We start from the raw sequence: 72089 nt of genomic DNA on the forward strand, positions 1-72089 counted from the left end.
TGTACTGAAATATTACATTCTACAACCGTTATATGAACGTCCTCATAGTTGAGAAATATTTTTTCCACAGACATCGGTACTGTAGTTGTAAATTGTCGTAGCTGTGTTGGAAAAGTACCAGAACTCCATGCGCTGATAGAAAGCACTGTAGCTGAAATCATTATAGGAACAGAAGGCTGGCTAATGCCGGAAATAAATTCTGCCGAAATTTATACAGAGGCGCAAACCGTGTTCAGAAAGGATAGATTAAATAAAGTAGGTGGTGGTGTGTATGCGTATGTTGGTAGTAGTTTATCTTGTAGTTAAGTTGAAATAGATAGTTCCTGCGAATTACTACGAGTAGAGGTTATACTCAACAGCCATACAAAAATAATAATTGGTGCCTTCTACCGACCCTCGACTCAGATGATATAATAGCTGATCTGTTCAAAGAAAACTTGAATCTCATTACAAATAAGTACCCCACTCATACAGTACGAGGTGCATTCAAGTTCTAAGGCTTCCGATTTTTTTTCTCCGGACTGGAAAGAGATAGAAACATGTGCATTGTTTTAAAATGAGGCCGCATTCATTGTCAATACGTCCCAGAGATGGCAGCACCGTACGGCAGATGGAATTTTACCGCCAGCGGCGACAATGAGAACTGTTTTAAATGCTTAAAATGGCGAGGTTTTCCTTACTTGAACAGCGTGCAGTCATTCGTTTTCTGAATTTGCGTGGTGTGAAATCAATTGAAATTCATCCAAAGTTGAAGGAGGCATGTGGTGATGGAGTTATGGATGTGTCGAAAGTGCGTTCATGGGTGCGACAGTTTAAAGAAGGCAGAACATCGTGACAACAAACCGAAACAACATCAGGCTCGCACAAGCCGGTCTGACGACATGATCGAGAAAGTGGAGAGAATTGTTTTGGGGGATTGCTGAATGACTGTTGAACAGATCGCCTCCAGAGTTGGCATTTCTGTGGGTTCTGTGCACACAATCCTGCATGACGACCTGAAAATGCGAAAAGTGTCATCCAGGTGGGTGCCACGAAAGCTGACGGACGACCACATGGCTGCCCGTGTGGCATGTTGCCAAGCAATGTTGACGCGCAATGACAGCATGAATGGGACTTTCTTTTCGTCGGTTGTGACAATGGATGAGACGTGGATGCCATTTTTCAATCCAGACACAAAGCACCAGTCAGCTCAATGGAAGCACACAGATTCACCGCCACCAAAAAAATTTCGGGTAACCGCTAGTGCTGAAAAAATGATGATGTCCATGTTCTGGGACAGCGAGGGCGTAATTCTTACCCATTGCGTTCCAAAGGGCACTACGGTAACAGGTGCATCCTACGAAAATGTTTTGAAGAACAAATTCCTTCCTGCACTGCAACAAAAACGTCCAGGAAGGGCTGCGCGTGTGCTGTTTCACCAAGACAACGTACCCGCACATCGAGATAACGTTACGCAACAGTTTCTTCTTGATAACAACTTTGAAGTGATTCCTCATGCTCCCTACTCACCTGACCTTGCTCCTAGTGACTTTTGACTTTTTCCAACAATGAAAGACACTCTCCGTGGCCGCACATTCACCAGCCGTGCTGCTATTGCCTCAGCGATTTTCCAATGGTCAAAACAGACTCCTAAAGAAGCCTTCGCCGCTGCCATGGAATCATGGCGTCAGCGTTGTGAAAAATGTGTACGTCTGCAGGGCGATTACGTCGAGAAGTAACGCCAGTTTCATCGATTTCGGGTGAGTGGTTAATTAGAAAAAAAATTGGAGGCCTTAGAACTTGAATGCACCTCGTAATAATTGGTGGAGGCTTCAATCTACCCTCGGTTTGTTGGCGAAAATACATGTTCAAAGCCGGTGGTAGACAGAAAACATCTTCCCGAATTGTACTAATTGCTTTCTCTGAGAATTACTTTTAACAATTAGTTCATGAGCCCACACGAATTGTAAATGGTTGATAAAACACAATTGACCTTTAGCCACAAATAATCCTAGTCTAATAACGTCATGACGGATACAGGGATTAGTGAACATAAGGTCATTGTAGTGAGGCTCAAAACCAAATCAACCGAAACCACTAAAAATAAACGCAAAATATATCTATTTACAACAGCAGATAAAAATTCGCTTGATGCCTTCCTAAGAGAGTCTCCATTCCTTCCGACCTAATTATGTAAGTGTAGACCAGATATGACTCAAATTCAAAGATACAGCATGGGCAGCAATAGATAGATTCATACCGCATAAGCTAATAAGAGACGGGACTGACTCACCATGGTACACAAAACACGTCAGAAAACTGTTGCAGAAGCAACGAAAAAAGCATGCCAAGTTTAAAAGAACGCAAAATCCCCAAGACTGGTTAAGTTTCACGGAAGCTCGAAATTTAGTGCGGACGTCAATGCGAGATGCTTTTAATAGTTTCCACAATGAATCATTGAAAAAAATGGTAGAAAACCAAAAGAGATTCTGGTCGTTTGTAAAGTACACCAGTGGACAAAAACAGTCAATACCGTCACTGCGCGATAACGATGGAAATGTTACCGATGATGGTGCCACTAAAGAGGAATTGCTAAATACAGTTTTCCGTTATTCCTTCACGAAAGAAGATGAAGTAAATATTCCAGAATTCGAAACCAGAACAGCTGTTAGCATGAGTGACATAAAAGTGGATACCTTAGGCGTTGCGAAACAACACAAATCACTTAAGAAAGGCAAGTCTTCCGGTCCAGATGTTATACCAATCAGGTTCCTTGCAGAGTATGCAGACACAATAGCAGCTTTCTCAGCAATCATATACAACCGCTCAATTGACGAAAGGTCTGTTCGTAAAGACTGGAAAGGAGCACAGGTCACACCAATATTCAAGAAAGGAAATAGGAGTAACCCACTGAATTTCAGACCCATATCACTGACCTCAGTTTTCAGTAGGATTTTGAAGTATATACTGTACTCGAACATTAAGGATCACCTTGAAGAAAATGACTCATTGATGCATAACCAACCGATATTCAGAAAATATCGTTCTAGTGCAACCCAGCTAGCTCTTTATTCCCATGAAGTAATAAGTGCGGTCGACAAGGGATCTCAGATCGATTCCATATTCCTAGATTTCCAGAAGGCTTTTGATACCGTTCGTCACAAGCGCCTATTAATCAAACTGCGTGCATATGGAGTATCGTTTCAGTTGTGTGACTGGATTCGTGATTTCCTCTCAGAGAGGTCACAGTAAGCAGTGATAGACGGCAAATCATCGAGTAGAACAGAAGTGATATCTGGCGTTCCCCAAGGTAGTGTCATAGGCCCTCTATTGTTCCTGATTTACATAAATGATCTAGGTGATAATATGAGCAGCCCCCTACGATTTTTTGCAGGTGATGCTGTAATTTACCATCTAATAAAATCATCAGACGATCAATTCCAATTATAAAATGATCTACAAAGAATTCCTCTATGGTGCGAAAAGTGGCAATTGACTCTAAACAAAGAAAAGTGCAAGGTCGTCAACATGGGTACTAAACGAAATCCGATAAATTTTGGGTATACGATAAATCGCACAGATCTAAGGGCTGTCAATAGCTAGGAATTACAATTACGAGCAACTGAAATTGGAGAGACCACATAGATAATATTGTGGGGAAGGCGAAACAAAGACTGCGCATTGTTGGCAGAACACTTATAAGATGCGACAAATCCACTAAAGAGACAGCCTAAATTACACTTGTCCGTCCTCTGCTGGAATATTGCTGCGCGCTGTGGGATTATTACCATGTAGGATTGACGGACATCGAAAAAGTTCAAAGAAGGGCAGCTCCTTTCCTCTTATCGTGCAACAGGGGTGAGAGTGCCACTGATATGATACGCTAGTTGGAGAGGCAGTCACTGAAGCAAAGGCCATTTTCATTGCGGAGAGATCTATTTACGAAATTTCAATCACCAACTTTCTCTTCCGAATGCGAAAATATTTTTTTGACACCAACCTACGTAGGGGGAAATGATCATCACAATAAAATAAGAGAAATCAGAGCTCTAACGGAAAGATTTAGGTGTTCCTTTTTTCCACACACCATTCGAGAGTGGAATGGTAGAGAAATAGTAGGAAAATGGTTCGAATAACCCTTTACCAGGCACTTAAGTGTGAATTGCAAAGTAACCATGTAGATGTAGATGTTCTTCTTTGATTGCCTCGATACTGTCCTCCGTGGTCGATGTCGATGGTTTCTTTCCCGATCAGCGTCACCCAGAGAAGTGCGTCTTTGGTCAAATTGTTGGCTTCATTTCACTATCGCTGGACGCGACACCTCGTTTATTCCACATGCCACCAGAATTTCATGATGACTAAGTGAGAAATTTAGAGGTTTTGTCTAAAATATTCTTTCTGACCCACGTACTTCGTCTTGGTGTACGTTTCCGGTCGCCCACAATTTCTCTCGCGTACTGTGTTGCACCTGTCATCAGTACCGCAGCACAACTTTGTATATGGAAACCAGGAACACGCACTCTCTTCTGTCAATGTGCCGTTGGACGGTATGTGTAACGTACTTTCTGAAGTCCCTACCTAAATGCTCGACTTGGAGAATGGTGGGGAAGGATGTCTCGATGGTCGCGCGAGACCTGAATCTTCACCCTTTCAAATGACAGCCCCGCACCACCTCGTTCGATCAGTCTTTCTCTTGATCAACGTTGTCTCTATTTTTCCCTACACTGTGAAAATCTTTTCATTGACATGTAAGCATGAGACTAATATCGTCCACATTTCTTTATTATATTTTTATTATTGTCTGCCTCTACTAAATTTCCCCTTACTGCTCTAGCCAGTGCCTGGTTAACTATCCTAGGTTGCCTTAACAGACATACCATTGGCAGCTCCTTCTTCCATAGGCTTTGGTGCCTCTGCACGTCGTACTTTACTTGTCCATTCCTATTGGTAACAACATATATCAAACGTATCCAGTCTCTTCTTCACCGAATTTCCAATATTCCGCATTTTAGTTCCGTATAAAGCAGTATCCCAAACTGATACGAGCGCTTTTTCGAACCGCTTCTACTGTTCCATGTCACTATCTGAAATACAATGCCTGGGGAAAAAAAACAACCCATAAGGAGAAAAATGGAGAAAACGAAACTATATCAAACTTCAAGGTCTGAGAGCGTATGTTGCGGCATTTCAGTGATTCCAAAATCTAGTCACATATACAAAGAACTTTGCAGTATGAGCTCAATCATCAGTATGACGTTCCACCCTCTCTGGTCAAGTGCCCTGATTCAATAGAGATTGGTATCATGCAGCCGTTCTATCCTCCCCTGAGGAAAACTGGCCCACGACTGTTGTAACAGGACGTTTGTATCCTGGGCAATGACACAGGGACTGACTTGACATCCGAGCTGGTCTCACATGTGATCTCTCGGCAACACAAGCATTGTCCTGTTGAAAAAATGGCACCAGGATATTGCAGCCTGAGAGTTAATAACTGAGGACGCAGCTGGCTGTGACGTACAGCTATGTCGTCATAATTCTCTCAGTTACTCACAGCCGTGGCTTTCAACTCATACCCGATGGCTTCCCACAGTATGACGTCACAAGTAACATCGCTGGAATCATGGAGTCTCTCCCCGAGTCTCCACAGTACTCACCGAAGAAGGTGATCTGGGGTTGTGCAGAGCCATGATTCACCATTGAGACAATGCGACGCCATTCATCAGCAGTCTATGCTTGTGTTGTGGTGTTAACGATAGCTTATTTCGTAGTCCAGGTGCTTCTGGTTTCCGACTAATAGTGCGGAATGCTACAGAGTGTTTCAGGAAACCCATTAAGGGTTTCCGAATGGCAGGGGGAAATGCGAAGGGGTTAGAATGTACTTGGTGCACACTGAAATAAAAGTGCCTCCAAATATAGGTATTTGTACTATTCGACCAACTGGCCAACTGGAGACCTAAAATGAAGCCCTTCTCTCCGGTGATAATGCAGTCCCATACGAGTACACAGCATCTCCGTGCATTCGCGGTGATCACTCAACATCTGAAGCTGTTAATGCCTCATATGCACCCTATCAGACCTGGGAACAGTACTAAACAAGAAAAAAAAACAAGGGCACTGTAGCACAAAGAACTGCAGGTCCAACCATTCACATACCCCCCGATGGTATGTTACTGTATGAAATTACATTGATATTAGATCATGTCTTGTGGGTCCTTCACTTTTCTCTCATATAGTTTACCCAGAATTCTTTTATTGAAGAAACCTATCTTCGGCAGTGCTACTTCTGATGTCGTTCTAGTTTACTCCGTCGTTTTTAGATATGTGAGTTGTTTCTCTTTCAAGTTAAATGTTAAACTTTTCATCATCCGCTCTGCATTAATTCATCTTTGCTCTGTGCGACCTCCTCCTGTATACCATATACCTTTCTATGTGTGGTATCCTCTTCTGTCAAAAAGTCTTCGATGTCATCCTTACTCCCGTATAGATGTCCTGTGTCCTCTGCAGACCTGAGTACTGATATCTATTGCCCTTGAATTCACATTCATTTTCCGGAACTTTCTTTCACTTTTTATATTGCTTCTTCGACGTATAAACTGAAAATCAGTTACGATAATCTGCAGTCTTCCTTTACACTTCTTCACATGAAGCTGTATTTCTTGGCCTTCCCTTATTCCAACTTCGATTGTGGAGGTGTTGCAGACTCGAAAGGAGGGAAGGTTATGGTTTAACATCCCGTTGACATAAGCTCGGAATGTTTCAACGATGGGAAGCAAAATCAACAGCGCCTTTTCAAAGGAAACATCCCAGCCTTTGCCTGATAGAAGGAAATCACGGAAAACCAAAATCTGGATGGTCGGACGCGGGTTTGAACCGTCGTCCTTCCGAATTCAAGTCCAGTGTGTTTACCACTGCGCCACCTTTCTCGGTGTCTGTTTCTTGTACTTACCCTGAACATTCTAAACACTATGAACATCTGGTTCATCTTAGTGTCGAAGGCTTTCTATAGGCCCAGAAGGTCTAGAAATGCATCGTAATTTTTCTTCAGTCTGCCTTCCATTAGCAAAGGTTATGTCAGAATTGCTTCTCTGGCACCTTTTCCCACCAGGAATCATCAAAAGGTCCGATCAAAAATCTTCACTTTATTTTCTCTTCTGTAGTGTATTGGAAGCCAGATATAGTTTAATTTGCTAACGTCATCTATTACGTTACTGACATAGCGTGTTAGGGCGGGATAGCATGTTATTTTTGATGACTTGTATCTCATTATACATATGTAGATCTGAAAAACACATTAAACAAATTCCAATAGATGGATGGCACTGTTTACAGAAACTGAACAACAAAACAAAAAAGACAGCACAAAAGAAATTTTATAAATTGATGAGAGTGTGGTAGAAGTCGGCTCTGAGCAGAGAACAGATAATGAAACAACGTAAATGAAATTTCTAAGAAAAACACATTGGCAGACCCTTATAAATGAAATAAGTGACGAAAACATCTCACAAGAATTAAAGTAACAGAGATAAAATTTAAAAATAAAAGACCATAACGCACGAACATCTGTTTACAAATCTTAAAGCCAGTGAAACAGGTTTTGTTGTTGAAACATGTTGGAGTGATGCTGGACGTTCGAGGAAGGAATGGGAAGGTATTGGGACATCAGTAAGAACATAACGAACAACAAGACACAACAAAAAGATGACGATGGTTGATTTAAACACCATTCTTTCGAATCATTATCATTTTCTTTAATGAAACACAAGTAACAAGAGAAGATTTATCGTATCTGCTTGTTATTATACAGAGTGTCCAAGGATGAATGGTGAACATTCAGGGATATGACAGGAAAGAACATTTGACAAAAAGGTCTAGTAAACATGTAGTTTACACTGCATACCTGTTGTGTACATAGTTCCGTGTAGTCAGCACGTACACAACTTTCCCACTAGAGCGCGCCCCACTAAGCACAGCAGCACAGGCGCTGCGCTCGTCCATCTCCGCACTACGAGATGGCGCTCCCTTAGAGACGGACCAAAGTCTGCTTCCACTGACCCACGTATTAATATGTAACGCAGTCAATGAGATTGCTGCAAACGTAGAACCTTTTCTCCTCATGGATCACACTCACACAGTGATACCTGAACGCGTGAGGTATTATAACGAGTGTACAGACCTCTGATTAGTCAGTCTGCATTTGTCTGCACCAGTCTGTACCAGTCTGCATTTGTCTGTACCAGTCTATAGTCAAGCTTCAGTCTGCACCTAATAAGATTATCATATTCCTGTACATAGCCATGAAGATAAATGAATAGACACTTTGTCAAGTATCAGAGATATGTGAGAATAAGATTAACATACCAAGACCAAAGGGACTTCAGATTGTCAATCGTAAACAGCATCCAGAATCAAGTTACGTAATGTCTATGCTTTTTATTATTTTAATAAATGTGTGTGAAAATTAATCGAGTTCAGTTTAAAGTTGGTCACTATCAATATGCTACTCTAAGTGTGCGAGTGGCATTTCTATCGTCTGACCTAACGGCAGAAGATAAACACGCCACGATAAGACCACGAGACATATTGCTGACACTCGCCTACTTCGTTAGAGCGACAAGTCAAATAATCTGATGGTGTGTCTACCGAAGGTCTTACAGTACGCACACCACAATACCCTAAGAGCTACGAGCACTTGTTTAGTAGAAGAAAGGTGTTTGATAGTAACAAAGGAGAACACTTGCTCATAACAATTAAGTATGCACTTTAGAGTCCTTGGTACAGGAAATTTTTCTTGTTTTGGTCCAAAATAGAGAACAAAGAATCCGAAAAGTATAAGATTATTTTTATTAGATTATGTACATACCCGTGAGCAATTTTCTGTAATGCGCATGAAAATAATCGAAATTAGCAAATGAATGATCTTGGTCCGGACGGTGAAGCAACAGCGCGTAGTTCACAGTGCAAACATCAGATATCAGAAACACATTGTATAGAGGCGGCAAAAACTATCGCACTCAGTTTGTCTTGATTGTCTGGTGAAATTCGTAGCTACGCTACAACGCACTCATGCTCAGTTCCTCGTGGGGTGTGCGAAACTCTTCGAGTGTTGTAGAGAACCAGAGAGATTTCACACGCCGTTTTAACGTTATCGGCCCTTCTTTTTTTGTAGAGGAAATTGTTGGTGCCGTCAGTTATCTTGAAACTATCGAGCAGTATGTGGTCTCTCAATTGCAGCTAAGTGGGATACTGGACAATATTATCTACCAACAGGACAGCGCTCCATAGCATTGGACTCTCACAGTGCAGGAGCATTTAAATCAAATATTTAGCTATCGCGGTTGCGTCCGTGATAGATCTATTCCTTTGCCTCCTAACAATCCCGAGGTAACGTATACAGATATTTTTTACGTGATGCTAAGTCAAGTGGACATTGTACTTACAAAGACCACACAATTTAGCCTACCTACACAGGCACATTACAGGGTCCTTGCAGCAAATGGGCCCAAAAATGCTGCGCACCATGGACACAAGGTGTGATATGAGCCGTATTCGTGATGGCATACGTGTTGAGTGCTGATATGCTGTGACACAAGTTCCAGATTATACTACACAGGTAGGTACCGTGAACAACCAATAAATTTCTACAGTTGCTTGCATTTATTCTAGGGTGGCTATAATTTCGCACCTTACAAGAACTCATCCCCATACTTTGCCGTGATCTACAAACAATTACGTATCATGTGATAAGTTGTAAATCGTATATATGAATATATAAAGGAGACTGACATTGTCACATGTCTTGCAAATAATTGTTAATGCTTATTGCATGAAAAGTGATGGAGTGTCTTTATTCTAAAAATGGCGTAATGAATGATTGTCTATACTAGTAGAGGTTGGAACCCCAGTGGAGATGAAAAGGCAGGCAGAACTCGAACTCTGGGTGTAAGGCCCGCACAGGTGTTGGTCTTGCTTAAACACAGGAAGCAGGAGACGGACGTCGTAGCACCTAAGTGCTGGAGCACAATAGAGTCGCGATCGGCCGAAGTTGTAGCCAAACCGGATGGATTATACTTCGGTAATTACACAAGTGAGAGGAACGAAGAAGTGACACCTCGGAAACCACGCAGGCTAGGTTGTTTCCAAGGATTTTTACTCAGAAGCGTACCATTGTACGAGTATAGGTTTTCCCTCGCAAACTTTCCGCGCTGGACGACAAAAGACTAAAATATGGTTGATCGACGTTCGTAAGAATCTGTAGAGAGCGAGAATATTCCGTGGTTTCGTTACTATGATTCGTTTTCGGAATTACGATAGTGGGAAGCCAAGCCTTGCTGGAAAGCCAGCGCTGGAGAGACGCGGTCTTCCGTTGTGAGAGCCTGTGTGTGACAGTCGCCCAGTGTCAGCTTTGTTGGTACTGGCGGACTTGCTGTCTTTGCTCTCAGGAGAGTTCATAGTTAGAAAAGGAGGCACTATACTGTTTCGAACATATACGATTCTGGACTTCACCTCTGGGTCGTTCAGTAATTGAGAGCACCTCTTCTGCCTATACTTACGTTCAGACGTTATCTGAACTCCGTCCTTGTGGCTGGGAGTTGGCGTTTCTCGTCTGTAGAACACAGAGAAGAGAAGACAGTATTAGATTATATTAGTTCTAGTGTTTCAAAGAGTATATTTGTGGCTGGAGTTCTTCCATCGTCGCAGACGAGTACGAGAACCATCATTTCGACGCGCCGGACAAAGTACATACTCTGATATCGCAAACTGCTTCGGTGAATTAGGGCTATAAAAGCCAAACAGCTGTTATCACGTTAGTTTATTTGCACTGAGGTTCCACACCACCGTAGGTCATCTTTGAAAGTAGTGTCTTCTAGTGTATGGTACACAGATGATGTCCGTCATTCCGCGTTATTGATATTAGATCGCGCAGTCATAATAGCGTTCAAATGGTTCAAATGGCTCTGAGCACTATGGAACTTAACATCTGAGGTCATCAGTCCCCTAGAACTTAGAACTAAGTAAACCTAACTAACATAAGGACATCAAACGCATCCATGTCCGAGGCAGGATTCGAACCTGCGACCGTAGCAGTCGCGCGGTTCCAGACTGAAGCGCCTAGAACTGCTCGGCCACAGCGGCCGTGTCATAATAGGGACAGAGTTGGGCAATTGATTAGTAATTTTACTTAGGAAATGTAAACATTGTAATATAAAGGTTTTTTAAAATCTACAATTAATATATAAGCAGGAACAACGTTTATCATTTATTAGTATTAGTTGTCTTAATCAATCATTATGTTTAGGTTGTAATTCATATGTTAAAATCCATTAAGAGATCCTAAGATCTGCTTCAGGGGGTAGTCAGACAGGTCCAAATCTTCATTTTAGCGTTTATTATTATTCGTTGCGCATATTCAGTTTATACCCGCCTGGAGCAGCATCTTGGAATATGTCTACATTTTTCTGACATCTCAAACGGATCAGCTGTATTTCTCTCGTTGAAATTTTCAAGAGAAGTGTACAACATTCTTGCTTACTCCCCGAATGTCCCCATTTTCTAAATTTATTGTAAGTGACATTTAATTTGTCGTACAGAGCAGAATAGGCAGTTTCATTTTTTTGTTAAAAATTAATTTAGACGGTTTAGGATAACTGCTTGGAAGACTACCGCGGAATTGGTGCTTTTGAGTGGTACAAGCTTTTCACGGGACTTTCAGGTGTAATATTTGCAGAACTCAGTGGTTTCTGGAACATAATAGTATCGCGAGAAATGCGAGGTATTCCATTTCCCTTCGTATAACGGACGGCTGACCGTTTTGTGGTATCAGATTAAAGCGAAGGAAGCGTGTCTCCGCTTTCTGCGAGGGAAAATTGTGTGGCTGAATGGGCGGTGCAGGTAGTGAATAGAGCAGTCGGCTGTGTTGGGGGGCCCTGGCGCTGGCGATGCTATCGTGGACGGTGCCGGGCGGCGGCAGCGCCGCTCCGGGCGGCAGGTTCGTGCCCCGCGGCCATAAATACGGCGCGATGCTCGCCGCGTTATCTGGCGCCAGTATTTCATCTCGCACGTGAAAAAGGCCCGGCCGACACCTGTGTATCTCCGCCCTTTATTACGGCCGTCGCGGCCCACGGCGGCGCGCGTCCCTCTGCCGGACCTAACGGCGCCTCAGGGCCGTGGGACCACTTGCGCCCCTGCCAGGGACCGGCGGAAACACTGCGGATATCCGGCTTTGGGACGAAACTTTACTCTCGTGGACGGCGGAGGACTATAATACTCGCTGCAGCTAACTTTCAGGAAACAGGAGATATGTGGCGTTCAGCCACATTACTATGCGATCTCTCATTTTCCCTCGGCGTCATAGAATAACGGTGTGCCATCGGATGTTCAGGAGAGGGGTCGGTTTCAAGTTATGCACAATATTTCGACGACCGAGCCATTTGCCTTCTTCGGGTGGTGGGAGATTTACGGTTACACCTAGTCGCTGCCTGGACTCAAGACAGACTGTGGTGTCACCGCCAGACACCACACTTGCTAGGTGGTAGCCTTTAAATCGGCCGCGGTCCGTTAATATACGTCGGACCCGCGTGTCGCCACTATCAGTGATTGCGGACCGAGCGCCGCCACACGGCAGGTCTACTCTAGAGAGACTTCCTAGCACTCGCCCCAGTTGTACAGCCGACTTTGCTACCGATAGTTCACAGTCTACATACGCTCTCATTTGCCGAGACGACAGTTTAGCATAGCCTTCAGCTACGTCATTTGCTACGACCTAGCAAGGCGCCATATTCAGTTACTATTCTGAACAGATAGTATTGTGAATCATGTACCGTCAAGAGCGACGTTCATCATTAATGCATTAAAGTTAAGTATCACACTAATTACGTCCGCTTTCTGAATTCTAATTCCTTGTCATCTTCCAGACCTCACGTCAGTGTAGTTCTTCCCTCCGCACGCCAGCCTGCGTGAGCTAAAGAGCGTGCATTTCGGCCTCTTCTAGTAACACCGTGTTGGCTCTTCTGCCAACCCAACACAGACTGTATAATTGTTCAGTGACGTAGCTGCTTAAGGCCGAACTCGGCTCCTGGCGTTGGAGATCAGGAACGGAGCGTCTCTGTTCCGTCAGTTTCTGCGGTACCGCAGTTTCGCTTGTTGAATGTATCGCGCACGTAAAAGGCCACTCCATATTTGTTGTGTGAGCGTTATCTAAGTATGTCAGTGGAATTTTCCTTTGATAAGCACTTTTTGTGCAGGTCTGGTTTTGCAAACGAAGAGCTACGTTCGAAACTTGTCAACAGTATAAATTACAGCCAACTGTGAAAGAAATTTAAATAAATACTTATTAAATAATAAATTTACAGGTACACGAGATGTTTTATTCACACACACACACACACACACACACACACACACACACACACACACACACACACATTATATATGCAAGGTGTTTCCGTAAGAGCCTTCAAAAATGTGACTGGACATAGAGAATGCTCCACTTAACAATATGAAGAGGGGAGCCTGGGGTCAGAGAAGCTAGCTTAAGGAGATATGGAAGTAAAGTTATCTACCGCTCTGTCTGGCGTTACTGCGTTCGAGCGTATCTACCGCTCTGTCTGGCGTTACTGCGTTCGAGCGTATTTACAGCTTACAAGTTTACACCTACTGTGCTGTTTATTTACATGTACATTCTTCATTTCCTGCAAGGAGACAATGGAGACGAGCCTGATTACCAGGAAGTCATGATGCCGGTTTTGCTTACTTTACTTGTCCATAAAGTGGCTCTGTTGTATCGTATTTACATTGTCCGATTATGGAACGTCTTATGAGTCAACGACAGACCCATTCATTACCCAGTGCTTTTCCGAGAAGTACAGTACAATACGACGGAGAAGTATCGGCGCAGTATCTTTTGGTCGCTGGATTGGAGGGGAAGGTTCTTCTCCATGGCTTGAGAGGTCACCTGACCTGAATCTCCTTGATCATTCTCTGGAGTGGAGGGGGGGGGGGGGGGGGGAGGGGGCATCTGAAGTCACTTGTATGTGAGACCCCTGTGGAATTAGTTGCCAGAAATGTAGCTGCTTGTGATGTGATTCGAAACACACCAGGGATATTTGTCAGAGTGCGTCGATGTTGTGCTTCCACTGAGGTTGATGGCCGCCAATTGCAGCACATTTTGTAAGATACAGTACAAATGGTAGATTCATTGTGTCATTGACGGTTTTTGCAGTATCTAATGCAAATAAAAAAATACACATAAATGTGATTTTATTCCTATTATCTCTTATGTTGACTTCTTCGACCCCAGGTTTCCTGCCTCAAATTGTTCAGTGGAGCATCCGAAACACTTTCTATTTGTATATACCTACATTTATTATTTAATAGTTATTTATTTAAATTTGTGTCACAGTTGTGAGTAATTAGTACTGGCGACTAGTTTCGAACGTAGCTGCTTATTTGCAAACCAGACCTGCACAAAGAGCGCTTATCAAAGCCACATTCCACTGACATATTTGGGAAATGCACATATAACAATGTTACGAGTATAAGAGCAGACATTGTGATTATTGGTGCCTTGATACGTACCTTCCCACTTCAGTATCTTACTTGTTTTTTCTTTACAGCTAACATTCTTCCTGTAAACACGTCACATAATCTACTGTCTATGCTGTTAGTATAGGCTGACCGTTTAGCATCCATGTGTCCTGAGCTCAATACCTGACCTGCTGCGCAGCGGAAATTAAGCATTAATGACTTGCTCTTGCCACATGTACCTGAATGTGTTACGAAACCCAAAAACATAGTAATACTAATAGGTCTAATTATACATTCGTAAAGAAGTTAATACTCGTGTAATTTTGCTCAGTACTCTGTCCTGAGTCAAACTATCAACACTTCCCACAGCTGGAATATATCTTAGATACGTCAGAAGAGGACCTCATATTACAACTGATGAAATACTATTTCTTTTCTGAGGTCGTTGTCCATATAAAGTTTTCCTGAAAGACAACGTAGGGAAATATGGTATGGTTACACTTTTTAGAATTCTCCGCAGTGCAATTGAACCGTTCATAACAAAAATGGAAATTTATACTGGAATAGATAAAAGACATGCCTGTGAACGAGGTCCCTGGGAGAGTGTGAAGAAGCTGGTGTTGCCAGTAAAGAAAACAGGCTACAACATCACGACTTACAGTTTCTACACTTCTGTGGAATTGACAGACACTCTGGATATAGATTACGAACTTGCTTTGATAAGGACACCAGAATCTAATAGAAAACACGTACATACATTGTAATTTTGTTAAGGGAGTAGTGGATGCTATAGACCACATGGCTAGGACATTACAAAAAGAGAAAGGAGGCATTGACTGTTGTCAGTGTTCTTTATCCATATAGCTGTAATAAACTCTTACACACAGTTCAAGACGAATGTTCCAAAGTGGATAAAGGGAAATCAAACGCTAGAGGACTTCATGTGCATGAATTAGGCCTTGAAATTTTAAAACCATACGTAAATGAGTGAACCAAGGACTTCAAAAGACTCCAGCTGCTTCTTATATTCGCTATGGAAAACATCCTTGCAAAGAAACCAGAGATAATCAAAATTACTACAAGTAAACAACCAACCGAAAGAGCAAGATGTTACATATGCATGAAGAAGATGATTGACCAGAGAGCCAGAGATAACATCAGAAAAACCAAGTTAACATGTGGGAGCTGTGGTCACCATCTATGTAATTGACATTCAGAATCGACCATTTTGTGTGCAGGGGGGGAGGGGGGGGGGGGTAAATGTCGTCTGTAAATGACAGTATTCTTACCGACTGAAGAGTTTTCTTGAAAGTTTTTATTGTATCATAACCTATATTTATATCATAACCTATATTTTTTTTCATCAAAGACAGAAATGTATTGTTCAGTTGCAAGATCAAAGAATGTATATAAATTTTTGTCAGTCTTTGTATTCAAGTAAGGTTTTCAGGTTTCTTGCGTGTACAAATTTTCATTGTCCAAGTTTTGACCACTGTTGTTTGTTATATTTCATCACAGAAAAATAATATATTGACTTCTACATTGCTGGATGCCCTATATGTTCCAAACATTACATTTTTATAACATCATTGAGCTCTTTTAAAGTTGTCTCACATTGTAAACGGTCACTGAAAATAAATTAATTATTAAAAGATTTATCGAACACTGGCAGATTTTGCCCTTGATTGGTGCTATATGTAATCTAAAATAACTTTGTGCTCTTAGGTTGATACATATCCACTTCAGTGTGTTGTTTGCTGTTTTTATCTGCATTTAACAGTAAGCACGTCAGATAATTTACTGCGTGATGTTTTCCCCACGATCATAACTACACCATTAAATGGATTACATCTGTCAGTACAGATTAACCGTTTTACGTCCACATGTCCATATTTACAGACCTGCCCTACTGCTTATTGGAAATAAACATTAATGGCTCTCTCTGGCCACATATACTTGGAGGTACTAACCAACCTGAAAACACACTGCTGCTAGTAGCTATAATTATTACTCACAAATAAAATAAATACTGATGTAATGTTGCTCAATACACTGTCCTTAATCACCAATAAAATCATTTACATTTATGCCCTAACACGCTGTATACCTACAAAAACACTAATCTGTATAACGTAAAGTTAGATAGATAAAGCAAAGTAACATATAACTACTCAGCGAAAATCAATGAAAGTGTTGGTGTATGTCGCCACATACCTCTCAGTCTACCACAGAAAGCTGGGAATAAAGTAGCGAGAGGTAATCGTGACTATAGCGGTAAATGGGGCTGGCCTCTAACAGTTACCACTTTAGCATGTTCTTTGGTACAACATGGCCTGGAGACAACATTTGGATTACTTCATAAAGCGAAGAATCCCTGTGAAACTCGAAGAACGACTCCAGGTGTAACTCAGAAGTTTGGCATTGCTCAAAACTTTGTTTCACGTGCTTGGCGGGCGTTGCGAATCACAGGCGTAACTGCCAGAAGAAGAAAAGGTGATCGACCACGGCCAGCTACAGCAGCATATTGGCAATGCCGTTCGCGATGGCACCATCAGCGTACAGGTTGGACCTATGAGGAGTGGGATCGTTTGCTCTTCTCGGATGAAAGCAAACACAGTCTGAATAGTGATTCTGGATGTAGCCTCATATAGCGAGAGGTGGGAATACGTAATGCACCTAGGGATGTGGTCAAATATGATTGTTTTGGTGGTGTAGGTGTTATGGTGTGGGAAGGCATAATGTTGCAGCGGTGTACTGACCTCCAAATCTTTGAACACAGCGGAATCGGGGATCAGCGTTATTGTGGCATTGTACTCCTTCTTCACGTGCGTCATTTCAGGGGTCCACTAGGCCGTGACTTACATTTCTGTGAATGACAATACTCATCTGCATCGATAGCGCAGGTGTAGGAGGTATTGGAACGAGCAAATATTCGGCGAGCGGACTGCTCTCCTCATTTCCCAGACTTAAAATCCCATTGAGCATGTGTGAGTTGCATTGGGAAAGCCTATTTCAGGACGTCGAAGCGCACGATCTACTATCCAGAAGATGTCAACCGCATGGGCGGAAGAATCGAACACCCTGCTACAAAAACTTCTTACCGACTTTGTGGCCAGTGCGGGGCAAATTACAGAGTGTGCACCGCTGTCCATGGTGGTCGTACAGCCTATTAAGAAATATGTCCCGCTTTTTGTACTATCCAGGGGAATATCAGATATCGCGGACGCTTCATTTTAATTATCTTCTATGAGAAAAGAGCCGTCTCATTCGGTATTTCGTTCAGTTACCTTTTATACTATGCCGTAGCAGTTCTTTGTATGATACAAGTTTCATCGACACATACATACACACACACACACATACACACACACACACACACACAGACAAGCATACACCAGTAAAAGTATTTCCTTCTGTAACTTACCAGGCAATAAGTGACGGGAAAACTTATTGCGATAGATCAACGTAAGAAATGTTACACTCTCTGCGGAGCTATGAACATTGTTTATTGCGTTATGTTCCAAAGAGCTACAACGAAGAATAGAACAAAAGTCGTTTTTATGACGCATGGGAGCCATTGAAATCAATTATGTAGAAATCAATTTAAATCACTGAAAGTCGCCCTCCGACTGAAATCGCACCCATGCAGCTCCTGAGTCAGTGACAGGTTGAACGGGTGTAACCTGTAGCCTTGTACTGTACGCCATGCAGAGGTAGGGCTGATAACAGCGAGTTTAACAACGTCTAGTAAGCTAAGATGGGGATCGTGGCGCATTGCAGCTAAAATAAACACACCCAAAGTGTTGCAATGTTTGTGAATTCCTAAGGGACTAAACTGCTGAGGTCATCGCTCCCTAAACACCTCCGACTCCTCACTACTTGCAGGTCTTCGTCTGTTACTGCTGCGCTTTCCCAAGCTGCTTGTTTCCCGAAGGTGTTGTTCAGCGCTCAAGAACGTAATACCTGCCAGAGCTCCTTTCCTAGCATATCTGACGGCATACAGCATAATTGCTTCAGTGGCATCGTGTTGGCATTCGCCGAATATCAGCAAGAAGTCAACGTACTCTTTGTAGTGTATGCCGTCTTTATCTGACGTCACTAACCGCTGTACTCTGAACCCCGTTGGTTTGTGTGGTTCGAACAGCGCATAGAGGAAGCTTGTCACTCCGTGACACCGGAGACGGTTCATCTCGTCCGCAGCATCTTTAGAAGGCGCATTGCGTTATGGATAGCGTGTGGTTTGCGCCTCTCAAAGTTTGAAGAGTTGCAGCTCCATAGCTAAATCTGATAGGATCGAGACTTAAATTGATTTGTACACAGCAGGTTTAAATGATTCCAGTGCATGATAGAAAAAAATATTGTTCCATTCAAAAATCTGTATATCTTTGGTTTAACTCTATCAAAAATAACATAATAAACATTAGTTTGTAAGTTACAGAGGCAAACACTTACAGATATACATTCACACACACACACACACACACACACACTCACACGCACACACACACACACACACACATATATATATATATATATAGGGTGAGTCACCTAACCTTACCGCTGGATATATTTCGTAAACCACATCAAATACTGACGAATCGATTCCACAGACCGAACGTGAGGAGAGGGGCTAGTGTAATTGGTTAGTACAAACTATAAAAAAATGCACGTAAGTATGTTTTTTAACTCAAACCTACGTTTTTTTAAATCGAACCCCGTTAGTTTTGTTAGCACATCTGAACATATAAACAAATACGTAATCAGTGCCGTTTGTTGCATTGTAAAATGTTAATTACATCCGGAGATATTGTAACCTAAAGTTGACGCTTGAGTACCATTCCTCCGCTGTTCGATCGTGTGTATCGGAGAGCACCGAATTACGTAGGGATCCAAACGGAACGATGATGGACCTTAGGTACAGAAGAGACTGGAAGAGCACATTACGTCCACATGCTAACACCTTTTTATTGGTCTTTTTCACTGACGCACATGTACATTACCATGAGGGGTGAGGTACACGTACACACGTGGTTTCCGTTTTCAATTACGGAGTGGAATAGAGTGTGTCCCGACATGTCAGGCCAATAGATGTTCAATGTGGTGGCCATCATTTGCTGCACACAATTGCAATCTCTGGCGTAATGAATGTCGTACACGCCGCAGTACATTTGGTGTAATGTCGCCGCAGGCTGCCACAATACGTTGTTTCATATCCTCTGGGGTTGTAGGCACATCACGGTACACATTCTCCTTTAACGTACCCCACAGAAAGAAGTCCCTGCAGATGCTGCTCGCCGACCGTGGCCCGTGTTCGTTACAACACGCAACTGAACGTCGGAGGTTTCAAGCATCAACTTCAGGTTACAATATCTCCGGATGTAATAAACATTTTACAATGCAACAAACGGCATTGATTACGTATTTGTTTATATGTTCAGATGTGCTAACAAAACTAACGTGGTTCCATTTAAAAAAACGTAGGTTTGTGTTAAAAAGCATACTTCCGTGCATTTTTGTATGGTTTGTATTAAACAATTACACTAGCACCTCTCCTCATGTTCGGTCTGTGGAATCGGTTCGTCAAAAAAATGGCTCTGAGCACTATGGGACTTAACATCTGAGGTCATCAGTCCCCTAGAACTTAGAACCACTTAAACCTAACTAACCTAAGGACACCACACACATCCATGCCCGAGGCAGGATTCGAACCTGCGACCGCAGCGGTCGCGCGGTTCCAGACTGTAGCGCCTAGAACCGCTCGGCCACTCCGTCCGGCGTACGGTTCGTCAGTATTTGATGTGGTTTACGAAATATATCCAGCGGTAAGGTTAGGTGACTCACCCTGTATATACAGGGTGGTCCACTGATCATGACCGGGCCAAATATCTCACGAATTAAGCGCCAAACGAAAAAACTACAAAGAACAAAACTCGTATAGTTTGAAGGGGGAAACCAGATGGCGCTATGGTTGGCCGCTAGATGGCGCTGCCATAGGTCAAACGGATATCAACTGCGTTTTTTTAAATAGGAACCCACATTTTTTATTACATATTCGTGTAGTACGTAAAGAAATATGAAGGTTTTAGTCGGACCACTTTAATCACTTTATGATAGATGGCGCTGTAATAGTCACAAATATATGACTCACAATTTTAGACGAACAGTTGGTAACAGGTTGGTTTTTTAAATTAAAATAATGAACGTAGGTACGTTTGAATATTTCTTTTTTGTTGTTCCAATGTGATGCATGTACCTTTGTGAACTTATCATTTCTGTGAACGCATGCTGTTACAGCGTGATTACCTGTAAATACCAAACTAATGCAATAAATGCTGAAAATGATGCCCGTCAACCTCAATGCATTTGGCAATACGTATAACGACATTCCTCTCAACAGGGAGTAGTTCGCCTTCCGTAATGTTTGCACATGCATTGACAATGCGCTGACGCATGTTGTCAGGCGTTGTTGGTGGATCACGATGACAAATATCCTTCAACTTTCCATACAGAAAGAAATCTGGGGACGTCAGATCCGGTGAACGTGCGGGCCATGGTATGGTACTTCGACGACCAATCCACCTGTCATGAAATATGCTATTCAATACCGCTTCAACCGCACGCGAGCTATGTGCCGGACATCCATCATGTTGGAAGTACATCGCCATTCTGTCATGCAGTGAAACATTTTGCAGTAACATCGGTAGAACATTACGTAGGAAATCAGCATACATTGCATCATTTAGATTCCCATCGATTAAAATGGGTGCCAATTATCCTGTCTTCCATAATGCCGCAGCATACATTAACCCGCCAAAGTCCCTGATGTTCAACTTGTGGAAGCCGTTACCGCTGTTGGTGAATGACGCTTCGTCGCTAAATAGAACGCGTGCAAAAAATCTGTCATCGTCCCGTAATTTCTCTTGTGTCAAGTGACAGAACTGTACACGCCGGCCTGAGTGGCCGAGCGGTTCTAGGCGCTACAGTCTGGAACTGCGCCTCCGCTACGGTCGCAGGTTCGTATCATGCCTTGGCATGCATGTGTGTGATGTCCTTAGGTTAGTTAGGTTTAAGTAGTTCTAAGTTTTAGGGGACTGATGACCTCAGATGTTAAGTCCCATCGTGCTAAGAGCCATTTGAACCATTTTAAGAGAACTGTACACGACGTTCAAAGTCGTCCCCATGCAATTCCTGGTGCACAGAAAAATGGTACAGGTGCAATCGATGTTGATGTAGCATTCTCAATACCGACGTTTTTGAGATTCCAGATTCTCGCGTAAAATGTCTGGTACTGATGTGCGGATTAGCCGCGACAGCAGCCAAGACACCTACTTGGGCGTCATCATTCGTTGCAGGTCGTGGTTGACGTTTTACATGCGGCTGAACACTTCCTGTTCCCTTAAATAACGTCACTACCCAGCGAACGGCATACATAGCACACACTCGTTGGGCATTCTGATCACAATAGCCATACATCAGCACGATATCGACCTTTTCCGCAATTGGTGAACGGTGCATTTTAACACGGGTAATGTATCACGAAGCAAATACCGTACGCACTGGCGCAATGTTACGTGATACCACGTAGTTATACGTTTGTGGCTATTACAGCGCCATCTATCACAACGCGAAAAAGTGGCCCAACTAAAACATTCATATTTCTTTACGTATTACACGAATATGTAATAGAAAATGAGGGATCCTATTTAAAAAATGCAGTTGATATCAGTTTGATCTAAGGCAGCACCATCTAGTGGGCCAACCATAGCGCCATCTGGTTTCCTCCTTCAAGCTAGACGAGTTTCGTTCTTTGTAGTTTTTTCATTTGTTGCTTATTTCGTGAGATATTTGGTCCGGTCAATATCAATGGACCACCCTGTATATAGAACGCACCCAGGGGCATAGAGGTATATAATTCACCGAGGGACATTCTCAAATGTGACTGTTTTATTCACTGCTACCCTATCGATCACAGTACCTGTAAATAATGCTTATGTAGTGGCAATGCCGCGAATCCTCACTTGCATTTTCGAACTGGTGCAGTCATTCCCCTTTCTACGGTGGTATAGTGTACTTACGCCCAACAATAATTCAAGCGCGAGTTTTAAATGGGCAGCGACAGAGAGAGAGAGAGAGAGGCGAGACGAGTCTTGGTGAGTACAGAGATGGCGAGTTCTGATATGGCACATAGGGCCCACTGGTGAGTTTAAATCACTTATACAGACCTAGTTTCTGATTTCTACCAGGCAGCAGCTACGGCTTTTTGATGCTGACTTGTATTACGGAGGCCACACTGACATTTCTTGCAGCGCGCATTCTCTCAGTGTTCGCCATAGGGCATTGCTGGTGAGATTTTAGCAACAGAGTACCGAATCTCAAGCGAAAATGAAATACGCTTTTCTATTTATTAGGTTTTTCCGACATGTATATCTCAATAAACTTCTTTGTTACACTGTCCGAGAATTTGGAATTTGCACCAAGATACTAATCATCCATTTACATTTCATAGCACTGTTCTCGGTGACAACGGATTTGTTCAGTTACTTTCGTTGGACGTCTCGCTGACGTTCTCTGCATCTCTCTTCGACTGCTTTAACACTCTTCCCCACGTAACACATACTGCATTCGCATGGAATCCGGTACACATCCTGAGTTAGGAGACCTAGATCGTCTTTCACATTCCAGAGAAAACACATTTTATCTTTGTAGCGGGAGAAAATTACTCTGGATCTCATGTTTCTATTGGATTCCAACGATCTGGATATCGGGCCAGCATAAGATTGTCAAGTGATTCTTGGCTTCTCTTCCACACCTCATTCTCAAACTCTTTCTCAGGCTTCCATTATTTTGACTGTAACGTTTGATCAATTTGACGATCTGAGTATTCATTCCATTGGAAAACCATTCGTAGGTCTTGCAGCTCGTCGGCAAGGCTCTCCTATGAATATATTCTAGTTCTATGGATCGGAAAAGCCTTTAACAACGAATATCTATGTGACGGACTGCGATGTGTTGCACCGCGGCTTAGCCCCCTGCAAAGAACGACTCCTAGGCCGATTCAACCGAAGACGTTACAGGGAGGGAGCTGCAACTCAGCCCAACAACGAGGTGCCATGGCACAACAACATGTACCCAGTACCAAAGGACATCCGTGCGGTACACTGACATTGAGGGAGATGTCGCCCAGAGTCTCCGAATGCCGTATGTTCGGTTGGGGAGTTGACATCAGCTACTAGTCACGAGAAGAGGCCATCTTGCAGTCCGAGATATGGTGCTCACACGGACCTATCAATGGAGTCAACAGAGTAGCAAGGTGTTTTTCCACACGATATATCGGAGCGCCAAAGTTATTCCCAATTGGACGAAAAGGAACGCGTTCCTTGTGGAGATTAGGGATGCCATATAACGGAGGGGGGACAGCACAGTAAGAATTAAGGTTCTTGATAGTCTCCTGAGACAAGGAACTGTTCTACAGGAGGCTATTAGTCTTTCTCTGAACACTTCGTACCTTAGTTCACATGGCCCATGTAATCTCGGACGCTGAGAGTTTCTCAGCTGAGTTAGCCTATCTCGAATTCACATTTCGTAAGAGTGGCTATACTGAAAGAGAGGTCAGCCGTGGATTGCGCCATCGCGAAGTCCACGACATTTTTCGCTTACGGAGGGAGCATTTCGAACAATATTGGTCGTATTTTGCAGAAATATGATGCGAAATGTACCGTCGAATATCAGGGTTCTTTTATGTTCTGTAAAGGTTACTGGCTTGCGTATTCCTTCCAATTGTGGCACGGAATAAATTGGTCAGACCACCAGGGCTGAGGAGGACCGGTGTACTGGGCTTCATCGTCACACGCTCTTACAACAGGTGAGTAAGTCCGCCATTGCAGAACACTGTCTTGGCACAATCATCATAGGGAATACAACAACACGGAGATTCTGTAACGCAGCCTCAACTGTTGATTAGTAATCTCACTGTCGGTAACTTCTGAAGCCGGTAATCTTTGGTTTGCGTTGGTTCTAGTATTTACACTGTGTGAGTGTTATCTTTCCGGAGTTTATCTGAAAATCGATGTTGTAAATTTTCTTGCACAGCGCTTACTTGCTGCAGGTTTGCCTTGAAAATGACAGGCTGTGCTACTGTCGAAATATCGATGGTTGTCGACAACGACACCCAGCTGCATTCCTGTAAGTTATTTGAACGTTCTGTACGCCGGGAGATACTCAGGTCTCATAATGCCCTTGTAAATTGTTCCTGCAAGTACTCAGTATCTTATAATACTCTAAACATTTAGTGTCTTTACACTGCGGATTGAATTGTGAAGTCATTGTAGAGTCGCCATTGCCGCTATGAGATGGAGTTGTTGTCAAAATTAACCCTCCCCTATTTCACAGTTGGCGCCTCTCCCGTGTTGTCTCAACCATAAGGTGCACACGCATTTTGCCCATTACCCATCGTGCCGCAACTCCTACGCTTGCGATCAAGAGCCTGAGCAGGCGGCAGTGTTCAAGCTCAAAATCAGCGACTTGTTAAGCCCTGCTCTAGTCACTTACATACCCGCCGATGATGTGTACACGTAGGGAGCTACAATGGCATCTGATCATGTTTTCTGAGTTCTTCACTTTTTTTGTCATGGGGTATTTTTGAAAAGGAGTAGTTAGATATGCTGATACCAGTTCAATGCTGCTATTCAAGAGCAACGGAAGGAGATTAAAACGAAGGCAACGTTTGTTTGTATGCATTTTGCTTAGCACCGTAATGGGAGAAAAGGAACTACATACTACAAACGCAAAGAACAGTGCTCACTGCATTTCTTAAATGTTGTACTTGGTGAACTATTCACATACCTTTCTTTGCGCTGTGTATTGCGAAAGGAAAGACGGCACTATTTTAGTTACCGTCTTGGAAATTGTGGCCCTCACGCCCCATAGTGGTCATGGATGATTGACAACTGCGACAACAACACGTTCTGTTCTGTACCTGCTGGTCGTTCTGATAAATCAGGGCATGACCGGCTTATCGAAATGTTTCGCAGAAATCTGCTGGATGTTCCACTCCGTAGCAGATAGACGGTGTGCGTACTCAAGCTTAGGACGATGTGCAAACGTATAGGGCTGAGAATCCTCGGTGCCGATGTTGAAACGCTGCCGACTGATGCTAAACCTCTCTTATGAGTCACTACATAGGTCAGATGTGCGTAAATAAGTTTCGCGAGAGACGCCCAGAAGACACTCTGAAACTGAGTAAGAATATGATCTTGACCACATGGATACATGTGTCGGTAATTGACTAGTATAACAACGTGGAAAAATTACACAACATGTAACTTTTTTAGTACTGTTGCATGATCATTTCCTTCGAGCTGTAGCAGTTGCATTGAACAATGCGTAATGAAAGCATGCATGTGATGTGATTATCTCGTCTAATTTGTCTTTCATTATTTCATTTGTTTCTTGCTATTGCTTTACTGTAAAACGAAACAAAGTTTTCTAAAATGTACGTTAATAAGCTCACCGGATGGCGCAGTGATGTAATCCCGTGTTCAACGGCGCGTTCAATGCCTCTACGGGCGCATAAGGCAATAGTGGTCAGTGAGATGTTAATGTTTCAAGGGAACAATGTACGTATACATCGATAAATGTAAGGACGTGACAGAGTGGCAGAAAGGGGCAACCGTTTTTGGCCGTGCAAATGACCATATAGTGCGTGAGGTTGCTGGATTTGTTGATGTTTCGCGGCGGACTGTTCGTGTCTTCAGGCAGTGGTCTAACAAACATGGACACAAAACATAGCGTCAGAATTTTGGTAGGAAAAAGATTCTGACACAGCCGTCGGAGAAGCATTTCACGGCTTGTGAATCAAATTCGCTTTCAAACCAGCCAGGTAGTGCTGCAGGCAGTGAATGAACATTCCAGCCTTATACCGAAAAGACACTGCTACGTGAAGTGGATGCAGTGTACATTTGGAGTCGCTCACCTTGCAAGAGAACATTGCTCTCACAGGCACCTAAAGACGACAACAGTAAAATTAATCGGGTGTGAGGATATGTGACTGGTTTTCTGAACACTCCTCCATCCTATTACCTCTCGATTAGCTAGCACCATCACTTGACTTGAGCCCCATAGAAATTATGTGGGACACGTTGGAACAGCGAGCAAAACGCCGACATCCTCATCCCCACAGTTTGGTGGAGCTGCGCGATCGAACCCTGCAGAACTTTGTGGAGCACTCCCTACCCGAATCCAGGCAATTATCAAGTCCAATTGCGGAATTAGACGGTATTAAATGATGCTTGTAAAGATTCCTCTACGGGCGACTGATTTCTTGTCCGTTGAGCTCGTATAGTACAGATGAATAGCCAGGAATTTGCTTTGTAGTCAGGTGCGCAAGTGCATAGTATTCTACAGATGATGACATTGTGTCTACACTGTTAAAATATGCGGGGTACAGCAATGTGTGCTGGCAATGTAGATTTAGAAGATATAAAAAATGAAAGCACCACATTTCAGCTTTTGCTATTATGTGATATAAACTACGCTTGCAAGTGTTCCTCTCTGAAACCAGCGTGAACGGAGTCTGAACTGTCCGATCTTAAACATACTGAAGTATAATGTATCACTTCCTGCAGTATCAATTTTAGTTAGTCTTGGAGTTAGCTGTACCACTTTTATTAGCAAAGGGCGCAACAACTCGCATCGTTTTCGGTCGTTATTGTACATACTTCAGTCACGAAGCGTTGTTACTTATGTTGTTTATACAGTAACTGAGATATACAGAGTTCGATGAAACTGTAACGCGTTATCTATCTTGTGCACAGTTATGCAAACTCTGTACTACGAGGGCTATTCGGAAAGTAAGATCTGATCGGTCGCGAAATGAAAACCACTGAAAATCAAAAATATTTTATTTGCAACGGTTAGATGCACCTTGGAGCCACTTCACTACATAGTCGCTAGACAGCTGTCGTGGTGTATGTAAATTGAAGGTGGAGAGTGGAGAAAGGAAAGGAGAGGGAGGGTATCACTGTTGTCAGCTGCATCGAGATGTTACACGGAATCAGAGACGACGAGAGAAAATGTGTACCGGACCGGAATTTGAACACGGGATCTCCCCCTCACTAGAGAGGTGCGTTGACCACTTGGCCATCCGGGACAAAACGTTTTCGCAACTGCGCGAACTATCTCGGCACGCCACACGTCCGGTCCACATTTTCATCGAGCGCCACCTGTCCGCAGTCCCTTTCCATTTGCTCCATGTACGTTACTCTGAGATTCCCACAGCAGGTGGGACATATCTGTACATCCTCACTGGAGGAGATGGAGAGCTAGGCTGATTAGTTATACGTGGGTCGTTCAATAAGTCACGTCCAACATTTTTTTCTGAGACCATATGTATTGTTGAGAGTCCAAATTTGGTGACAACATATATCAACATATCCTGTCCACGTCCTATTTTTTTCGTAGTGTCCATCATGTTCTATGGCCGTACGCCAACGTTGTGAAAGAGCATGTATTCCCTGCTGGTAAAAGCTCTTGTCTTGAAGGCGTAGCCATGTTTTCACTGCATGATTGACACTTTCGTCATCTTCGAATGTTCCCCGTAGAGCATCTCTGAGCGGCTGACAGCGATGGCAGTCCGAGGGTGACAGGTCTGGACCGTAGAGCAGATGAGGCAATAAGCATTCTTGGAAGCCGTCGTGAGCACCTCTTTGAATAACCGATAGTCTCGATCATTGCAGACGCACTTCCAGTGCTGACCGACAACTGTATAGTGAATTGTCGAGTTTTGGGTATGGTATCCGCACGATTCAGCATGTTTGGAGCAGTGGCTGTGACAGGAATTCCCGAGCGTGGCTGATCGTGGAGCTCTGTTTCTGCGTTCCCTGAGGCTGTAACTTTCTTTACCCATCGCCCAACGGTACTCCTATCCACTGCAGCATCGCCATACACTGCACACAAGCGTTTATGGACGTTTACCAAGGTTTCTTTATCTGCACACAAGAATTCAATAACAGCACGTTTCTTGTAACGTGAGTCGAATTTAGACGCTATTTTGACGCTGTACCATGGCTCTGCCATCTGCCAGAACGGTTAGAAACTTCACCGGCGCAGAGAGCAGACATCAGATGTGTAGCACCAACAAGGACTTTTCTACACTCATGCCCATAAATTAAGGATACTTGCAGAATCTGGTGCCACACAATGTGGCACGACACAAATCTAGCACCAATAGCACAGGCACATCGGGAACACACACACCACAGATCTGTAACTCCACGGTATTGGTGATAAGTTGAGAAAACCGTCCCGAAATACGTGTGCTACAAAACGCCAGTGTTTCCTGCTTATGTACCCCGACATCAATATGGGATATGGTCATGATGCACACGTACACAGGCTGCACAACGGGTTGGCATACTCTGATACTGTGGATCAGATGGTCGAGCAGCTGCTTGGGTGTAGCCTCCTATTCTTGCACCAGTGCCTGTCGGAGCTCCTGAAGTGTCGTAGGGGTTTGAAGACGTGCAGCGATACGTCCACCGAGAGCATCCCAGACGTGCTCGATGAGGTTTAGGTCTGGAGAACAGGCAGGCCACTCCATTCGCCTTATATCTTCTGTTTCCAGGTACTCAGAGACGATGGCAGTTTGGTGGGGCCGTGCGTTATCATCCATCAGGAGGAAGGTGGGACCCACTGCACCCCTGAGAAGGCGGACATACTGGTGCAAAATGGCGTCCCAATACACCTGACCTGATGCAGTTCCTCTGTCAAAGGCATGCAGGGATGTAAGTGCACCAATCATTAACCCACCCACACCATAAAACCACGACATCCATACAGGTCCCTTTCAAGGACATTAACGGGTTGGTATCTGGTTCCTGGTCCACGCCATATGAAAACCAAGTGAGAATCACAGTTCAGACTATACCTGGACTCGTTCATGAATACAACCTGGGACCACTGTTCCAATAACCATGTACTGTGTTCTTGACATCAAGCTTTAGGGGCTCTCTTGTCTCCAGGGGTCAGTGGAATGCACCTTGCAGGTCTCCGGGCGGATAAACCATGTCTGTTCAGTCGTCTGTAGACTGTGTGTCTGGAGAAAACTGTTCCAGTGGCTGCGGTAAGGTCACGAGCAAGGGTAGCTGCGGTACACCGTGGCCGTCTGCGGGCACTGATGGTGAGATATCGGTCTTCTTCTGATGTTGTACACTATAGACGTCCCGTACTGTAGCGCCTGGACACGTTTCCTGTCTCCGGGAATCATTGCCATAATCTTGAGATCACATTTTGTGGCACACGGAGGGCCCGTGCTACGACCTGCTGTGTTTGACCAGCCTCCAGCCGCCCTTTTATTCTAACCCTCATAACGTCATCAATATGTGTTCTTCGAGCCATTTTCAACACACAGTCACCATTAGCACGTCTGTAAACGTCTGCACACTTACTCGCTGCACCGTACTCTGACATGCACCAACACACCTCTGCGTATGTGGACTGCTGCCAGCGCCACCGTGCGACGACCGCAGGTCAAATGCACCTCATGGTCATACCCCTAAGTGATTTAAACCAGCAAACCGCCCATCAGAGCGTTGTATCAGCATTATTCTTAATTTTGAGCATGAGTGTATGAATATTAGTGGCTTTTTTTTTAAATTAGGGCATTACTTATTGAAGGACATTCATATAAATGAGCGATGTCTATTCTTTCGGACTTTTCGGAAAGAGCAGACACCACGCATTCTGTAAGTAGGCTGTTTAGGTTTTTTTATTGGTAACGCCACCTCTGTATGAAAATCACTGGCTGTGCTGTGTGCAGTCTGTGGCTGCTTTGCATTGTTGTAATACTCGCCATTGTAGTGTTAGGCAGCTGGCTGTGAACAGCGCGTAGCGTTGCGCAGTTGGAGGTGAGCCGCCAGCAGTGGTGGATGTGGAGAGAGAGATGGCGGAGTTTTGAAATTTGTCATGAACTGCTATATTTATATATGATGATATCAAGGTAAATACATTGTTTGTTCTCTATTAATATCTTTCATTTGCTAACTATCCCTATCAGTAGTTAGTGCCTTCCATAGTTTGAATCTTTTATTTAGCTGGCAGTAGTGGCGCTCGCTGTATTGCAGTAGCTTGAGCAGCGAAGATTTTTGTGAGGTAAGTGATTTGTGAAAGGTATAGTTTAATGTTAGTCAGGACCATTCTTTTGTAGGGAATTGTGAAAGTCAGATTGCGTTGCGCTAACAAAATATTGTGTGTCAGTTTAAGCACAGTCATGTATAATTGTTCAAAGGGGACGTTTCATATGTCGACCCTTAGCCGAGGATACCTCACTGGAATCTTCTGATTTTTTTTCTTGTAGTTTGTGTAATTAGTGTAGATTTTGTTTATTGCTAGCGCGTAATTATAGAGAGAATTTCCTTTGTAGTTGTAGTTTTTCATTGTTGTACAGTAACACAGTTGTGGCATGCATGTAGATTTTTACCAAGTATTTCGCAGCTGCGCTGGCAATTAAGTAGACATTATTTCCATTGCTATGTTATTTTATTTTGCTCTTCAAATTGTGCTTTTCTGTGTTATCGTGTGAAATATTGTGACAATAATGGCGTGTGAAAAACGTAATACTAGGCTCCAAAGTAAACTGAGAAATGACAGTGAAGACGAAAGCAGTGTGTTAGCGCCGCAGAGTAATGAATTAACTAATGTTCAAAGTAGTAATTTGGTAATTGCGCATAGGGAAATGGAGCGGGCGGCAAACAATGGTGTAGACAGTGAAACAGGTAGTGAACAGGGAAGCGTTATCGATCGATTGGTCGGAAACAGCTCGCCTCAGGAATCAGGAATGACAGAACACAATATTGCAAATACTGCAGACTCAGGTTTTGGGTTCTCACCGTTTTCTCAAATGAGTCAAGACACATTTTCCGCTTGTCAAAATGTGAATGTTGCCGGTGCAACTTCACTGCCGAAAAGCACTGAGGAACATGTTTCAGACACCAGTGCATTGTTATTACAATTAATGCAACAAATGGGACAAAAGCTTGAAAAGTTAGACACAATGGAACAACACCAGAGACAAACACAGCAACAGCTTCAAAAGTTAGACTCATTGGAACAAACTCTTGAACAAACGCGTGAAGATTTAACTACTGAGTTACATAACATTGAATCGAAATGTCAAAAAGTCTGTAATGACGTAAAAACTCAAATTTGTGAGCATATTCAACCTATTTTTTCGTGGCATGAAAAGGCATTACAGAATCACGAAGCAGCCATAAAAGAACTGCAAATTATTGTTCATGAAAATCATGAGACCTTGCAAGCTAAATTTGACTCAGTTGCATCTACCGATTCGGTTACGCAACTTGCAAAAACTCAGGAAAACTTAAAGAACACAGTAGATTCGATTTCAACATAAATGGACACTCTGAAACTTGGTTCAGAAAAACACATTGAGGAAATGTGTTCACTATCGGAGAAAGTAGCCGAACTTTCGGATCAGTTCACTAACTTATCTACGAAGAGTGCGAACAAATTAGGAAATTCAAACAAAATCAGAATCAAATTAATACGTAACATCAAGGAGAAATCCGGGATGTACAAGATCAGCTGACTCAGGTAATACAAGAATTACGTATTTCAGAGGCCACTCGCGCTCCAATACGGGAAAAGGGACTTAGAAATACGGAACAACCACAAAATAATAACACAGGACACTTCGGAAGTTATGAAAGAAATTGGCAAGGTGCACCGAATTTTGAAATGGAACCGCCGAAACGACGTAACAATGACCGATATGCGACTCGCCGACATGATGACTTTGACTATAAGCTGTTCATTACTACACGTAAATTCAAAACATTTAAGAATTCTGGCAACGACATTCATCCACAAGCATGGCTCCATCAATTCTCTCATTGTTTTCCTCCCAACTGGTCATTAGAGCACAGATTAGAATTTATGTGTGGCTACTTAGAGAATGAACCAGCTGTAAGAATGCGGTCGGTCATTCACGATTGCCACAGTGAAGGAGAGTTTTACCATGCCTTCCTCTCAGCATATTGGTCTCAGGCCACACAAGACCGAGTAAAACAAAGCATCATAATGATGAAACGTTTCGAACAATCTGAATTTTCCAGTCTTATGAAATATTTTGAAGACATGTTGCACAAGAATCAGTACCTGTCAAACCCATACAGCCCCTCAGAACTTATCCGCATTTGCTTAATCAAATTGCCTGAACATTTACGACACATTATTTTGGCAGGACGTTGCAAAGACGACATTGAAGCTTTTCAGGGACTGTTACAAGAATTGGAAATTGACACTGACAATCGCGGAATGCGGAAACAGGAACACAACAATTACAGGTCACATCCGTCACAATTCCTCGATAGTAACTGGACGCGACAAGGCTATTCTCACAACACAAATCGTGACCAAAACAGACACCACCCGTATGACAACCGTTGACAGAGTAGTAATAATTACAGGGAAAGATCACCTCTCCGCGGTAATGACTATCACAGAGACAATCAGAGAAACAGACAATATTGGAACCAAAACAATTATTATTACGGGAGACAGAATAACTTGAGACGCAACGGTCCAGCGCGCAGTTACGATTCAGGGAGAAATTCTCCACCACTTAACCGACAAGAAAGAAACTACAGGAACTACCGACATGACGACAGACGATGTGATCGTAACGACAGACCTGAATTGCATCAGAACTGGCGGGATTCAAACAGAACAGGGCCCTCTCGTCACGGTGAATTTGTAGAAGTTAGGTCTCCAAACCCCAATAACGACGCGCGCCAACAAAGAGACAATAGGCAATGACTCACACCGCTGGCAGCCACAAAACATACTTATGAAACTGACGACGCAGCTGCCGTAGCTAGTAATTACGTAAAAATGGAAGACATTAGGGACATCTTACTCCAGGAACACGACATAAAACATAACAACATTGCATATCCTGTGATTCACATTACAGTAAATGATGTAAAATTTACGGCAGTACTTGACTCTGGCAGTCCCATTTCAGTAATTAGTGAAACAGCCTTTAGCAAATGCAACAAATCGAACGATTGTCCCACACTTCCGTTACGTAAGATTAAATTACAAGGTGCAATCTTTGGAAAAAGTGTAGATGTACGCCAACAAACCAACTTAGAATTCTCTTGTCAAAGCCACAGCTTCTCTATGAGCTTTCTTATTGTTCCATTATTGTCGACGGAAATTATACTGGGAGTAGACTTTTTGAATGAATACAAAGCAATCTTAAGCTTTCACGATGCTGAAATAAGTTTAGAAAAAGAAGGTAAGTCAGTAGCTATGAAATTTGAAGATTGGCTCTCAAACCATGACGAAGAAATTAATCGGCTTTACCTCCTGTTAGACAACAGTTCGGAATTTTCAACGGAACTTGACACTAACAATCACTCTGCAAGAACTGACAGGGATGATGTCGACGGCATATTTGAAACTAATAAGTTAATTCAGAATAAAATTCAAACAATTGAGAATTGTAATGACACTGATAGGCAGGACCTCTTTGAGATTTTACAAGCACATTCCACAGTTTTTACTCACAAAACAGGAACAATCAAGGGATTTCAATACCAATTTCGTGTTCGTGAGCATACTAAATTTTGTGTTAGACCATACGTAATTCCGGCGCATTATAGGGACCGTGTTAGAACAGAAGTACAATCTATGCTTGATGAGGGCATTATTGAGCCTGCAGTAAGCTCATACAACAATCCATTACATGTTGTTGAGAAGAAAAATGGATCGATCAGACTTGTCTTAGATTCGAGACAAATCAATACTATCATTATTCCTGAAACAGACAGGCCGCAAACGTTGGAAGAACTTCTTCAAAATTTTAATGGTGTAAAAGTGTTGTCTTCCATTGATCTCAGATCCAGCTTTTATCAGATCGAACTTCATCCAGAATGTAGAAAATACACAGCTTTCCTTTGTTTCGGCGTTTGTTATCAGTTTCGGAAACTTCCCTTTGGTTTGAACATTTCTCCAGCAGCATTCATTCGCGGGCTAAATTCCATATTGCCTGAGTTCTTAAAACGTCACATCACCTTATATGTGGACGCTATTCTAATAGCAGAAGCTTCATGGGAACAACATAATCGCATCCTCAACAGTTTGTTACGTATTTTTGCAGAATCTGGAATTACAGTTAACTTGGAAAAGTCTGAATTCGGTCGGACAAAGGTGAAGTTTTTGGGACATATTATTTCTTCTAAAGGCATTCAGCCGGATCCTGAAAAGTTAGAAGCAATCAGAGCCATTCCAGTTCCATCCACAAAAAGACAAGTCCGCAGTTTTCTAGGTCTCGTAAATTTTTACCGTCGTTTTCTGAATATGCAAATTCTTGTTACACCAAAACTTTGTTCTCTCACTGGAAAAAATACTATTTGGAACTGGGACGAACAAGCACAGTTGGAATTCGATTCTTTAAAAGAAGCGTTACTTCATGCGCCAATATTAGCTCATCCAGATCTATCACAAGATTTCTGCCTTAGCACGGATTCTTCTAAAGTCGGTCTTGGTGCCCATTTATTTCAAGAAGCCATAGAAAATGACATTACTGTTCAGAAAACCATTGCTTTTGCTAGCCGAGTGCTAACAAAATCTGAAAAAAATTATTCCGTTACTGAATTAGAAGCTTTAGCAATCGTTTGGGCATTTAACAAATTCCGTTTCTTTCTTTCTGGTAAGCACGTAAAAGTATACAGTGATCATCGTGCATTACAATTTCTTATGTCTTCAAAATTAAATCATGACAGGTTAAAACGTTGGGGATTGTTTCTGCAAGAATTCCGCTTCACAATAGTCTATATTCCCGGCAAGGAGAACATTGTTGCGGACGCACTGTCACGCGCACCGGCTGGGCTTGAGAAAAGTAACACAGAAGGCAACATTGAGAAAAATTTCAGTATTCTTTACATTCAGAAAGTCGCCTTTGAAAACTTCATCACCACATCTTTAAAGGACATTGCTCATGAACAAGATAAAGATCCGATTTGGAAAGACATCAAGAGCAAATGGCATGAAAAGACACACACACAGATTCGGCATTATTACCTGGTTAGAAACAACATACTCTTCAAACGCTGCACTGTTGATGAAGCTATGGGTACTTTGCATTCCAGACGATTTTGTTAATAAGCTCATTTGGTACATTCATTTCAGCTACGCACATTTTGGCCCACGAAAATGTTATCATATTCTTCGAACGACTTGTTATTTTAACAAGATGGAAAAGCGAATTCGAAGAGTCTTGTCTATTTGTAAACTTTGTCAAAAGGCGAAACCATCTACTGTCTCACATCGTGCTCCGTTGTTTCCTGTCATTCCTTCTAAATTAAAAGAATTTGCTGCTGTTGATCTCTTGGGACCGCTTGTCAGAACATCTAATGGATTTTCGTACGTTCTAGTCGCTGTTGAACTTACTTCAAAATTTGTTTCTTTCACTCCGTTACGTAAAGCCACTGGACGATCTGTATCCAACGCCTTTGTTAAAAATTTCTTACGTGAAGTTGGACACGTTAGTAAAGTTATTTCAGATAACGGACCGCAATTCAGATCTGCTGTTTGGTCACGCATGCTTCGCAACCATAAAATCAAACCCGTTTTTATTTCATTGTACTCACCACATTGCAACCCGTCTGAACGGATTATGAAAGAAATCAATAAGCTTTGCAGACTTTATTGTCACAGAAAGCATCAGCATTGGGACAGATATTTACACTTATTTCAAAACGTGCTGAATGAAATGCCTCACGACTCCACTACTTTACCACCTACTCTTCTACTGAAGAATGAAGAACCACCGAACAGAATCAGAGAGCTTGTACCTTTCCCGAATACACGTAAACTTCGACACAAAGACATAATTGATTTGGCTCTTAAAAATATAAAATCTGCAGCAGACAAAAGGAGAAAACTATACGGTAAAGCAAATGCAAAGAAGTTGTATATTGGTCAGAAAGTTCTCATTAAAGCTCATTCATTGTCACATAAGAAGAAACACTTGAGTCACAAATTCTTTCTAGTTTACAATGGACCTTACAGAATCCAACGTATACCACATGATAATTGCGTTGAAGTTGAAACTCTGCGTACTAGGAAGAGTAAAGGTTTACACCACATTTCACATGTAAAACCATTTATTGAAAGATAATCTGCTTTTTAACTTAGTCTTTGCCATAAAATTTTTCGCTTCACATTACTAATATGCATTGTCAGACTTAGAATCTGTTAACATACAACAATGTTAATGAAGTTAAATATCCAATCAAGAACCAAGAGAACTTACTTAAACAGAAATGACGAATGCATTGTTATAGTGAACAGACGTCACAGTGTTATTGTGTGTGTACATTCTTGCTTGTTAGTTGCACGATTATGGAACGACTATAAGGCTTACATACTTAGAACATTTACCAGTACTGCTAATGAGATTTTAATGCAACATTTTGGTTTACTTGAAAATATATTCTGGATTTAAAGTACTTTCAGTGAGATACCAGATGGCACAGTGGTTAGTTTATGTGACAGCTACACGATTTTATCACGACGCTACTAATGAGTGACAATTTACAATGTTGCTTTTGCAGTGTTTCTGTTTTATATCTGCACAGTTTTTCTGAATTCTTCTGGAAAGTAAAACATGTTTTAGTAGTAACTTTTGTGGTACAGCAACAATGAGATTGTCTTTTCCGTAGCACAACAATACGTTACAGCACAGTACTTTCTTCATCATGGCAATAAGCGTAATAACTAAGATATCTATACATAAAGCATTTCACTTTTGTTTATCATGAGGTAAGTACATTGACTTCTGCAGAACTTGGCTTTCGGAGGACGATAAGTACGACACTTCCACAGAATTATCTTACAGCAAGACGCACATTTAGCGCTACAGGACACGGATTTGAGAGATTTTGTACTTAAGCCATTTATTTTTCAAGATTTTTGAATTACAAAGAAAGTTTTCCGTGATATATTTCATTCTATTGCTGTAATCTGTAACACCTGAGGGTATAATTACATTAATCCTCAGGGGGGTACACGCTTACTTTGTGTACCATGTGTGTGGCAACCACAAGGAACCCTAGCTAATATGGTATTTGCTTATACAACTTTACACATCGGTACCATATTTCTCTAACACACAAATTACACAGCTATCTGATCATTTAACTGAGAGATAAACATTTTTTTACTATGTCAGTGACAGATGTTTACACAATTACACAGTTGGATAACTTCACACTTATGAAATTGTATTTTGTCAGTACTTTGTGAAATGTTCATATTTTTTCAGAACCATTGTGATACTATGAGAGCTTTGAATGTCGTATTTCTTATGGGATCATCATTTTTAAAGTACGTTTGAGGTAGATGACACTATTGAAATGAGCAGAGAATTTTCTTTAGGTTTTGACATAATTGCAGTAAGCTACAACGATTTTGAGATTTGACTGAGGTGTTATGATGTTATTTTTACGACGACGATGTGTATTATGCTGCTGAGGTATGTTTACTATTAATAGGCTGAGGCTATATGAGTTATTTGATTATGCTTCATATTTATAATGACGAAATATTGACGAGTGTCGATGGATACGTATATGTGTAATAAGGTAAGGAGTAATGAATAGTGGGTAGGGACTCTTGACTTGTGAAAAAGGATGTTGGAAAACAAGAATCGTACTTTAAGGGTTATGAAATGTGTGTAAATGCGTGAATGTATCACAATGCCAGCGAAAATTTTTTGGACAACGTTATATTCATAGGATTTTCTTTCTACAGATTTGCAACGCTAATTCTTGACCTGTGAAATATTTTTAAGTGAGACTGTCACTGTAGCGGAAACTGGTGTCGTAAATATTTCCGTAAGAAAGTTAAGTGACCACCTGCACGTAATGCGTCATGGGCACGCAGCTGTGTCAAACACCTGGAGAACAAGCCATTAGGGTGTGCCTTTCTGGAAGCACAGGTAGAAAAAAAAAAGAAAAAAGGCAGGCCTTTATCCTCGCCATTGGCATTCCTTTAGAGAAAATATTGCAAATGCGACACCCTCATTACTTCCATTAACCTTGCTATTGACATTCCTTTGTAGAAAGCATCGCAAATATTACACGCTCAATACCTGAAAACATATGATTACTCGTACTTTGTGCTAATTACTGCAATGCTTATGAATAGATGGGAAATATTCGTACATCTGCACACCTGATTATGACAAGTGTCTTTCTATGAGAGTTGAGAGCTACTGACTTACGAAATGCCCCATGACTATTGAATGATATTTTTATGCTTTGCTTTTCGTAGTTGCTTATTTCACTTGATATCTGGTTTCCAGCTGTGTTGCAGCATTGCTTTTATAAAATAAAATGCATTTGCTAATGTGAACACTTTCTGTCAACAGATCTATTAAATAATTATTTTATGATCCACATTCTTTAAAAAAGGAGCACTTGGAAAGGAAAGAGCAATAAGAAGGAACTAGTAACAGTAACACATAATTTTCTTTTCAAGTACATGGTAATATTTCTTTTTACAATCAGTTGTTGTGGTGCACCACTATAATTACATAGATATTAAGATGTGAATATACATTTCCCTTATCTGCATTGTTGTTTTTACTGTAATATTTTTTCTGCTTGAGCTTTGTCATGTATAGATATAAGTTTTATATTTTTTATATTTTTTATATTTGCTGCTGCTGTTTGCCAGGCATAGTGCTACTGAATTTTAAATTGTGTTACTCTGTTAAGCCAATTTTACTACTGACTTCTTTTTCTTGCTACTGTACATTGGCTCATATTAGTTGTAATGTTGCATTGCTTGGTAATTTATATTTACTGTAGCTTGCTTTGCAATTTTCCATTTTTTTTGCATTGCTGTTTGTGTTAATTTGTTATGTGCTGCTGCATTGCCTCGTCCCTTAGTTTAGTATCTGAGCTCAGTAGATTTAAGTTAGCTTAAGAGGAGACTATATAAGAAACTAACTATTATAAATTTATAAGAAATGCATTGAGAAGCTATCAGAAAATGGTCTGGCAAAATAAAAAGGATACTGTACAGTGGAGAAAAACTATTATTGACAGAGGATGTGAACAGAATACAGAAAGCAGAGAGAAAAACTATTTTTGACAGAGGATGTGAACGAAATACAGAAGGCAGGCTTAGATAGGACTTTTGGGAATAATGATGAATGAAGGGAGATCTCCAAGAAGCAAAGAAAGTTTTGTTTGCAAAATACTGCAATGAAACAAACCCTGTCCTTTCCTTTTGTGTTATCCCACTATGTGTTTGGGTACCCTTGTGTATATATGTTCTTCCTGTCTTTATATGTTTACCTCATCAGACTTTTGTTGTAGAATTTTTCTCATACTCAGCTACATGAACTATGATGAGGAATACTGTTATCCTCAAATATAATTTACGTTAATAATATGTTATTTACTTTGTAAAGATGTTAGACATTATTAATTCTGTTTTGTTTTAATGCTGATGTGTAAAGTTGATGTTTCAAAAGTTATTCTGATCTTTTATGTATTTACTTATGTCATAATTCCTGTAACACTGATGTATATGTTTATTTCTATTCTTTTGTAAAGCCCCTATTACTACAAACGTTATCTGTATTATTATGTTTTTAATGATGTGTTTTGTACCTTTGTTATTGTATTCTTATGTTATAAAATTGTAATTGTCACCAGTTCATGATATTATTAACTTGTTAGTTACATTTCACTGCACACGTTTCTGTTGGTCATAGTATATGGACAATATGTGAGAAGTAGGGACTGATAGTGTTTGCACGTGTGTTAATGATTCAGCAAGGGACTGGATAACAGCATTGCTGGTTCTAAGGACAATTTCAAAAACTTTGTGAGTGCACAAGTGGTGGTTTATGGACTTGCTATATTATCCGCAAGACTCTTCAACGGTGATTGTGCACCTGCACAGTCACAACAGATGGCTGCTGGCTATCTCTCCAAGGACTACAGTGGGTCTGCATCTTTGATGACCCACCAGTACCATTATCTCTACAAGGACTACAGTGGGTCTGCATCTATGATGACCCACCATGCCATTATTTCTCCAAGGACTACAGTGGGTCTGCATCTTTGATGACCCACCAGTACCATTATCTCTACAAGGACTGCAGTGGGTCTGCACCTCTGGTGGCCCACCAATACCGTAATCTCTACCAGGACTACAGTGGGTCTGCTCTGTGATGACCTACCTACCAATACTCTTCAAAATTTCGACTGACTCTGCTGTGGGTTTGCTCTGTTGTGGCCCATTACCTGTCTGCATGTCGAGAGTCAGCACTGTCTTTCCATTGGAAGGACAACACTACTTCTTCAAGACTGCATGGAAATCCACTACTTCCGTGTGCATTTTCTTTTACTGCTCAGACTTTGAGAAAAACACTGCTATTCTCCTGTTATGTACGATTAGGACTGTCTTTATGGACTGTGAGACAATTTTAGCTTTTGACCAACATTGTATCAATAAGTGTGTGCATTTGATTTCTTTGTTATTGTAATTATGAAAAAAATTTTCAAATCTGTATTGGCCACTGCCCAATCCAATTTGTAAAATTTTTTGTGGGGAGCATGGGGGCTATGTAAGTAGGCTGTTTAGGTTTTTTTATTGGTAACGCCACCTCTGTATGAAAATCACTGGCTGTGCTGTGTGCAGTCTGTCGCTGCTTTGCATTGTTGTAATACTCGCCATTGTAGTGTTAGGCAGCTGGCTGTGAACAGCGCGTAGCGTTGCGCAGTTGGAGGTGAGCCGCCAGCAGTGGTGGATGTGGAGAGAGAGATGGCGGAGTTTTGAAATTTGTCATGAACTGCTATATTTATATATGATGATATCAAGGTAAATACATTGTTTGTTCTCTATTAATATCTTTCATTTGCTAACTATCCCTATCAATAGTTAGTGCCTTCCATAGTTTGAATCTTTTATTTAGCTGGCAGTAGTGGCGCTCGCTGTATTGCAGTAGCTTGAGCAGCGAAGATTTTTGTGAGGTAAGTGATTTGTGGAAGGTATAGTTTAATGTTAGTCAGGACTTTTGAAAGTCAGATTGCGTTGCGCTAACAAAATATTGTGTGTCAGTTTAAGCACAGTCATGTATAATTGTTCAAAGGGGACGTTTCAATTCATATAATTTGTCGTAATGTTGTGTCATCTTTCCAATGCTCTCGTCATAAAGGGAAGCCACCTGTGTTTTCCACGAATACTCTATGCTGGTCTACAGCTCGTTGACTGCGCCAGAATGTTGTCTGTGAAGGCAGCGGTTCATGTAATCTGAGATGAAACTCAGGGACAGCCAGTTACTTACTGTATTGTGGCTGATAAAACATTCCATCGAAAGCGGTGCAGGAGCATCTTCATTGCACCTTCCGAGAGCGGCCAAGAACTGTCATGAAGAAGGAACTGCCGGACAGTTTTGTTATGTGGGCTGCATGACATCAGGAGAAATCTCTCGCCAGGCCCTCATACTTGCCAGGAAATCTGTTTCCTAGGCATCTCTACATACTCACTGTTCACTCATAACTGAAAAGAGTGTCGTGGCACGATCGATAGGCATACTAGAGACACTCCCAACACATCCGTGCAAAGCTTCATCAGATTTTCACAGTGGTTTCCATTTCGCAACCTGAAAAGCCCCTGTATACTAATTACTGCAGCATCAGTATTTTATTTGTATGCCTCCGCAGTTGAGTGATCAACGCGGCTCATTGCCTTTCTACGGACGCGGGTTCGATCACCGATGTTACCAGGGAATTTTCCTCGGTAAGAGGACTGGAACAGGGTGCACTCCGCCTCGTGATGCCGCTTGAGGAACTACTTGGTGAGTGGTAGTGGCACTAGGTCAGCTAAATCGGAAGTGCGGTGTGCTCACCATACGCCTCTCTACATCGTAGCATCACGACTCTACGGGCTGATGCACGACACGGCGGTCAGTCGGTCCCAATTAGACTCTATGTGGCTGGGACGTTCTTGTTTCCTATCTTATTATTTTATTTGTGTGAATGATTACTTTCTTTCAAAGCTCTTGAATTAGTAATAATGTGAGCAGGTGTCTAAATTTCCTCCCTGTAGCTTTGAGGACAGATTTATCCAAATTTCTGTTGTGAGGATAGATGCAGAATGGCTTACACAATTAGGTAGATTAATCGTGCTAAAAGTGCCGTGCGTAAGGCATAATGGATGTTGTCAGATTATTTGAAAATTTGTGACGTAATTGCTACTGTTACTGCGTCCGATTATCCGGATTTTGAATATTTACCGTATTAGCTCGAGCGCTTGACAGTTAACAGATCCGATCTACAATTAAGGCATTGCAATTAAGCCGGAAAGGGCACGTAACATAATTGGAATGAGTTGGGAAAATGCGTTAATGTCAGAGACTTCACTTTCTTAATTATGAGCGGAATGTTCATTCGCCCATTTACAGCACGTCTCCGCCATACTTTGTGGTCAGACATACGTATATCTCATAACTCAATGTCTGTGAGTCTCGTTTGATAATCGTGTTCGCTGTGTGAACCCATTGGCACATGTCCTTGTACATTTGTGGGGAATTCTGTCGACAGCGCTGCAGCAAATATCGATGGAGGGTTTGCAATTTGTGAATCGACTGCTTGTGTGACAACCGACAGTTTCTGCGCATGCCGATTCGTAACTGAGTACACAGGGAGGGAGAGGGAGAGGGAGAGAGAGAGAGAGAGAGAGGGAGGGAAAGAGAGGGAGAGAGAGCACGTTAAAAATGGATGAAAGACCAATTTAGGTAAGCTACGCAGAAGTGGTTCAGAACCACCAGAGAGTATTTGCTTGAAAACATTAGTATATGGAACCCAAGATTGGTTACCGAGTAACTTAACACCGGTATGATCGATGGACAGTTTGTATGAAATCGCTATTTTGATAGAAATAATGGGCCCAGCTATTTATTAGACTTGTGTAGCATGAGTAGTACAGCAGTAACAAATCAGAGATAACTGATGTATTACAGCCCTCAAGTAGTAACATGCAGATTACATCTCCACAAAAAGCTAAAAAATGCTAACAGAGAGTTCAGTTCGCATATTTGTCTTTTACGAGATTAATGGCTACGCTTGAGAAGCACGTCTTCTGGATCGAGACAAAGCTTGACATTGTCACTGGCTCTTCTCCATTAGAAACTCTCCAGCGGTATGATGCTGTGTGTTAAGCATTCTAGGTAGACTGAATACTTCGGAGAGTTTCGTTATCTTGACACCAGAAATGAAAACATAAGTAAGGCAAAAAATATGTATTTGTAAAAAATACACAATTTCAACTGCAGTTTCTTATTTACACATTGTAATTAATGGTCGTTCACAGGGCGGAAGTGCAGCTCGTTGTCGTTGTACACTACTTGATCTACTGTTCTTGTGGTATAGCTTTGCTTTAAGCCAACGGGGTGGCCAAGCTGAGACGGACGATCGTGTCGTTGGCAAACAACGTATACTTTTATAATCTGATTGACACTGGATCTATCCTTCTGGAAAATGAAAGATGGCCATGGGTATCTGCTAGGAACAATAAATAAAATTTGTTGGAATATTAATTGTTATACAAAGGAAAAGATAACAAAACACAAAACAGAAAATGGAGCGAAAGTTGCACTAACCTACTGCATCATCATTATTTGATGATGACACTGTGCACTATGTGTATACATTGCACGAAACCAAACACATTCATCTGTTTAAACAACTCATATTAACATCAGCCTAATGTTAAATATCCGCTTGAAATGTGGAATAAATAGGGAACTAGAAGCAAACATTGTGTGTATTGTAGATGTAACTGTCTCAAATGGCTTTGAGCACTATGGGACTTAACTTCTGAGGTCATCAGTCCCCTAGAACTTAGAACTACTTAAACCAAACTAACCTAAGGACATCACACACATCCATGCCCGAGGCAGGATTCGAACCTGCTACCGTAGTTGTCGCGCGGTTCCAGACTGTAGCGCCTAGAACCACTCGCAGCCCCGCCGACTGTAGATGTAACTGTCAGACACATGTGGACTATATGTATACATTGCACGAAACCAAACCCATTCATCTGTTTAAACAACTCATATTAACATCAGCCTAATGTTAAATATCTTCTTGAAATGTGGACTAAATAGGGAACTATAACCAAACATTATGTGTATTGTGGACATAACTGTCAGACCCATGTAATGTGTATGGGTCACTATAGCAATGCAGTTCGTTTTAGTCTATGTCGTACAGAATCGGAATTCCATGTATGCTGCCCTAACTGGATTATGCCAGGTCCCCGTGTTGTGAGTCATAACGCCCATCAACATCCAAGTCTTGCAACCCAATGGTGCGGTTACTTCATTGATTCTTGTTCTGTTCCCGATATTCACGCATAAAAGTTCTGCCGCTCTGATGGAGACTGTTGGTGTAGTAGTATCGCACCTGTCCTTCATGGACGGGAGATATACTATCCGCTAGAAACTCCAGCCACATTGATATCACTGGTTTATAAAGTCTCATTTTCTCTTCCACATCACCAGGTTCCAAATCTTGAACTGCAGCCACTCGCTGCACTTCCCATAAGAACGTCTCACCTTATTAATACAAAGAAGGCGTCGCGTGTAGTGTCGCAAGTTGTTCCGAGCGAACGTTTGTTTTAGGATAGCTTGCTGCATGTAACTTCGGGGGCTGACATCTAGAGACATACCTGGGAGACACACGTGCACCTGGCACTGCCTACCGTGGGGAAGCTATTCAATGTCTCTTACTGAACGCCTACATTAACCACATATAAGAACCTAAATAAACGATATTAAATCTTATTCAATCATTTTCAAAATAGGCAGACTACCTTTTGGTATTCAGGAGAAGATTGTATAAAAATTTCAAAATTGTAACTATCATAGTTTCGGAGATAGAAAAAATTACTTAAAACGTCATCTTGTAAGTATCTATGTTGCCGAGTGAAGGGACATTGAGCAGACGCCATTCTGACGCAGGTGAATTTTAATTTAAGCTTGCTTCACACAGTGCTAACGAACAACTTAAAACCCCCGCCACACCGCAGTGTCATCGCAGGACTGTTTAGTGGGCGCGATAACGTTACGGAGATGCTCAACCAACTACAGTGCTTACGCTGCAAGAGAGGCGCATCGCGAAGAGATTTACCATAGAAATTCCGTACGTTACGTTCCAAGAGGAATCCTCCTACATAGTCTCACGAAATGACAACGATGTATAAAACCAATGAAAGGATTTCATCTCAGATGACCTGGGATATTCAGTACTTTTCCTGGCTTTCGTCAGATCCACAAGTACTACAACATTGTCCGCATCTCGTGGTCGTGCGGTAGCGTTCTCGCTTCCCACGCCCGGGTTCCCGGGTTCGATTCCCGGCAGGGTCAGGGATTTCCTCTGCCTCGTGATGACTGGGTGTTGTGTGATGTCATTAGATTAGTTAGGTTTAAGTAGTTCTAAGTTCTAGCGGGCTGATGACCATAGATGTTAAGCCCCACAGTGCTCAGAGCCAGCCACTAGAACATTTCTATAGATTTCAAGAAAGTTTTCGTATGCCCAATACGTAAATTCCAAGAGTGCTAAGAATATGGCACTGTGAAGTGCTCTTACAGCGTCCCAGTAAATGGTATTTCTCACACTAATACGAGTGCATTACGTTCATTTTACTCGCAGTGTTTCTGTGCGTTACAAGGCTCCTATTTTCATTCATATGCAGACCTAGGTAAATACAGCTATCAATGTCTTATTGAATTCTACCCATGTGTCGACGTAATGTTTCTACTAAGTAATGAGGTTTTCTTGTTCGTAGTCTTATTTGGAGCTGTTTTAATATTATCCGTGGTTTGTCGGAGCATCGGCCAGAGTACCAACTCACTTCCTGTGCTGCTATAGAGTCTCTAGCTATCGCAATCAGAATATCATCATCTTAGGTGGGACGGTCATCGGCCTTCCCAACCTTGTCTGCTAAATGTACCAAGCATTCACTGCCTACATCCAGAAAAAGGATCCAAAATAAAAATCTCCCGTACAGCCGCGGTCGGAAAATACGCAATAGCATCATATTATATTAAATACAATTTTTCACGTTACCAATACAGAACAGTTTCTTTGAAAGTGCTCGATAACAGTGACACCAAGGATCTCGCATTCAAGGACACTGGTTTACAACTTCTGACAACAGTCCTAAACATCAGACTTTTGTGTGTCGACTGGAGTTTCGTAGGTCAGGCTCTTCACACTCACCTACAGCATACGTAAACAGCATCCAATAGTTAAGCAGTATCACGAAAATGTACCGGGCGTGAGTCATGCTTCGGTAGCTCAGTTGGTAGAGCACTTGCCCGCGAAAGACAAAGGTCCCGAGTTCGAGTCTCGGTCCGACACACAGTTTTAAATTGCCAAGAAGTTTCAATAAAATAATTTCTAAAAGTCTTTTGGCTGGTTACAGTTTTCCTACAATGTAATTTAATGTTTGTCTTTAAGCCGCGTTATTTAACAATATACATTAGTTTTATACTACTAACACTCTCTTTACCCGGCCGGAGTGGCCGAATGGTTCTAGGCGCTACAGTCTTTAACCGCGTGACCGCTACGGTTGCAGGTTCGAATCCTACCTCGGGCATGGATGTTTGTGATGTCTTTAGGTTAGTTAGGTTTAAGTAGTTCTAAGTTATAGGGGACTGATGACCTCATAAGTGAAGTTCCATAGTGCTCAGCGCCATTTGAACCAACACACTTTTTAATAATGTGCGATTTTTCCATCATCTGTAATGTGTAAGCAATCAGTCCTAGCAAAACGAACAGGACGTTTTATGTAGGAAATGCAACGTACTTTAAGATTGTATGCGGAGATATTCAAGAGATATTCAAGAAAACCATAACAAAGTGATCCTTACACAGCCCAACCATCCGCCACCCCGTGCTCACATTCCACCGGCCAGTATTCTTACTATGTTATTCATTACAGTTCCCCCTTTCGAAGTAAGATAATTTGCTTTTACACGAATTTCTTCCCCTAACTGTCCTTCGCTGTGTGGACTATCAGTGAATGCTGGCCGGCGGCACCTGTTCCCTCTGAGGCAGCATCCAAAAAAGCACGGTCTGCCTGCGAGGCGGTCCATCTGAGCGACGTAAGCCGTGGGGCCGGACGCGCCGCCGATTTGTCGGTGTCTCGGCCGCAGCTGGCGCCATGAAGACAGCGGCCTGTTTATGCAGGCGGAGCCGAGAGGCAGCTGCGCGAGCCGGCAAGATGAAATATCGGCTGGCAGCGGGGGCTGGCGGCGCGTCTTGTGCAGCAGCTACTGGGGGCGGGCGCTCGCACCCGCGCTCGATCCGTTTTACCCGTCAGGCAGCTAATGTAGCAGCGCGCTGGAAAGGCTGCGAAGAGAAAGCCAACATTCCTCGCACAGTACACAGTTACCGTGAACTCACTAGTTTATGATATACAGCTACTACACTATCTCCCCAGAATTTATCTACGGATGTGGATGTCATTTCATGCACCTACACTCCATTGGCGGGTATGTGAATAATTAGCAATTTTCTGTGACTTGTATGTCGGCCACGAGAGTGCATTAGTGATGTTGGGGGTTTAGTGTTGTTACCAGACCTGGTGGGGTATAGAAGTGGCGAGAACAGCATCAGATGTTGAGTGATCACTGCGTAGGACACACATATTCAGTGTACTCGTGCAAGAAAGGGTTATCAGCAGTAGAGAATGAAAGGGACCTCACTGTTGGTCTCCATTTAGCCGGTTCGTCCAATCGGGCAGTATCTGTATTTGTGGGGCATTCTTATGTGACGGTAGGCAACGGCCTTGCCGCAGTGGATACACCGGTTACCGTGAGATCACCGAAGTTAAGCACTGTCGAGTATGGCCGGCAGTTGGATGGGTGACCATCCAGGCCACCATGCGCTGTTGCCATTTTTCGGGATGCATTCAGCCTCTTGCTGCCAATTGAGGAGCTACTCGACCGAATAGTAGCGGTTCCGGTCAAAGAAAAACATCGTAACGACCGGGAGAGTGGTGTGCTGACCACACGCCCCTCCTATCCGCATCCTCAACTGCGGATGACATGGCGGTCGGATGGTCCATATGGGCCACTTGTGGCCTGAAAACGGAGTGTGCTGCCTTATGCGGCGTTGGCCCGATGCTGGATTATATGGGAACATGAGGGCAGGCATGCCCATCGTCAGTGTTCCAGTCGACCGCGACTGACCACTACAAGGAAGGATCGCTGTACTGAGCACGTTGCAGAATCTTCACGTCTGCACCTGTAATCCAAGAACAAGTTATGAACTCAGAAATTATCTGTATCATCCCTCACAGTTAGTCGGAAACTAGCAACAACCGGACAGAGAACCGTCCCAGGCGTTGGCTGCTATTACGATCTCAACGTCAGCGGCTGCATTTGGAATTGTGCAGTGATCGGGAGCATAGATTGCTGATAAATGGCGTTGCGCTGTGTTCAACGACGAGTAGCCGTCGTCGCCGAGTATGGAAGCCGCCTTGTCCATCGCTCAATGTTCGGGAAGAGATAGCGGCGTTACTTCTGGCGTCGGGTTTGGCTTCAGCCCACGGTTGATGACTGAAGGAATCCTGACGAGCAACGGTACTTGAGGAGCATCCTGCGAGCACATGGCTTACTTCCCATGCAACACTATCGTGGTGTCAGTTCTTATCTAGAGAGTGCTAGCCAATGTACCTCCTTGAACCAGTTGCCTCGTGATGAAATACATGTGTACCGAGCAAAATCTCCCGATCTGTACCCGGTGATTCATCAGTGGGATCAGATCAGACTTCAGCTTCGTCTCAGCGCCAGTATCCAGGAAAGCAGAGGGTAGTTACAACATTTATTAGCCAGCTCGCTTCAGGAGGGCATACAGCCGCTTTATTACACCATTCATAACCCTACCGGTGCAGGAATCCAGGTCAGTGGGGATATGTCATACTGATACACGAGCTCATATTGAAAAGTCCTTCGTAAATTTTATTCGATTTTGCAGTCACGGAAATAACTCACACACCCTCTCAACCCGAGAAGTGTCATTTCGCTTCGTTCTACACTTCTGAGTGTTTTATTTTTTTTCCAGGTAGTGCAGAATCGCGCACTGCTCTGAAGTTGAGCTTAATCCAGACCAGAAGACAAAAGAAATAGGAAATATAGAAGGTAACGGTAAATCACATAAGCTGTTAGCCTTTATTTTGCATAATGTGCGTCGAATAGAGGTGACAAAGGAAACTTACGTCCCAATCAGGACAGTGATCTATTAAATACAACATCTGAGAACGCCTTAATGACGTCCTCAATTCTTCAACTTGAGTGGGGTTCGTCTCCTGTGCTACCAAATTCTACAGAGGCTCTCTCGCTCTGCATGTACCCACATGTTTCTTTAAACCCTCTGGTTTTGAATAAACTGAACTACTCGCTATATCTCTCACCTCAGAGTTAGCCAGTCTTCAGAGTTTGCTAGGAGGCGAACAGCAGTTCCGTTGTATCTGACACTGAAGCCTGTACACACGATGTAATTAGTAGCGCACCACAGGTGTTAGTCTAGAATTACACTTCGAGTCCAGGTCTAGAAAAAAAAATTTCAGTTTATCGCACACATCCCGAAAGATTGTCACCATCATCAAACCAACCAGAATTGTCATTCCTGCTTATTTTGGTTGTAGAATACATGAGACATAACGCAAGACGTTCAGGAATATATCATACAGAATCCCGAAGATAACAAAGGCTGGTAAGTACGAGAACTATTGCAAAACCACCTTAACAGATAATCTAGTTGCTCACAAAGCAATATAAAGAAGTGAGTAAGAAAAAATGAGAATCTCTTAGATGTCGACAGTTTGGCTTTAGGGAAGGAAAAGGGACCAGAGAGGCAGTTCCGATGTCACGGTTTGTGATGGAAGGAAGATGGAAGGAAAGTCGAGGCAACCTCATAGGGTTTACGGACCGACAAGAAAGCATTAGACAACGTAAAAAAATGCAAGATGTTTTAAATTGTCAGTGAAGTAGGTATAATCAACACAGAAAGAAGTGTTTTATGCAATGTATACAAGACACAAGATGGAACAATAAGACTGAAAGACCAAGATCGAAGTACTTGAATCAATGGTGAAGACGCAAAGGAGCAAATGTCTGTATACTTATATTACTCGAATATCAGGATTTCGTTATTGGTCTTACATTCTTATTTTTCCTTCTTGGTTCTTGTATATATTGTGTATTATACTGTATTTATTCGTCTTTCACTATAGCTTATATTCATTTCCTGAGGCTTTCGAATATGAGCTTTCGAACACCTTTCAGCATTTTACGTGGCCGAACGCTTTTTTCAGGTCCAAAAATCCTATTAGCGTGTTTTGGTTTTTTTTAACTCTTGGTTCAGAAACAAGCGCAAAGTCAAAACTGCCTCACTGGTCTCATTACTTGTATTAAAGCCAAACCGATCGCCATCTACCAATCGTCATCTAACATACCCTCAGTTTGCCTTCCCATGTGTACTTGGTAAACACGTCACTTCGCTGTCCAAACATCGTAGCTCTCACATACATTGTGAAACATTACTTCAAATTAGGAAGCATATTTGTACATTAAAATCAGAGTCCGCGCCGTGAGCATTAAAGAATGCCCGCATGGTCAACCTCTCTCCTTACTGTTTTTATTCTGTAGCTTTCCCATTGTTATTTTATGATACAGTAGATTTCAACGAAATAATGTTAAGTTCACAGAGCGCGCTACACAGTCCACTCAGCAAAACGTTACTTCGCTGTCCGCACATCGTAATTCTCTAGTTTATCTTGTGACATAATACTCCACGACGGGAAGGACTTTGATATATTTATAATCTAATTTCACAGTTCGTGACATGAATCGTAAACAGTTGGCAGTATACTCCGACAACACGGTCTAAAATTGCTGTTGCAAACACACCATTCCCTCGCTCACGCACAAGAGGTTGGTTCAAATGGCTCTGAGCACTATGGGACTTACCTGCTGAGGTCATCAGTCCCCTAGAACTTAGAACTACTTAAACCTAACTAACCTAAGGACATCACACACATGCATGCCCGAGGCAGGATTCGAACCTCCGACCGTAGCGGTCGCGCAGTTCCAGACTGTAGCGACTAGAACCGCTCAGCCACTCCGGCCGGCACGACAACAGGCTCTGCACTTATCCACACGGTCCTTTGTTACATGCGGTAGCTCCCGCCCGACACGTTTCAATGTTCGTACATCTCGCAGAATATTACACAGATTTCAGTGTTATAAATTTTTAGACGAAATTACATTTTTAGGCAGGTAAATATATTTCAACAACACATTAATGAAATTGTAAGCACAGAAAAAAATAAAATGAAAATCAATAAATTCTTTAATGGCTATTGCATAAATGTGTACAGAAAGGAATATGGAAACTTCAGCACTGCAGTTCTTTTCTTTTCACACAAAGAAAGTTAGAAAAACGAAATGGAAGACATATCGTTCATAGTAGTATCTGCACTGGTGTCCAGAAGTTAAGTATAATCACGAAAAAAGGACATATTTACTTATCAGAGTTTTGGAAAGAACACTGAACAACCTGCAGCTTTTCGCAAGATATTTGGCATACAACAGTGCCCGAAACGTGATGTCAGAAATTTCTGATAACTAAGACACCCATTTCCAACTAGGAAATATCTTTCAAAACAACAGAAGCTGTTAAAATGGGTTGTGGCTATGCCTAACAGCCACACATGATCCACAGCAACATGACATGCTCTCTACGAGATGGTTAGAGAGCTCTTTCGGCAGTCGATCCATTCCTCGGCCAAGAGACGTGCAGAGGTCTGGAAGTGCCTTTGGTGGAGGCTGACGGGATGCTTTTTGCTTTCTTACTGTATCCCAGGCATGTTCTATAGGATTCAGATCCGGGAACCTTGCTGGCCAGTAAATGCGAGGGGTATCTTCAACTCAGGTCATTCATCCTCCAGAGCAGCTCGATGCGGACAGGCGTTATACACCATGAAGAAGAAGTTTGGACCAACTACAGCTCTGAAAAGGCGAACATGTCGTAGCAGTGTCTCATTCCTTCACCTGAGTGCTTTACAGTATTCCCCTGAGCAGCAACAAAGAAGTGCAGTTCCGCACGGTCATTCATCGTGATGCCTCTCTACATCATAAGGCCATCACTACCAAACGTGTCTCTTTCCACGACGTTCCTAGTGTTGTATCGGCTACCAGGTTTTCTACAGAGTCTGTGCGACAAGAATTAATTTTAAAACTGAGGTGGGATTTATGGGTGAAGAGCACATTCCTCCATACATTCATGGTCCAGTATTGATGTTGCAGACACCATAACACAAGAGCCCGTCTCTGGTTTGGAATGAGTGAGATGCACACAGTCGGACATCTGGCAAACAGCCCTGTTGTTCTGAGCCTCTAATTTCAGGTATACTCCGATTTCGTAGGACACTTACGGGCAGATATCGGTCCTACTGTGGGATTATTTGAGAGGTGGCATGAGCCCCCTCTCATATTTCTATCTTACAATTTACGTCTCTAATTGCATGCGGTGAAAAGTTGCTATTCCTTCACACGCGGACTTCCCACGCAGCGTCTCTCGTCACCCGGGTGGTCCGGTGACAGGCGGGCTCTCCTGATCTGGAAAGGGTTAACCCGACGGGTGTGAGGAAGTCGAGTGAATGCTTTGCAGACGCCGACATTGTCAAAAGACATGCCCGGAGGGGTCTGAAGTAGCGGCTGGGCTAGAGGTTCCGTTACTTCGCAGAATCTTAGCGAAAACACTTTCTGGCGGGCTACCAGCGAGGCGTAGGAATGACTTGTGTACCCAGGCAGTTGTGGCGGGAAAATTCCCGCGCTTTCTGCAAAATAGTAACTGTGATTGGCTGGCTCAGGGCATAGCTCTGTGACGTAGCAAAATCAGCGCAGAAATTGGCGCCAAGAATCTCCATTGGTGGAATGGTAGTGCTCCGGCAATGGAGTGGAATTTTCCGCCGGTTTTCGAGTTGCTGATTGGAACGTTTAACCACGGCCACTGTCGTGGGGGTGGGAATGTTGTGTGTTCGGCCTGTACGGGTGCTCTAGGTAGTCGGCTCTCGCCTTTCGGTCGAGGACGTCGAAGCAACCAGCCATCGCCTCCGGTACACCAGATCGTGTACTGGCAGTTTGGTAATGTATGTCCGCAGATAGGGATTTTCCTAGGTGATAATCAGAGCTCAGCAGAGCGCGCCTGTTCGTCTTTTTCTAACTTTGTTGTGTCTTGAGTAGCAGCAATTAATGTTGGGTTAGCTGTGTGTCTCTCTTAAGATTTGAGTGGCAAGGAATTGGCTCCACATACCACTTCGTCATAAACCTCACAATCTAGTTTAGGGACAACTTCACCTTCACAGCGTTTGTTTGAGTATTCAATTTGAGCCAATTTGATGTATTATAAATGTTTCATGTGTTTTTGTTTATTATTTTGTGTTTAGTCTTAATAAATCATATTGTTATTTTGGACAGAACTATCATTCTGTTAATCGGTAGAGCAACCCATCATTTCACACTACGTTAATGAAACCTTCCTTTATTTAACTTATTTATCAAATTAAATTATTGCAGGTGCCAAACTCTTTTCTACTCCACTTGCAGGGTTGATTACAGTCAGTTCGCGTATATTTTTTTTTTCTCCTTGTGCAACAGCAAAAGTCGGAGTTAGAATAGGGGGGGTTTAGAGCATCATTTACATATGTAGATTCAAGAATTTAGTGTTAAATACACTGCTAGCCCCGGCACATCCAATATTATTCTTGGTCGACCTTGTGCTGGTCTACGAAGAACATGTCCTGTGTCTCGAAACCGTCGCCAAGTCAAAATTACGCTCTGTGAAACATCCATGGATACTTCCAGAATGAGAGTTTCACTCTGTAGCGGAGTGTGCGCTGATATGAAACTTCCTGGCAGATTAAAACTGTGTGCCCGACCGAGACTCGAACTTGGGACCCTTGCCTTTCGCAGGCAAGTGCTCTACCAACTGAGCTACCGAAGCACGACTCACGCCCGGTACTCACAACATTACTTCTGCCAGAAACATGTTGGTACATGCAGAGCGGGAGAGCATCTGTAGAATTTTGGTAGTAAAGGAGACGAACCCCACTCAAGTTGAAGAATTGAGGACGTCATTAAGGCGTTCTCAGATGTTGTATTTAATAGATCACTGTCCTGATTGGGACGTAAGTTTCCTTTGTCACCTCTATTCGACGCACATTATGCAAAAGAAAGGCTAACAGCTTATGTGATTTACCGCTACCTTCTATATTTCCTGTTTCTTTTGTCTTCTGGTCTGGATTAAGCTCAACTTCAGAGCAGTGCGCGATTCTGCACTACCTGGAAAAAAAAAAAAATAAAACACTCAGAAGTGTAGAACGAAGCGAAATGACACTTCTCGGGTTGAGAGGGTATGTAATGTTATTTCCGTGACTGCAAAATCGAATAAAATTTACGAAGGACTTTTCAATATGAGCTCGTGTATCAGTATGACATATCCCCACTGACCTGGATTCCTGCACCGGTTCGGTTATGAATGGTGTAATAAAGCGGCTGTATGCCCTCCTGAAGCGAGCTGGCTAATAAATGTTGTAACTACCCTCTGCTTTCCTGGATACTGGCGCTGAGACGAAGCTGAAGTCTGATCTGATCCCACTGATGAATCACCGGGTACAGATCGGGAGATTTTGCTCGGTACAGATGTATTTCATCCCGAAGCTACTGGTTCAAGGAGGTACATTGGCGAGCACTGTCTAGATAAGAACTGACACCACGATAGTGTTGCATGGGAAGTAAGCCATGTGCTCGCAGGATGCTCCTCAAGTACCGTTGCTCGTCAGGATTCCTTCAGTCATCAACCGTGGGCTGAAGGATGGAACAGAGACAGGCACACAGGTCGAGACGGTAGCAGAAGTTTATAGTCAAATGAACGAGTGCAGACAGAGGCCAGCTCGGTCACGTCAGAGCTCTAGCGCCCGGGTGTCCAGAGTTACATCGCCCATGTTTGAAGAGGATCAAAAAGATGACGTAAACACAATACTGAGCTTCCTACGATCAATGAAAGAAGAAGCTGATGAACACCGTAAGAAGGAGAAGGAAGAAGATGAGAAACAACGTAAGAAGGAGAAGGAAGAAGATGAGAAACAACGTAAGAAGGAGAAGGAAGAAAGTGAGAAACAACGTAAGAAGGAGAAAGAAGATGCTAACGAACAGCATAAGAAGGACACGGAGGCAATAATTTCGCATATAGGGGAAATTCATGGGGATTTATTAACAATAAAGAAAGAATGTGGAGAAGCAAAACAAATGTCAACGGTAGCACAAAAAGTAGTAGGCCTAGCCAAAACTGCAGCAACAGGGGCAATGAAAATCGCAAGAGTAACTTCTCAACTCGTAGGGCGCTTGCGACGTGCGACACAAGTCCACTCCAAATCCCTAGCAGCCTTAAAGACTCAAGGTAATATTGCGGTTATGAACATCACGAAACGAATGAAAGAAGTAGAGAGTCGGATAGCAAAACTAGAGCGAAACGGGCACACGAGCACTGCGCGTTCGGATACCAATGATGAAGTACACAGGATTGTGTCTTCGAGGAAAAGCCCGCCGTGCTCTAGCCCAGTGACAGCGTGCGGAACGAACAATGCACACGCAGAAATTGCGAGTAATAGCTCCAATAATTGCAGCCCACTTAGAAGACTGAATGCTGAATGCCACTTCCACTGTGATACAGACGTAGCACATCAGAGTTATCAGCAAGATAGATCAGGACACTCAGCAGACGTGCAAGTGTCGGAAACGAGTGACAACACCAGTGCGAGGATCGGACAGAATTTTGATCACAATCACTTCCTGTCGATACTAAAACTCCAGAAATTCAAAGATAATGGGGGGTCGATGCATCCGAAGAGCTGGGTGATGCAATTTACAAATTCATTACCGTCGTCATGGCCAACCCAGGCCAAATTAGAATTCATGTGTGGACACATCGAAGGCCAAGCCGCGGAAAAGATGCGGGGCGTGGCAGCGGCGTGTCGGACTTATCAGGAATTTGTTGGTGCATTCCTGCGGACCTACTGGTCAAAGGAAACGCAAGATAGGATTAAAGAGGAAATAATATTTTGTCCTGAACTGGAAGTGTCCGGGCATAGGAGCGCAACCAAATTTTTTGATGATTTACTCAAGAAGAATCAGTTTTTAGATAGTCCATATAGCAACGGAGAAATCATTTAATTTTGCTTTTCCAAATTGCCAGTTAGGTATCAACAGACACTTGTCGGGAAGTGTGGATCTGACATAGATGCATTCAAGAGTCTACTGCGCGAACTCGAAGTAGTCTTCGATAAACAAGACGCAAAGGACAGGAAGAAGGCGCAAAATAACAAATACCACGGGCCAGCAAGGGAAGACGACAACAGATCGCATAATTGCACTGGTCAGTTAGGAAACCAGGGTTACGGAAATCAAGGTTACGCTATTCAAGGTTATGGAAACCAGAGACACGGAAACCAGAACGTCAGGGTACAGGGTCAATCTAGACAAGCAATCTGGGACAGGAGGAATGACGGACGGCAAAGCGACCGTAATTGGAGAGAGCGAAATCAAGGACAACGGGAGAACCAGGAGATTGAAATTAGACCTCCAAATCCTAATGCACGTCAGAGGAGGGGGAGTCTAAGAAGGGATTGACGCTAGTCCATAGGACTCCAACACTTCTCTCACACAAAGAAGTTCGTGGAATAATAGTAGTTTAGGTGGTATACATAGTAGAATAGGCAAATATATGAACCTTTCTTCGGGGAACAATAATCGTTGGATTAATATATTAAGATTGTTAAAATATTAACACGCTGCGTTTTCTCGCATAAGAATTTACTGCTGTTAACTTTTTTTGTCTATGTTCGGGATCTCCTCTGTCGTTGCGATAAGAGGCACTACCTTTTCATGAGCAATGTTTTTGTCCTTTCCTATCTGGTGTCCATGTTAAGGGATAAAGATGAGTGACGAGATGTCGCACAAACGGGTGCATACAAGAACGTGCTCTTAGAAGCGTTCTGAGAAGTCGTGATACGCTCCATAGCGGCCACAACCAGTTCGTGAGACGTTCATACCAATGCTTGCAGGCACGCGTCAGTGCACTGCAAGATTGTGGTATATTGCGTGATTTCGAGGATGAATATGGACAGTATAGTTTTTTGCAGAGCTGCGCCAGCATCGTTGTCTTGCAAGTCGGGGTGAACCTGTAAGCGTTTGACTCCAATGGTGCCCTAGACGAGAGAAATGCGGGGATAAGGCCTACCATGCCAATGTGCTGATTGGGGATTTAGCGTGCTGCTCGTGACTGTCACAGATGAATAACCAGGGACTTATACTTGGATATTCGTGACATACTGTGTAGCTGGCGTGTGTTGGGCGACTGAATCCTCAACAGAAACCAGTCCTGGCTTGGTCATATTACATTGCCTCTGGAAAGGTGTGCTTTGATGGCGAATACTGCATAACATAGAAAAAGAAGTTGCAACTATAAATTTATTGTTTTGTATAGCCATGGCTAACCCAGTCTCTGGAGTTTCAGTGAGGCGTAGTGAGAACTCGGAGGCCATGTCGTACGGCGCGCACATCACTGTCGTCAATAGCGGCGAGCAGCGAGACATCTCAGCGTAACAGAAATTATGTAAGAGTGTTGTACAAAAATATATATATATATATATATATATATATATATATATATATATATATAATAGAGAGAGTACCATATACTAGGATAAATTAAACTTTAGGATTTTACAATAACTAGATCCTTAATATTGTGGCGGTTTTCTACCACAAGTGTTTGACGCGCGCCTGTTGAGATGCTATTTTTCAGGTCACCAAACCACAGACCGGAGATGGAGGGACGACGGGCGAGCGAAAGTAGCATAGTTGCATGTTCTTTATAGCACAGTAAAACGTAGACCTGCATAACAACATAATTGAATTAAAACACATAGAATTTAGATCGTTGGCAAATGGTAGTTAATTCTTGAGCATGTCTACTGTCGATCTATATAATTAATAGTAATATTAGTGCGGGCCCGCACATTTATTTCTTCATCCAATATAGCGTCACACACCATGTACAATAGTGAGATCGGCCTCTACACAAATATCAAGATAAATTATTTCCATGATTTTGTTACGATAGCTACAGATAAATAACTATAAAATTAAAATTAGAGTGTCTGAAATGACAGACCATCAATGTATCGTTATGTAAATTTATTATAACATAGAAGGTCATAGGGAAAAGTTAGGTATAAGATTTTTGTAAGAATTGTGCAGATGACGGGTATCGTGACAATGCAGAGGCCAGCCGGAGCAAAAGCAAGAGGTCATCGGCTACCTGCAAGAAGAGAGCGTCAGCGCGCTACCTGACGTGAAGGGCGCGAGAGCATCCGGTCCTACAAGCTTACAGTCACCGGGCCGTATACCTGAGGGATTAGGCGGCAGACAATCCTCGCCGGGCCACAAGCGAAAGTGAGGCTGGCCGTTGACACTGACATGCGACCCACACGCGAAAGCCTGCTAGCCTCTCCGGACGCGGCAGCCGTTTGGAGGGATTCCCTGCGGCAGACCACGTTGTCGTGAGTACACGAAGAAGATCACATATCGTGTCAGAACCTGCGCCTCATGTGCCTCAGGACAGAAAGGGACGCTATATACTCACCTGTTTGGGTTTTTACAACTCACTAGCATTGGCCGATCTGCATACACAAAGCAGTATCGTGCTACACACTCTACAAATGAATGGTCTCATTTCTAACTTCTCCTCTCTCTTAGAGAGCAGGTGTAGCAATCGTCGCTCCTAGTTCGATCCTGTATGGATGACCTCACACACTTGTGGAGTCACTCCGCATGCCATCATCCCTCGTCGGACTGCAATATTGGGAAACGTAAAAGTACTGTCCAGCGAGAGAAGAGACCTAGACTAGTGATGTATACCAAGAAGTAGACCTCAGAGACAATTAATCGACGTGAGGAGAGCCTATCACTGTGTCTTCCTACCGTACTGCCGTCATCATATGCGTGGGTATTGGTCCAATCTCAACAGAGTACTGCAGATGCTCCAGCATACCCTATTGCCGTTGCAATAACATAGCAACAACACCCGACGTTTAGCCCTATGTGATGTCAGTACTGTGGAATTTGTGAAGTGCTTCGAATATTTCTAACAATGTGATTTAGTGCCTCATTCTCAGCACAGTCGTGAACATTGTGCAATGTTCACGCACAACTTGATGCCCCATGAACCTTGTTTTTTTTCTTTCTTTTCTTTCTTAAATTTTTCTCTTGTGTTGTTTTTGTAATGTATGTTATACCTTGTATGTGTTTGTGTTTTACACTGTAATTCTTATTACAAATTACTGTAATGTTCTCCACACCATGTTTTTTTTGTATTTTGTATTTGTTGTTGTGTGTATTCAAACAGTGTGCCTGAAGTCCCAATAAACTGAAGCAGATACCACCACTGTCATTGTGAATGGACCATCAGTTCAGGGAACATTTTGTAAAGCTTATTCTTGGTGCAGGGAGACAGAATGAATCGGAGGTTGTAATTAGATTCTGAAAGCTCACAAAAAGATATTTTTAACTTAAACAGTATCATGTGTGAGTGAGTTCAGGTTAGTTTAATGATTCAAATTGTTGTAACATCTTGGGCATTTAATTGCAGAGCACTCCAACTTTGATTGTAAAGAATAAACTGCTCCATATTTGGCTCACATGCCCGGGCCATATTTAGAGCGTGAATGTCTGTGTGAATCGGTGTTTGGAAGGGGCTCCCTGGGTATGGATGTGTGATGTGAGTGTTAGTGTTCCATATTAAGAAGGTGAAGTTGGCTACACCATAAATAATCCTCCCTCTATGAGCTGCATTTTTCAGTTGCAGTGATTTTTTTTATAGAGTGCGGCATGTGGAGTCAGTTTGTAAGATTGTTCTTGGGCGATTGACTCACTACCTTGCTCCTAAGTGAGCCAACCACTCACCAATTACAATCTAAAATGGCGTAGGGGCTATGAGAGGTGGCATGAGCCCCCTCTCATATTTCTATCTTACGATTTTCGTCTCTAATTGCATGCGGTGAAAAGTTGCTATTCCTTCACACGCGGACTTCCCACGCAGCGTCTCTCGTCACCCGGGTGGTCCGGTGACAGGCGGGCTCTCCTGATCTGGAAAGGGTTAACCCGACGGGTGTGAGGGAGTTGAGTGAATGCTTTGCAGACGCCGACATTGTCAAAAGACACGCCCGGAGGGGTCTGAAGTAGCGGCTGGGCTAGAGGTTCCGTTACTTCGCAGAATTTTAGCGAAAACACTTTCTGGCGGGCTACCAATGAGGCGTGTGAATGACTTGTGTACCCAGGCAGTTGTGGCGGGAAAATTCCCGCGCTTTCTGCAAAATAGTAACTGTGATTGGCTGGCTCAGGGCATAGCTCTGTGACGTAGCAAAATCAGCGCCAAGAATCTCCATTGGTGGAATGGTAGTGCTCCGGCAACGGAGTGGAATTTTCCGCCGGCTTTCGAGTTGCTGATTGGAACGTTTAACCACGGCCACTGTCGTGGGGGTGGGAATGTTGTGTGTTCGGCCTGTACGGGTGCTCTAGGTAGTTGGCTCTCGCCTTTCGGTCGAGGACGTCGAAGCAACCAGCCATCGCATCTGGTACGCCAGATCGTGTACTGGCAGTTTGGTAATGTATGTCCGCAGATAGGGATTTTCCTAGGTGATAATCAGAGCTCAGCAGAGCGCGCCTGTTCATCTTTTTCTAACTTTGTTGTGTCTTGAGTAGCAGCAATTAATGTTGGGTTAGCTGTGTGTCTCTCTTAAGATTTGAGTGGCAAGGAATTGGCTCCACATACCACTTCGTCATAAACCTCACAATCTAGTTTAGGGACAACTTCACCTTCACAGCGTTTGTTTGAGTATTCAACTTGAGCCAATTTGATGTATTATAAATGTTTCATGTGTTTTTGTTTATTATTTTGTGTTTAGTCTTAATAAATCATATTGTTATTTTGGACAGAACTATCATTCTGTTAATCGGTAGAGCAACCCATCATTTCTCACTACGTTAATGAAACCTTCCTTTATTTAACTTATTTATGAAATTAAATTATTGCAGGTGCCAAACTCTTTTCTACTCCAATTGCAGGGTTGATTACAGTCAGTTTGCGTATATTTTTTTTTATCCTTGTGCAACAGCAAAAGTCGGAGTTAGAATAGGGGGGGGGGGGGCTTAGAGCATCATTTACATATGTAGATTAAAGAATTTAGTGTTAAATACACTGCTAGCCCCGGCACCTCGCATAATATTCTTGGTCGACCTTGTGCTGGTCTACGAAGAACATGTCCTGTGTCTCGAAACCGTCGCCAAGTCAAAATTACGCTCTGTGAAACATCCATGGATACTTCCAGAATGAGATTTTTGCTCTGTAGCGGAGTGTGCGCTGATATGAAACTTCCTGGCAGATTAAAACTGTGTGCCCGACCGAGACTCGAACTTGGGACCCTTTCCTTTCGCAGGCAAGTGCTCTACCAACTGAGCTACCGAAGCACGACTCACGCCCGGTACTCACAGCTTTACTTCTGCCAGAAACATGTTGGTACATGCAGAGCGGGAGAACATCTGTAGAATTTTGGTAGTAAAGGAGACGAACCCCACTCAAGTTGAAGAATTGAGGACGTCATTAAGGCGTTCTCAGATGTTGTATTTAATAGATCACTGTCCTGATTGGGACGTAAGTTTCCTTTGTCACCTCTATTCGACGCACATTATGCAAAAGGAAGGCTAACAGCTTATGTGATTTACCGCTACCTTCTATATTTCCTGTTTCTTTTGTCTTCTGGTCTGGATTAAGCTCAACTTCAGAGCAGTGCGCGATTCTGCACTACCTGGAAAAAAAATAAAATAAAACACTCAGAAGTGTAGAACGAAGCGAAATGACACTTCTCGGGTTGAGAGGGTATGTAATGTCATTTCCGTGACTGCAAAATCGAATAAAATTTACGAAGGACTTTTCAATATGAGCTCATGTATCAGTATGACATATCCCCACTGACCTGGATTCCTGCACCGGTTCGGTTATGAATGGTGTAATAAAGCGGCTGTATGCCCTCCTGAAGCGAGCTGGCTAATAAATGTTGTAACTACCCTCTGCTTTCCTGGATACTGGCGCTGAGACGAAGCTGAAGTCTGATCTGATCCCACTGATGAATCACCGGGTACAGATCGGGAGATTTTGCTCGGTACAGATGTATTTCATCCCGAAGCTACTGGTTCAAGGAGGTACATTGGCGAGCACTGTCTAGATAAGAACTGACACCACGATAGTGTTGCATGGGAAGTAAGCCATGTGCTCGCAGGATGCTCCTCAAGTACCGTTGCTCGTCAGGATTCCTTCAGTCATCAACCGTGGGCTGAAGCCAAACCCGACGCCAGAAGTAACGCCGCTATCTCTTCCCGAACATTGAGCGATGGACAAGGCGGCTTCCATACTCAGCGACGACGGCTACTCGTCGTTGAACACAGCGCAACGCCATTTATCGGCAATCTATGCTCCCGATCACTGCACAATTCCAAATGCAGCCGCTGGCGTTGAGATCGTAATAGCAGCCAACGCCTGGGACGGTTCTCTGTCCGGTTGTTGCTAGTTTCCGACTAACTGTGAGGGATGATACAGATAATTTCTGAGTTCATAACTTGTTCTTGGATTACAGGTGCAGACGTGAAGATTCTGCAACGTGCTCAGTACAGCGATCCTTCCTTGTAGTGGTCAGTCGCGGTCGACTGGAACACTGACGATGGGCATGCCTGCCCTCATGTTCCCATATAATCCAGCATCGGGCCAACGCCGCATAAGGCAGCACACTCCGTTTTCAGGCCACAAGTGGCCCATATGGACCATCCGACCGCCATGTCATCCGCAGTTGAGGATGCGGATAGGAGGGGCGTGTGGTCAGCACACCACTCTCCCGGTCGTTACGATGTTTTTCTTTGACCGGAACCGCTACTATTCGGTCGAGTAGCTCCTCAATTGGCAGCAAGAGGCTGAATGCATCCCGAAAAATGGCAACAGCGCATGGTGGCCTGGATGGTCACCCATCTAACTGCCGGCCACACTCGACAGTGCTTAACTTCGGTGATCTCACGGTAACCGGTGTATCCACTGCGGCAAGGCCGTTGCCCACCGTCACATAAGAATGCCCCACAAATACAGATACTGCCCGAACCAAAAAATGATGCCTAATTTATTTAGTATTACTTAAACAACAGGTGACTAGGCGATCAACCATCAAAAGAGTTTGTGGACCAAAGTTTAAAAAATGCTTGCTAATAGACTTTGTGGATACTAGCATACTAAATTTGTTTAAAAGATTAGAATGATCTGCGTGTGGATAAAAGTCGCGAAGTTTCTCTTTACTGTTTGTTCACTGGGATTACCTGTCTTATTGCCGTATTATATTTTTCAATCTTTTCTCCAATTAACATTAGTAAATAATTCTAGTCCATTGTGGACGTGGACGTATTACAACACAGAAATTATTGAAACTGAAGGCAATTTGTAATGTGTTAGCTACAGCCAGTGGCTTTTATAGGCATGAATTTTCCCATGGTGACATTTCAAGATGCAATCCACCTCCTGATGTTTACATTTATTTACGTGTCGTGAACATTGTTTCTGTACTAACGGCGTTGTAGAATTTTGCAACCGAAGTTTTTAAGACAGCTGAATTCAAACCTCGTAAGTAAAGGAACAATGTTCACTTCGGTTACACTACAAAGTAGTTTAATCTAAAGGCGGTAAATTCAACTAAATACCTAGAAATTTAAATTTCAAACAATTTAATTGGAAAGAACAAATGTTCACTTCGGTTACACGATAAAGTAGTTTACTCTAAAGGCGGTAAATTCAATTAAATACCTAGAAATTAAAATTACAAACAATTTAATTGGAAAGAACACGCAGAAAATGTTATGATGAAAGCAAATCAAAGACTGCGTTTTATTGGCAGAACACATAAAAATGTAACCGGTCACTAAAGGGACTGCCTACACTACGCTTGCCCGTTCTCTTTTTGGAGTACTGTTGCGTGGTCTGCGCTCCTTATCAGATAGCGTTAGCGGAGTACATCGAGAAAGTTCAAAGAAGAGCAGCACGTTTAGTGTTATCGCGAAATTGGAGTGAGAGTGTCACTGATACGATACAGGATTTGGGATGGTCGTTAAAAAAAAAGGAGTTTTTCATTGCGGCGGAATCTTCTCACGAAATTTCAATCACCACCTTTCTCCTCAGAATGCGAAAATACTTTTTGAAGCGGACCTGCGTAGGAAGAAACGATCGTCGTCATAAAATAAGGAAAATAAGGGCTCACAAGGAAAAATATAGATGTTCATTTTGTCCACATGCAGTTCAAGAGTGGAATAATAGAGACTTATTGTGAAGGTGGTTCGATGAACCCTCTACCAGGCACCTGCACGGTATCCATGTACATGTAGATGTAAGTAGACCCGTAAATGACTGACGACATCTGAATTTGGGTGAACATAAAGTAAATGTACTCACAAAAAGACGTGTTCTCTTTACTGTTTGTTCACTGGGATTACCTGTCTTATTGCCGTATTATATTTTTCAATCTTTTCTCCAATTAACATTAGTAAATAATTCTAGTCCCCATAAACATTACCGGCACGGGCGACATAGTTTTGACTGTATGCACTAGAATCGCTGCTGTCGCGTCACGTGTCGAGCTATGCATGTGAATCGGGCCCGCAAGTAACCAAAGGTTGCCCATGCCTGGTTTATAGGAACTTATTTTACATACAGTCTTACTTAACAACTGAAAATAAAAACTCAGTGACTTGAAAATAACTCCACTACATCGAGTGGACATTAATAAAACCGACAAACTGCAGGGACGAATTACTGACTGAAAATAAAGGAGAAAAGGTACTGTGAACATGGTGTTCGTTCGAAAACAAATGTCCTGGAACGCAGTACAGAGCTGCCACACATCCACCTCACTCCAGATGTTCAAAGTGGCCTCCATGGGATGCACTGTAATGCAAGAGACACATAATCGTACTTTGGCTTACACAATGTTGGCGGGCCACTTGCGTGGAGCTTGTACTAGGTTCGTCTCAATATCTTGCAGTACCCGGCCTCCAGATCTGGTGTACGCACAGTCCACCGCCTCCCTGCACGTTCGTCTGTCTGAAAGGAATCATGAGCACACAAACTCTCAAAAAGGGCTGAAAATGTTGTATGATGTGGTCGGTATCCGCGAGGGAAATTGTTTTCGTATAGCCGTACTGCTTCTCGACCGTTTCCATCTGCTTAGCCGTACATAAACACCATCTCGCCTTGTTTCCGACATGAATACCAGAGCATTCTGCTGCTTACAATATGCTGCGTTAATCACAAAGCCTGCAAGACGCAAGTAACACACAGCACGTGGTCAAAGGGAGCCGTCATTCGTCAGCGCCATCTACTCTAGCAACGATGCATTTCCGGACACTTGTTCGTAGGGATTTTTTTCCTCCATGTCAGTCAGGTATCGGTCCATGCCGTATATCGGTTTGGTTAATGTTCGCCCTGTATAAATACAAGTTCAGCGAAGTTGATTACCTACATGAAAGAGGTGGGGAGATATTTTTCTGTCTGTGAACTAAAAAGCGAGCAGCTCTTGTGGCGCAGGAAGTTGCCTTTCGTGAAAGAACACTACAGCAGCCGTACGAAATGACTAAGACCCAACATTACATTAGAAATGGAGAAGAACGTGTAGAAATTCACGAGAATCCGTTCATATGTTTTTCTTGCATTAGTGTTATTAGTAATTCATATATGTTTTCCATCCAGCGTTAACTCTCTTTGTGGAAAATAAACACATCGGGTATGCCTGGACACTGTGTCGCCAATAATTCATAGGGTGAGTCGCAGAAGGGTCGTTACAACTTCGTGACAGACCCTTGTATTGTATTGTATTAAACCAGGGACCTAGAAACGACGAAGAGCCTTCGTCTCGCCGTAGCCCTCCGTGGTTCACAACCCTACAACAGGCCACAGGAGTCCACCCACCCCACCGCCGCCCCACACCGAACCCAGGGTTATTGACGGTTCGGACCTCTCCGGGAATAACTCATACCAGACAAGTGGAACGCCAAATGTTTGCGTGGTAGAGTAATTCTGGTGTACGCGTACGTGGAGACAGTGTTTGCGCAGCAAACGCCGACCCAGTGTAACTGAGGCGGAATGAGGGGAACCAGCCCGCATTCGCCGAGGTAGATAGAAAACCGCTTTAAAAACCATTGACAGGCTGTCCGGCACACCGGACCTCGACACTAATCCGCCGGACGGAGTCGTGTCGGGGACCGTCATGCCTTCTCTCTCGGGAAGCACCGCCTAAGACCGCGAGGCTAGCCGGGAGGTCTGGCAGGCCCTTCGTTGCTTTGTGGCGTAGTGCGTAGAGAGTATGGGGAATTACCTGCTCGCTCTCCGTTTTTCAGACCTACAAACAAGGGAATTGCATGATCACAGCCCGGCGACCTGCCTACCCTCTTATTTCTACTCTCCAACTCTGCCTTTCCATCTTTCTAACCCCCCCCCCCCCCTTGAACACGATATATCTCTTAGTAGGGTTCTACTGCATTTAGAAGCGGCGTATACATTTATTATTTGTTGTTAACGTACGTTATTTAACAATATACATTAATTTTACACCGTTAACAAAACATCATGTTCAATAATATGCGATTTCTCCACTCTCTGAAACGCGAAAAATGTTAGTAAAAATGAGAAAGAATAGAACCTTTTTGGGTATTTTGATGTAGTTTAATTCTGAACTGGGAAACATTTTCGCTAGAAGCCTCGTGCTTTGAGATACTCGGAAAGAAACTAAAAAAGTTACCTTTATACGGGCCCCAACCCCATGCTCACATATCAGAAGTCAGGAGTTTTAGTATGTTGTTCAAAACATTTGCCCCTACCACTGCACAAGAATTTGCGACTACACGAATTTTCATCCAGACGACACTGTTGGACTTTAGTTAACTGGGTTATGCTGCGTACCGCGGGAATCACCTTAGTCATTGAACACGTACATTTTGTCTAACTGTACACCTGAAAAGTGGCTTCACATATCACAGTAAAGAATGTACCGTGGAAGATTTGCGATCAAATATAGGAAATACTCAGGTATTCAAGTATGGCACGCTGTTGGTTGCCATAGCATCCAAATCCTCATTTCTTCAGCATAAGCGCGGGCTACACCCTTTAATAAAGAATGCGCCACTGGTCTTTGACAGTGTTCAGTTAACCATGAACATCCTGAAGAAGATCCCAGCAGATGAGTCAAAAAGTTGACCGTATAGAAGTAGCATGGCGCGTCCCAACAACCCAGATGATGTTACTCTCAATGACAACGGACGCGAAAGCCTGCAGACTACATAGTTCTAGATACGTGAAACAGAAAGATGATTATTGATGGCAATAATAATCGTGTTTTCGGGCGTTACTATGTCCCTCAAAAATAAACACTCGATTTAACACTACTATTATCGAAGGGTCTATATGACGTGGAAAAAAGTTTGTCGTTCCATAATGTTCTTTTTTATTTTATTTAGGCGCTAGTGTTCGAAAATCGATGACTATTTTTATATAGTCTGCGTAGCTTAAGACCCCATTACAATGGAAAAGAAGGAAGGAAGACCGGAGTTTAACGTTCCATCTACATGGAGGTCATTAAGGACTGAGAACAAACTCGGATACTTTCAAAGATGGCGAAAGAAAATGAGGGTCCCTTTTCAACGAAATCATCCCGGGATTTACCTGCAACAATTTAAGAAAATAATGAAAAACTTAAATATGGATGGCTGAACGCGTATGTCCTCACGAATAAATGAAATCAAAAATGAAAAACAAAGATATTCTGCCCCCTGTTGCAACTTAATTTGTTACAGTTGTGTCCCTTGTGTCTACACATATGTAATCAACTGTTTCACAAATCACAACACGTACTAATACTGGTAGCAAATGACAAGGTAAAATCTATAAGAGAGCTAGGAGATTAGTGGGTAGAAATAAGAATACGTTCGAAAGTGTATAGCTGTGGTAAAAAATTAACAATATTTGAGCATCCAATGACATTCCACGGACATTGCCCATTAGATGTCCCAACAGATGTCGAAGAAATCATAATGATCTAGGATAAAAACATGGATATTGCGGTATATCATATTTTTTGAAACCACTAATTTTTACAAGAAAGTTACTTGTTCGAAGACCTAGCAAAATCAAGGCATGTGAGCTGAAAAGATACAAGTAACGTACGACAATTTCTTCACATCCTACGCATTGGGTAAAAGACTTGTTGATGAACTGGGAACACTCCTAGTCACTCTTTATGTTGAAGCTAGAAAAAAAACCTTCCAGGAAACGGCCTATCAGCAGCGATTTTTGGAAGAGTGCTAAGAAAATTCTTCAACACAAGCTACAGTGGGGGAAAGGAAACTTTAGACGTACCACATGGAAATTCCAATCATCAAGATGTTACAACGAAACTGTTAGGAAGTGCTGAAATTGCAATAAACATTTCTATAAATCTCGTCTTAGCGTACCACTGTCGAAATTCCGGTGTGCAATAAAATGACTGTTCTGACGTGTAGCTGATGCAGCAAAGAATTTAGAAATTACAGCTATTGCAGTTTTCTATGTTATTAACAATTTCTTTTGCGTTCAGTTTCAAACAAGTACACGAAAAATATTTTTTTTCACATCACTGATAAGACCGTTAGCTTCTAATCTATACTTGTGGCAGACTTTTCTTCATGACCACCCGCTGTCACCTATTCGTGGTTTTAGTGGTACATATCCCTAGGTCTAGTACTCTTTGTAAGGGAGTTTGGTCGCTGTTTGTGGCAGTAGGTGAGTGTGGTGAGCGAAAATCCGCGAAATATAGAGTAATAATTACTCCTACAGAAAACTATACATTCACTGACTCGCAAACTTCATGGTACATGTGAAAATGCATTTACTGTTTCACTTGTCCAACATTATACGATCTTGCGCGGTTTCGTCATTCAGACTTTAATAACGACGTGTAAAATCAAATACGTGAGAACGAACATCGAGATAGAGTCAAAGACAAAAGTACTCGTAACCATGGAGGTATAAGGAGGGGAGATGGCACTATGGCCGTCTGCTGTACGTCTGTTTGAAGCCGGTGGGCCGCCATGTTTGATTGGTCAAAACAGTGACAGAGCTCTTGTTAGAATTGCGTGTTCTTCATACTTAACGTTATGTCTGCGAAATAATTTCAGATGATGAGTGTTACAATGTTTACATGCATAACACAACGTCGGAATAGCTTTTTCAGGTGTTTTCGTTTTGTTTTTAATGCGTTTTTGCCCCAGCAATACAACTGATTTGGTCTCGTTAACTTAAGTGTTTCTTTTGGATACGAACTTCGAATGATGAAAAATAACAGTGTACAAAGCTCTTTTCAAACTCAAATCACCTTTTACTGTATTTGTGTCGATGTGAACTGAAAGCAGAACCCGAAAACTATGCTAGTTTACATACCGGATGATATTTCTTACTCGTTTACACGCTTATACAAAATTTCATATGTAAATACAAACATCGTTTGTGCTTTGTCAAGAAAAATAAGCATATGAACCCACAGAGCCCTACGAGCTTCATTGATCGGAAATCTGAAATAAAATAAGAAGAAAACAGTTTCACAAAACGTAAACAAGGCCGCACATCTCACGAATATAAACGACAATATTTTACGAACGGGGCCACGGGGCAACGCATGGAACGTGATTCCTTTTAACTTGGTAGCAAACAACGCAAACCGGCATTTTAAAATGAAAAAACCTTCAGCAGCTCTACACAGTAGCAGAATCGGAAACGAGTCTTCTGACCAAACTGCTATGGCGGAGCTCGGTTTCTGTCGGCTTCAAGTTTGTGACGTCATGCCATCTCCCCTCCTTATACGTCCATGCTCGTAACTAACAAATGAATAAACGAATGACCGTAGTTACTTCGGACAAACATTTCGCTTATTCTTTGTTAGTGAAAACCTTCTCATAATTTAGCTCATTTTCATGAGTCACTTGGCATTGTCCCCATGATGTTTCTGAGATTAAATGTCTCCGTAACGTTATGTTAACGCCAGTATGGATAGAACAGGATTAAGATAGTGTAAATGAATATATACACTAATACGGTGAAGTTCAAAAGTCAGAGAGAATATAGCTTTTTCTAAGAGTTCCACACCACGCATTGTATTGAGATATCTGCCAAGCACGATCACCTACTTCCACCAACCAGAGTATGGATGAAACACGTAGAGGATTCTACCACCATTACCTTGAATCGTGAATGAAACAACAGGAACATTTCCACATATACGATACAGTTCGCAATGCATATATTGTATAGCTTTACCTAAAAGTATTCATTGCGTCACACTTCACAGATTATGTCCGCCAAGGTCACCCACTGCCACGCACCGCGACCAAACTACCTTAACAACACGGGAACTTTACTCAAAATGAGATGTACGTCTCTATGCATGCCTTCTCCCATACCCTATGTCATGACCCGGGCAACGTGGGTTTCTCTTCTAGTATTGTAATATTTATTAAATGGTAAATGCCGCCCTATTCATTTTCAGTAAAGGAAGAAGAGAACTTATGAACTGTTGTTTATAAGTTCAATGTAAGTTAACTGACTATTTTCTATTTTGTTCTCTTCAAAATATATTAAGTAAATATTGAATTGCACGATACTGTTGAGAGCAAGGGTCTCCCGATTAAGTACGCGACGAATGTGTTTGGCTTATCCTTGGTACAAGGTCGTTTCCTTGTAACGTTGAAAATTTATTTATTTTGTTGCAATTAAAATCTGCAACGTAAACTATAATAACTTTTAATAATTTATTAGTGTTTTGCCCTTAATGACCAGTCGGATCATTATGACGTGAAACAGCATCTCTTACAGCTTTTTTAAGGGACGAAACAGAAGCATTTTTCACAGCCTTTTGACCACCATGAGAGTACAAATAAAATTATCCATTGATCTACAGTTCAACATTTTCTGTCAGTAGCAACACCGGTAAATTGCTGCATTGCATTTTAAAACGAAAGACATAATTGTCGGCAGTGCTGTGACATGATTAATCAAAAACTGTCTTGTTGGTTTGTAGTCAAAGAGACTCCAGCATCGATTTTAAAACATGAGCACAAAGAGTGGAAAAGTTTTACCGACAAAGATGTAAATCTTGGAGAGATATTTTAAGAAAGTTGTGATCTTGCGATGTGTAGTGGTGCGAATTTCGTTGTCTAATATTTTATTCATGTTCTAAAACACCATCTCAGTACATATTTATAAGAAATTAATTTCTTTTCATTCACTCGGATATCTTTGTGTAAA

This window comes from Schistocerca americana, chromosome 2, assembly GCF_021461395.2.
Source record: "Schistocerca americana isolate TAMUIC-IGC-003095 chromosome 2, iqSchAmer2.1, whole genome shotgun sequence".
NCBI lineage: Eukaryota > Metazoa > Arthropoda > Insecta > Orthoptera > Acrididae > Schistocerca > Schistocerca americana.